Source organism: Procambarus clarkii, chromosome 68 (assembly GCF_040958095.1).
Source record: "Procambarus clarkii isolate CNS0578487 chromosome 68, FALCON_Pclarkii_2.0, whole genome shotgun sequence".
Lineage (NCBI taxonomy): Eukaryota > Metazoa > Arthropoda > Malacostraca > Decapoda > Cambaridae > Procambarus > Procambarus clarkii.
Window position 1 is genome coordinate 7,941,464 of NC_091217.1, and position 72,089 is coordinate 8,013,552.

The 72,089-nt window shown below is 43.8% G+C and overlaps 1 protein-coding gene across 1 annotated transcript; it reads left to right on the plus strand.

The window, feature by feature from the left end:
- Window positions 1-21,500: 21,500 nt before the first annotated feature.
- Window positions 21,501-48,090, plus strand: LOC138355630 (AAC-rich mRNA clone AAC11 protein-like). The gene is made up of 2 exons (XM_069310948.1): window positions 21,501-22,658; window positions 47,986-48,090. Exons 1-2 carry the CDS (start codon window positions 21,501-21,503, stop codon window positions 48,088-48,090), a joined length of 1,263 nt encoding a protein of 420 aa, XP_069167049.1.
- Window positions 48,091-72,089: the final 23,999 nt, after the last annotated feature.

Here is a 72,089-nt window from a genome sequence, read left to right on the forward strand (position 1 = left end):
AAGTCCCCAAACGTCCCCTGGAATTTGCTAAAAGTCCCTAAAAGTCCCCAGGAATTGCCAAAAAGTCCCTAAAAGTCCCCTGGAATTGCCTAAAAGGCCCTAAAAGGCCCTGGAATTGCCTAAAAGGTCCTAAAAGTCCCCTGGAATTGCCTAAAAGGTCCTAAAAGTCCCCAGGAATTGCCTAAATCAAAGTACAAAAAAGTCTAGATATGGGGCAACAAATCGACTGAGAAGTAAACTTACTCACGCTAACCTGGTAGACTGAGACTCTACCCTGGTAGACTGAGACTCTACCCTGGTAGACTGAGAGACTCTACCCTGGTAGACTGAGACTCTACCCTGGTAGACTGAGAGACTCTACCCTGGTAGACTGAGACTGTACCCTGGTAGACTGAGACTCTACCCTGGTAGACTGAGACTCTACCCTGGTAGACTGAGAGACTCTAGCACACGCCAGAGGGGACTATGGTGTGTGTGCAGCCCTCCAACCCCCTCACCCCCCCCACCCCACCCCCACCCCCACAAACACAATTGATGCGCTACTTAGCCTCTCAACACCTCCCCCCCCTCCTCCTCCTCAACACCATAAACACCTGGAGCGACATGTGACTGCGTGACAGATGTTTCCTCTGCACGTATACCGTAATTCTGACGCTACCTTTCATCCTAGATAATGATTATGGAATTATTTTTCTTCTCAATACGTTCGCCATTAAAGCATACATGACAACGATATATAAAATCTTCTATATGAATGGGCTAATAAACGCTCAACAGAATGCTATTTAAATATAAATATCAGCATGTAATGTAAATAATAAAGAGGTGATAAGGGGGGAAAATATATTCGTGTTATAGTAAGTAATGATGGAAATAGCTCAAGCAATTTTGAACTGCTTGTTTCTGAATGATCTCCAGGGTGTTGTAAGCTCTTCCCCACAACCACTACTCCCACACCCACCATCACCCCCACCACCACCATCACCACCACCACCACCATCACCCCCACCACCATCACCACCACCCCCACCCCCAGCACCAGCCTCACCACCACCACCACCACCACCACCCCCACAACCACCACCACCCCCACCACCATCACCACCACCACTACCCCCATCACCACCACCCCCACAACCACCACCACCACCTCTACCATCACCCCCACCACCACCCCCCCAACCATCACCCCCACCACCCCCACCCCCAGCACCACCACCACCTCCCCCACAACCGTCACCCCCACCATCACCACCACCCCCACCCCCCCACCCCCAGCACCCCCCCCCCCCAACGCTTGTCAACATAACTTGCCTCTCTCGCCGTAATGGCATCCCACAGTGCCACCAATATCTGGGAATGCCATTTTATTGTCTGGCACTGATAAGTTCGCTGGTGTTCCCTGTTGTAATATCTGCTATTTGGATGACTCCATTATTTTATTGACCTAAGGCTCTTGGGATCTGTATACATACCTTCTCTATCTCTTTCTATATACATATATGTATTGTTTACACACATGTAGAAACATACATGGGTCCACAAACACGCAAACAACCCAACACAGTCATTAAAGCAGCCACCACAAATCATCTAATGAACTGGAAAGAGCCTTAAAAAAATCACCAAATGAGAATGCAAATTGCTTATTTTTTTTTTTTAAGATTATTGTAGGAGCTGAAACAATGGCAAGGTATTTATGGGAGCCGTTAACGCGGTAATGAGGCAGGTGAGGAACGTCCACCTTGATTGTTTCTGATCGAGGAGGCTATGTGCACCTGTGTGTGTGTGTGTGTGTGTGTGTGTGTGTGTGTGTGTGTGTGTGTGTGTGTGTGTGTGTGGGTGTGGGTGTGGGTGTGTGTGTATTCACCTAGTATTCACCTAGTTGTGCTTGCGGGGGTTGAGCTTTGGCTCTTTCGGCCCGCCTCTCAACCGTCAATCAACAGGTGTACAGATTCCTGAGCCTACTGGGCTCTATCATATCTACATTTGAAACTGTGTATGGAGTCAGCCTCCACCACATCACTTCCTAATGAATTCCACCTGTTAACTACTCTGACACTGAAAAAGTTCTTTCTAACGTCCCTGTGGCTCATTTGGCTACTCAGTTTCCACCTGTGTTCCCTTGTTCGCGTACCACCCCGTATTAAACAGTTTTTCCTTATCTACCCTGTCAATTCTTCTGAGAATTTTGTAGGTAGTGATCATGTCTCCCCTTACTCTTCTATCCGCCAGTGCCATTAGGTACATCTCACACAGTCTTTCCTCGTAACTCATGCCTCTTAGTTCTGGGACCAGTCTAGTGGCATACCTCTGAACATTTTCCAGCTTCGTCTTGTGCTTGACAAGGTACGGGCTCCATGCTGTGGCCGCAGCGTGTGTGTGTGTGTGTGTGTGTGTGTGTGTGTGTGTGTGTGTGTGTGTGTGTGTGTGTGTGTGTGTGTGTGTAGGGACCCCTCACCCCCTCGAAGAAAAGGAACAAAAGCCACAACTATTTTACAAAAGCGTTCTTTCCTTCCAGGACAAAACCAACAGGCAGACCTGATAATATCCGGCCCCACAAGAGCTGGGCCAGACCCAGGGGGGATTAGCCAGTCCCGTTTATCAGCCATTATCAACAATCCCCTGGTAATGGACCGATTAGAGCGTCCTCTTTTTAAAAGACCTCCAAAATTCAGGCAATTAACTATAAAAATTCTTTTGCCACAAAAACTCTAGAACAATTACTTCAAAACGACCTAAAAGACGAAATGAGTTTGTTGTGGAAAGCTTTGGCTTCTACTGCAGATGAGTAGGAATATAGTATATATATTATACACTCATATATATATATATATATAATATATAATATATTTAATGAAATATTTTTGGATACTTAAATATTTCTTGGATGAAGGGTTTCTGTACTGTATTTATTTCGTTTTTCTTCACTTGGGAAATAAATTAATAAAATTAACTCCAAAATTGATTTTTGAAATTGTATTGGCTTGGCATTAATTGATGCGTTTGACTGAACCTTTCAACATCTTCAGAAGGCGGGAGGAAGTGGTGTAATTAACTAAAGATACGTTAATACTAGATAAGATACTCCTGCTTTAACTGGGTCCATCGTTCCCTCGCTTCTCTCAACTATCTATCCTGCTATCCTCCCTCCCCTCTCTCTTCTCCTCTTTCCTCTCCCCACTCTCGTCTCTCTCTTCCACTATTCTTCACTTTTCTCCCTCGTCTCCCCCCTTCCCTTTTTCTACCTTCTCTCAATTTCCTCCCTCTCACATCTCGCTGTTTCCAATTCTCCCCATCTTTACTAACATCTTTTCCCCCTATTTTCTTCCCTCTCTCTCTCCCCCCTACTTTCCTGTCCTCTCTCTCTCTCTCTCTCTCTCTCTCTCTCTCTCTCTCTCTCTCTCTCTCTCTCTCTCTCTCTCTCTCTCTCTCTCTCTCTCTCTCTCTCTCTCTCTCTCAGAAGATGATGTACTTTAAGAACTCGGTTATCTGAATTTCGGTAACCGGAATTTCGGTAAGAGTGACCCGAATGAATAAGTGTTCATCATTTTCGAGGTTACATCACAGGTAACCAGGTGACCCTTGATGATGGACAGGTAAACATCGGGAGCAGATGCTAATCGGTAAAAAACATCTCTGATTTCAGACTTAACTTCATGAGTTGCAGGAAGTGGGGGGGGGGTCGCTACAGATGCGGATATTTCTTACGGTGTCACTGGGGGCCGACCCCCACTGACTAGCCTGTGACACATAGTTCCCATGTGCCATCTTGGAGGCTTGGGCGAGGCTAGCCCTGAGCGTCTGGTTTTCAACTTAGGACAAATAGAAAAACATGATTTTTATTGATATTATTTACCATGTAGGATGAGGTTAAGTGTGGACTTGCTTAGATGTCAGCTGCCGGTTGATTGGGATTGGTAAATATTGTTCTATCCAATAACTCCCAATCAGACCATCACCGGAGATTTAATAACCCCAACAACACTGAAATAATCTACAAATAAAACAACTGATGATATTGGATATAGATGAAGCATTACATATCAAACACTCATTCCTCCATTACCAGCCAACAATTACACTTAAGTTACACTTAAGTACATTCAACCACCCTCTAAACTAAGACAGGCCATCCAGCTCACCCTTCAACAACTTACCCAGAAAATATCGAGTAACAGCTCACTCCTTCTCTTCCTGCACAGTTACATCTTCTCTAACTTCAGTGAACTTCAGCCACTTCGTTTCCGCCTTCGATTATGTTGAAAGTCTGAAGGAAGTCACGTGATAACCGTGACACTGAAAGTTTATCATATTGTATCATATATTTTAGTGCTGATTAATGTAGGCTAACTTTTCCCACATGTTATAAGGGTTTAACAGCTTATTTTAGACAGCTTCAATTAGGCTAGGTTGTTAGGCTGGTTTTGGTTCAAAGTCACAAGCTTCCTTCGTCGTTCCAAGGAGATTACATTCTTTAGTGCTGTCAACCTTCGTTCCCTCGATTGATTGATTGATGAAGATTAAGTCACGCTAAACGTGGCCCGGCCATGAATAGCCCGTAAGTGGAAGCTCTTTGGAGCCATTACCAGTACCAATAGCTGATACTGGGGATCTGGCGATGGATGGTGGATCTTCATGGTGGATTTCAGCCTCGGAGGGCTGGCTGTACCAGTTATGGAGCTGGTGGATTAGTGTAGACCTCCAGGTCTTCCGTTTGTTTTTGGCTGAGAGTTGCTGGGAGTTGACAAGGCCGTGTTGTCGTTGGAGTTTGGTGAGGTGGCCTCCATGAGGAGGTCTTGTACCGTGTAGGTGTCGTATTTGTGTGGCAGCAGTGGAGCTCCTACTAAGATTTCCTCGTCTGAGGAGTCCGTAACATCCGTAGTTGGTGGTTTTGTCTTCTGTCTCGCAGCCTGAGGTAGGCTCAGGTGTTGTGGATTACTGGTAGAAGCTATTTCAGGAGCGTTGGTGGTGCTGTTAGTATCTGTAGACACCACGCCTGCTGAGATGGTGATGGTAGGAGTGTCGGGAGCTGGAGAGGGGAAATACCTCTGTGCCTCCCGAGTTTTGGGTGGTTCTGGAGTCTGTGTTGAGATTGAGATCGTGGTCGTCCTGGTGGTAGAGGGACTTGCGTCCTCGGCGACGATGGGGTCCAGGCCGTTGGGTAGGTACAGTGCATTGAGTTCTTTGACCGATTGTTGATTGTCTGGTCCGGCAAGCTTCTCCGCTAGACGAATAAGACGAGGGATAATGCCTGCACGTGATGTAAGGGACTGTGATGATGCTGGTTGGTCCTCAGGTCCCCCAGTGTGGAGGCCGGGTGGCCTGTTGGGAGGACCCACTGTTTGGTAGGACTGGGAGGTCTTCTGGTAGGTCGGTGGGAGCTGAGGTGCTGGGATTGGTGCCGGGGGCTCCGGCGACAGAAGTAGAAGGTTTGACTTTATTGGATTCAGCCTGGATCCTAATGATTTCCTGTCTGAGAGGGGCAGCGGTGGGAAATTGCAGGGTGATCACCACTGCAGAGCAGGCAACAATGGTCTTTTGACTTGCAGATGGATGGCTGCACTTCTGGATGGTCATAGGTGCAAAGGCTGCACTTCTGGATGGTCATAGGAGCAAAGGCTACACTTCTGGATGGTCATAGGTGCAAAGGCTGCACTTCTGGACGGGGTGCTGACACTTGTTGGTGTGGTGGGAGTAATCGTAGCACCTAAAGCACTCTTGGAGCTCGTGGAATCGTTCCTTCTTCACTCGGAAGGGTGAAATCTTGATGTCAAAGCAGTGGAGACCATGTGTGTGGCAGCCTGGTTACCCGCGGCTAAGGCGGTGAAGGATATCTTCATGGTGGGGCGCTTGTCGACGTCGGTATCGCTGCCGCAGAATATAACACCGAATACCCTCAGGTTCGGGGGTTTTTCCTCGATGTTGGTAATGATCTCCGCTTGTTCTCGGTCCGCGATCCAGCGGCTGGTCCCGCTGATAAAGAATGTTCGGTCGGCGGTCCTGGCTTCAAGGCGTTTGTGGCGCATTGTCGTTGTTAAGACCCCTTCCTCAACGGGTCCTAGTGGCGATGGACGTCCTGTGAAGTTACTCAGACTTGCTGACCCAAGTTCTCTCAACCTCCGCCCTCCTTCAAATACCCCCTCTTCACCCCCCCCCCCCTTCTCTCCCCCTCGCCACCCCCTCACCCGTATCATGCTGGCATCATAAAAAACCAGTAAAAGGTGAGGAATTAGGTAATACTGGCGCAGAAGATGGCACTGAAAGCGACAGATTTACCTCCGCTCCTCAGAGATACTATCATCTCTCTCTCTCTTGGTCTAGGATACAGCGTCTTTTTTTCTGGGCTAAGGAAGTCTCTCCTTGGTTTGGCCTACGGGCGTTCATTGGTTATGCCAGTCTCCCCCAACTTTATCAGGGGTGCTGGCGTCTCCCCCATCTTTATCAGGGGTGCTGGCGTCTCCCCCATCTTTATCAGGGGTGCTGATGTCTCTCCCATCTTTATCAGGGGTGCTGGCGTCTCCCCCATCTTTATCACGGGTGCTGGCGTCTCTCCCATCTTTATCAGGGGTGCTGGCGTCTCCCCCATCTTTATCACGGGATGCTGGCGTCTCCCCCATCTTTATCAGGGGTGCTGGCGTCTCCCCCATCTTTATCACGGGTGCTGGCGTCTCCCCCATCTTTATCAGGGGTGCTGGCGTCTCCCCCATCTTCATCAGGGATGCTGGCGTCTCCCCCATCTTCATCAGGGATGCTGGCGTCTCCCCCATCTTCATCAGGGATGCTGGCGTCTCCCCCATCTTCATCAGGGATGCTTGCGTCTCTCCCCATCTTCATCAGGGATGCTGGCGTCTCCCCCATCTTCATCAGGGATGCTTGCGTCTCTCCCATCTTCATCAGGGATGCTGGCGTCTCTCCCATCTTCATCAGGGATGCTGGCGTCTCTCCCATCTTCATCAGGGATGCTGGCGTCTCCCCCATCTTCATCAGGGATGCTGGCGTCTTCCCAGCCTGCCAGACAGCAGTTGTGAAGGCCGTGAACGGTGTGGAGATGCAGTAAACTCCTAAGATATTGGCCACAATGGTGTGGAAACTTAACGTTGGTTTTGAGAGCCGTTGCGACCAGCACGCAGGCGGTCGCAAGTGTGAGGCGGGTGCTGGCGATGAGCACTGAACACCAAGGGGGAGGTGGGCAGGGTGGTGGGCAGGGAGGTGGGTAGGGTGATGGGTAGGGTGGTGGGCAGGGGGATGAACCCCTTGACCATGTTCCACTTCTGGAAGGGTTCGTATATTTTTTCGTATGGGCTTTCCTTTAGGTAAATATTGTCTCTCTCCCTTTCTCTCTCCTTTCTCTCTCTCTCTCTCTCTCTCTCTCTCTCTCTCTCTCTCTCTCTCTCTCTCTCTCTCTCTCTCTCTCTCTCTCTCTCTCTCTCTCTCTCTCTCTCTCTCTCTCTCACACACACACACGTGGAGGGAGAGAGAAATAAGTAACACACGAGAATAATGAACAGATCACAAAGGGCAAAAATTATAAATACACCAACTTTTTTTGTTATAAAAAACTTTACTGAAAGTAACATTTGTACTGACGTCAACTTGTCTACTGAAAACATTCTTACTGGTGGAAAATATTTCGGCTGGAGGAGTTGCATCAAGTCTGATGTTAATGACACTCTTACAGGTGAAACACCATTCATCATTTTTGACGTTGACGTCAAAAATGACGTCAACGTCATTTTGACGTTGACGTCAAACGTTTCGTTTGACGTTTCAAACGTTTGTCGTTTCTCTTTATATCCAAAATACTAGTAAGACAAATGCTGACGTCTTACAATAATCTTAAATGATACATTCTCCAGAGCCATGGCTTCGTAATCAACTTACATGGTTAACAATTCCTTGCTGGCAGTTTCATTAATTAAGATTAGTATAAAGATTAACAAACTCACCTTAGTTAAAAGTGAATTAAAATGAGAGACGAACAAAGGGAGAAGCACAGAGATAATTTAAAATTCAATAAACCATTTTTACATGTAAAGGCGAACGACCAGAGTAAACCCAGAAATGTTGCTCTGCTTCACACACAGAAAATACGAGCGTCGGCATTCCTTTGTAAATCAACAGTGAACTGCTCGACCCTTTGAGTAGCTCGACACCGCTCTCGCCTCCAGCCTCACACCTAATAAATATGCAGATGTACGTGTGTGATATATATATATATATATATATATATATATATATATATATATATATATATATATATATATATATATATATATATATATATATATATATATATATTGGTTGATTTGAACTTTTGGTTGCAATTTGCTTTTAAATCATCATAGCCTAGACTATCCAGAGAGAGAGAGAGAGAGAGAGAGAGAGAGAGAGAGAGAGAGAGAGAATGAGATAGAGACAGAGGGGGGGGGGGTAATAATTACTTTAGATCACATAATATTTACTCACTGATCGTCCAAATAATCCATAACTAACGCGTAAGTTGACATATTGCTCACCTGTGATCATATCTCACAACATTGATCACGCCGCGTTGATAACTGCAGCCTTTGATAGCTGGGGGGCAGCGTTTGATCCCTCAGAAACACTTGATAATATTTTAGGTTATTAACCCCCTCTCTCCCCCCCCTCCCCCCTCCCCCCTCCCCCCTGCCCCTTGCACAGCTGCACGTTGGTAAAACACGAAGCTCAATCAAATTAATAATATCCTATGCTTTAAAAATTTGTTTAATTTGTTGATATACATTTCAAGTTGTGTACGAATGTACTCACCTAGTTTTACTCGCGTAGCTGTGCTTTGCGGAGGGGGGTTGAGCTTTGGCTTTTTTGGACCCGCTTCTCAACTGTCAATTAACAGGTGTATAGATTCCTGAGCCTACTGGGCTCTATCATATCTATATTTGAAACTGTGTATGGAGTCAGCCTCAACCACATCACTGCCTAATGTATTCCATATATATATATATATATATATATATATATATATATATATATATATATATATATATATATATATATATATATATATATATATGTATATATATCTGCCTCTGTCAGCACCTTCTCCTCAGCTTCCACCTGGACGGTAACTGTCACTTTCACACGGAAGAGTTTTTCTCCTTCACATATTTTTTGTTTGAGGTGTATACGCACACACGACTCGGAACTGTGTGTGTGTGTGTATGTGGAATACACACACACACACACACACACACACACACACACACACACACACACACACACACACACACACACACACACACACACACACACATACACACGTCTCTCACTTGCAGCTGACAGCTGGGAATTTCAAGCCAAAAAAAAAGGCAAACAAAAATGCCACGTTTAGTATATTGTTTGATGGGGTTTCCAACTCTGACAAGCATATAAGTTACAACGTCGCTGTTTAATAGCTTTTATCATCTCTGACATACAGGCGAGCTGCAAACCTCTTCCACTAAAAAGCAATTATTTTCTGAATTTCGTTACGAATTACAGTTACTTTTACTAATACAGAACTATTTTCCCCCTGCATAATTGAAGCAAACATAATGTACATGATTTAATCTCTTCCATGTATAGAGGCTCTTGTATACAATACATGTATACTAACTCTTCAGAACAGAAGCCCTGTGTCGCTGGTCTATGTATATTATAATACATAGTTCACAAACATCCATACTCCACATTTATAAGTCTAAGTCTGTACATATATGTCATTTATATAAGTCTGTATAAAGGATTTTATAAGTCCTTCCCACAAGAATACACACTCCCAAACATAAGGTGCAATATATCACAATAAAACATCGCAATTTCGACCTTATTATCACCCCGAAATAACCCCCTAATTATGGAATTAACTTTGCCACCAGCTTGCCATCAAAGTCTACTGACACACAACAATTCTATTATAAATAACTTGACAATAACACACAATACTCTTCAATATAAATATAGAAACTCAGTATTATTATAGAGACATAAACAGGTGCAGGTCTAGCTTGGAAACTTCAAAGTGAATTATATTTAGTGAATATACACAGTACGTGATATATTGAAGCTGAAATTTTCCCAATTATCACGTTGAAAATTCTCTGGGAAATGGATAGGGTAGATAAAGATAGATTGTTTGACCTGGGAGTATTTGTACAGAGGAATACAAGCTGTCTGTCTGTCATCAGTTGGACATCTGCACACTGTAATCCCCTGTTATCTTAAACATGTGCAACACTTTAGCCCCCTGTAATCCTAAACTTGTGCACACTGTAGCCCCCGGTAATCCTAAACATGTGCAACACTGTAGCCCCCCTGTAATCCTAAACATGTGCAACACTGTAGCCCCCCTGTAATCATAAACATGTGCACACTGTAGCCCCCCTGTAATCTTAAACATGTGCAACACTGTAGCCCCCCTGTAATCCTAAACATGTGCACACTGTAGCCCCCTGTAATCCTAAACATGTGCACACTGTAGCCCCCTGTAATCCTATAATGTGCATACTGTAGCCCCCCTGTAATCTTCAAGATAACTATGAAAAAAACTCAAAGCCTTGAGGTATGATAGACTCTTTAACATCTATTCTGACAACCTTAAACATTCAATTTATTTTATGATGTTTCCAAACATTCTGCAATGTCGAAGAATTGAATGTTCAGTCATCAGACACTCGCAGAACATTATCATAAAATGTTATATTGTTCTCTTTAGTATTTCTCATTCAGAAATTGACTGAGTCAAAATAAAATACTTTATTTGAGTCACTGAGAATCAAATTAGGTATCGTTTCACGTTAATTTTATTGTTAGGTTCTCTTGACCCCATACTTGAGCCCCTGTACTATGCATGTAATATATACATACATGTATGTATATACATACATGTATGTATATGCATACATACACTACTGTTTTCTAATATGCAAATTATCAACTTTCATTAGCGCCTATAACCATATACTATGCAAATTTGTTTGTAAATGTAAACAAATATATATATATATATATATATATATATATATATATATATATATATATATATATATATATATATATATATATATATATATTAATTATTTTTAACAAACTCAATTGGTATTATTCAATTTTTTTCAGTTCAAACTACTTGCCAGAGATTTACATTTACGCATTTACAGAGACAGCATTTACCCTGTAAATGCTCATACCTCACTCCCATCACAATAGACTTGATAGTGGCTCAGGGCATTGTCAGGGCGCCTGACAGCTGAGTGGACAGCACTTCGGATTCTTAATCCTGAGGTTCCGGCTTCGATCCCCAGTGGAGGCAGAGACAAATGGGCAAATAAGTTTCAATAAAAGATAAGTATCCTGGACACTTGGTATCCAGGATACGTGGATTCCTGGACACTTGGTATCCAGGATACGTGGATTCCTGGACACTTGGTATCCAGGATACGTGGATTCCTGGACATTTGGTATCCAGGATACGTGGATTCCTGGACACTTGGTATCCAGGATACGTGGATTCCTGGACACTTGGTATCCAGGATACGTGGTTTCCTGAACCCTTGGTATCCAGCTAAGGAATTAATCCCAGAGATAGAGGGCTGCCAAGGAAGCTAAATCCTGCACAGCTATTGCAATTGCAGGATTTATAGCTATTGTATAGCTATTGCATAGCTATTGTATAGCTATTGTATAGCTATTGCAAGAGCAATATGTTTAAAAAATGGAACTTTCGACCAAATAGTTACAGCGAGTACTATCATTTCAGGAAGCTAAAGTTGAAATATGAAAAAATATATATTAATGCCAAAAAATACAAAATAATAATGGGCAAAAATACAAAATAATAATGGACAAAAATACAAAATAATAATGGGCAAAAATACAAAATTATAATGGGCAAAAATACAAAATAATAATGGACAAAAATACAAAATAATAATGGGCAAAAATACAAAATAATAATGGGCAAAAATACAAAATAATAATGGGCAAAAATACAAAATTATAATGGGGAGTAATTCTTCAAGAGAGTACAACACTGTGGTGGTGCAAGACTTAAACATTAGTGTTGCTATAATGGGGGTAGGTTATATTAATATATTCACAGTGGCAATTACCTTAACTTATGCAAACATTTGGCTGTGTCAGCGCGTATTTACATCAGTGCTAAAATGTAATAAATGTGTACCATAAATTGTGGAAAATCCAACCAAAAAAGCCTCCAAAAGCCTCTCAACGTGTACAAGTTTAACTAGACACAAATGCAACAGAATTCGTGAAATTTTATCTGTATTGAAATTAGAAATATTGCTGGAACAACCGTGGACATCTTCGGGAGAAAACTTGACTGTTTTCTAAGAGAAGTTCCGGATCAGCCGGGCTGTGGTGGATATGTGGGCCTGCGTGTCGCTCCAAGCAACAGCCTGGTGGGTCAAACTCTTACAAGTCGAGCCTGGACTCGGGCCGGGCTTGGGGAGTAGAAGAACTCCCAGAACCCCATCAAGCAGATTGAAAAGTGGACCTTTTTAGATATATTGGTTGCATTATTAGCCCTTTTGTTTTAAAAGCTATATATTAAACATTATCTTTTTTTTTAGACTTCCTAGTCTTTAAAGTCCATATCGGATTTACTTATGTTCGTATAAAAATGTTTTTTTAGCTTCTTGGGTTTGAATATTTTGTCTCTTTTGATTCTTCAATGTTTAAAGAAAAATTATCAGAACTTGAATTAATGTTATTCTTTATAATTAGTCTCGCTTTCATTTGACTTTATTGAAGACCTTTTTTTCAGAATCATCTATTTCATCTATTTCCTATTTTGAACAAGATCCTCAACTCCTTGTTATATGGTAGAATCTCATCCCAATCCTTTGGTAAAGTTCCTGAACAAATAAAGTATATTTGCTTACAGTTTTCATGAATAGTTAGGTTATCAAATTATGAACAATTACCTACGTTGATGACATTAAAAAATCTAGAATCGTTTCGGTTAATTCTCATACGTTTAGAAGCTGTTTCAAGTTTACAGAATTATCATGCAGAATTTTTTTTCCATTTGCTGAACTATATCATTCCTTTGCTTTGTCTCTGGGCCGGCCAGCCGAGCGGACAGCACGCTGGACACGTAATCCTGTGGTCCAGGGTTCGATCCCGGGACGCCGGCGAGAAACAATGGGCAGACTTTCTTTCACCCTATGCCCCTGTTACCTAGCTAGTAAATAGGTACCTGGGAGCTAGTCAGCTGTCACGGGCTGCTTCCTGGGGGTGGAGGCCTGGTAGAGGACCGGGCCGCGGGGACGCTAGAAAGCCCCGAAATCAACTCAAGATAACCTCAAGATAACCTCGTGTTCCCTCGAATTTAGGCATTACAGGGACATTAGTCAGAAGATTTCCATATATTACCTATAAGTCTGACAATAAAATGGATATGAGGATTTTGGAGAATTTATATACAGAATTAAATAAATCCTAATTGAATCATCTAGATCTTTATTTATGTGAAAATTATTGCCTAGTTCTCTCTCTGTATTTTTGTTTTCTTTCGCTGTATTTTGCTGTATATTCGTAATTGTACCCGCTGTAGCTGGGTTGTTTAGGTTCATTCCAGCCTTGGTTCAGCTGTACCAAGGTCTGCCACCCAGGTATATGCCATATGTAATATCATAAGTAGTTTCATATGTATCCACAAATTTATAAAGACAGATAAAAAACGGGTTTGACTTATAATTCCAGCAGGAATCTTCTCTATATTTAGTATGTTATTCTTTTCTTAGGTAAAGAAAGTTGTAAACATTAAGTCTCCAGAGTTGCAGAGTTGCTGTTACCCCTCTGAAGGGTCTGAGGCGTTAAATAACGGGTTTCACTAAACCACAACTTAGCATATTCGGAGACTCAGTGAGTGAGAAAGACAGGGAGCTAACTTCAGTCTTTAAGTCCGCTGATCGTATCTCTTAAGTCCGACATTTATTAGTTGATTAAAAATACATGAAAATCCTTCTCGTATTTCGAAATTTTAAGGTAGTTTTTAGCCTCTAGTTTCGGAAGTTACAAACTAGTGTAGTTTGTAGTTTGAAATTCGGAAGTTTATCAGTAATTTCTCTCTTGGAGTAGTTTACATATGTAACTCGTCTCCTATGGTAGTTTCGTTTACCCCACCCCCCCCCTCTGCCACGAATTGAGACTTGCAATAAATTATCTAATTATATCAGAAAACAGTCCTCTGGTCATTTAAGGCAATTTGATTTTATAGTCATTATACAAAATTTGGGTCATTAATAGCTTTGGTATACAATGGAGTTTGTCGTCCAGCAGCAAAATCGAATATTGATCGCTATTTTTGTAATCAAATTATTATTTGGTGTTCGAGATTATCTCAAATTGGCCATTTTGGGCGCCATCAAACGACCAATTACCAGGTGGATAGAAGGTGGATAGAGGAGAGGAAGTGGAGAAATTGTAGAGAAGGATGGGAGGAGGATGGAGGGAGGTAAAGAAGGGATGGAGGATACGAACATACTCTCGCATACACACATACACATACACACACACACACACACACACACAAAGAGTGAGTGGGACCTAAGAGTGGGACCAAAGAGCCAAAGCTCAACCCACGCAATCACAAGTTGGTGAGTATACACACACACACACACACACACACACACACACACACACACACACACACACACACACACACACACACACACACACACACACACACAGATATGAGATATGTGTAGATATGATAGAGCCCAGTAGGCTCAGGAATCTGTACACCAGTTGATTGACAGTTGAGAGGCGGGACCAAAGAGCCAAAGCTCAACCCCCGCAAGCACAATTAGGTGAGTACACACACACACACACACACACACACACACACACACACACACACACACACACGCACACACACACACACACACACACACTGATATCACACCGAACCTGTCCCCAGAGGCCCACATCAAAAGAATATCATCAGCGGCATATGCTAGACTGGCCAACATAAGAACTGCCTTCAGAAACTTGTGTAAGGAATCTTTCAGAACCCTGTATACCACTTATGTAAGACCAATCCTGGAGTATGCAGCTCCAGCCTGGAGTCCATACCTAGTTAAACACAAGACAAAGTTAGAGAAGATTCAGCGGTATGCCACCAGGCTCGTCCCGGAACTGAGAGGATTGAGCTACGAGGAAAGGCTAAAGGAGCTGAACCTCACATCCCTGGAAAACAGAAGAGTAAGGGGAGACATGATAACCACCTACAAAATTCTCAGGGGAATTGACAGGGTGGACAAAGACAAACTCTTCAGCACGGGTGGGACACGAACAAGGGGACACAGGTGGAAACTTAGTACCCAGATGAGCCACAGAGACGTTAGAAAGAATTTTTTCAGTGTCAGAGTAGTTAATAAATGGAATGCACTAGGAAGTGATGTGGTGGAGGCTGACTCCATACACAGTTTCAAATGTAGGTATGATAGAGCCCAGTAGGCTCAGGAATCTGTACACCAGTTGATTGACAGTTGAGAGGCGGGACCAAAGAGCCAAAGCTCAACCCCCGCAAGCACAATTAGGTGAGTACACTCGGCGAGCGATTGGGTGCTTCTACTGCCTCACGCAAACCATCACAGGCTGTTTGATCTCTTATGGTCAGAGCGTGTCCATCAACATGTAAATACTTCCATTGATAGACACAACTCCCAGATTGCTCACAAAAACAGGCCATGTGGATCACTCCTATGTGACTTCTATGTATGTACTGCAGTATATGAATTCACGATCCCTGTGAATCCATGTACTCACACACACACACACACACACACACACACACACACACACACACACACACACACACACACACACACACACACACACACACACACAAGTCACCAGTGGAGTCCCACAGGGCTCTGTACTCGGTCCTATCTTGTTTCTGATATATGTAAATGATCTCCCGGAGGGTATCGATTCATTTCTCTCAATGCTTGCGGACGATGCTAAAATTATGAGAAGGATTAAAACAGAAGAGGACTGTTTGAGGCTTCATGAAGACCTAGACAAGCTGAAGGAATGGTCGAACAAATGGTTGTTAGAGTTTAACCCAACCAAATGTAATGTAATGAAGATAGGTGTAGGGAGCAGGAGGCCAGATACAAGGTATCATCTGGGAGAGGAAATTCTTCAGGAGTCAGAAAAGGAAAAAGACTTGGGGGGTTGATATCACGCCAGACCTGTCTCCTGCAGCATATATCAAGCTGATAACATCAGCGGCATATGCCAGGCTGGCCAACATTCGAACGGCATTCAGAAACTTGTGTAAAGAATCATTCAGAACTTTGTATACCACATATGTCAGGCCAATCCTGGAGTATGCAGCCCCAGCATGGAGTCCATATCTAGTCAAGAATAAGACTAAACTGGAAAAGGTTCAAAGGTTTGCCACCAGACTAGTACCCGAGCTGAGAGGTATGAGCTACGAGGAGAGACTACGGGAATTAAACCTCACTTCCCTGGAAGACAGAAGAGTTAGGGGGGACATGATCACCACATTCAAGATTCTGAAGGGAATTGATAGGGTAGATAAAGACAGTCTATTTAACACAAGGGGAACACGCACAAGGGGACACAGGTGGAAACTGAGTGCCCAAATGAGCCACAGAGATATTAGAAAGAACTTTTTTAGTGTCAGAGTGGTTGACAAATGGAATGCATTAGGGGATGATGTGGTGGAGGCTGACTCCATACACAGTTTCAAGTGTAGATATGATAGAGCCCGATAGGCTCAGGAATCTGTACACCTGTTGATTGACGGTTGAGAGGCGGGACCAAAGAGCCAGAGCTCAACCACCGCAAACACAACTAGGTGAGTACAACTAGGTGAGTACACACACACACACACACACACACACACACACACACACACACACACACACACACACACACACACACACACGCCTCGGCGTCAGACTAAGCACCAAGCTTCTTCAGCTTGAGCTCTTATATTTAGCCAGAGAGGCTGCCGTCGTGAGGAGAGACAATATAAGCATCATCAGAGTTGAGATCAGAGATAATATCTCGCCCTGGCGGAGTGGAAGCTGGCGATTATATGTAAATATTGACACAGAGTTAGGTGTGTGTGTGTGTGTGTGTGTGTGTGTGTGTGTGTGTGTGTGTGTGTGTGTGTGTGTGTGTGTGTGTGTGTGTGTGTGTGTGTGTGTGTACTCACTTATTTGTGCTTGCAGGATCGAGCATAGGCTCTTGGATCCCGTCTTTCCAGCCATCGGTTGTTTACAGCAATGACTCCTGTCCCATTTCTCTATCATACCTATTTTTTAAATTATGAATAGAGTTTGCTTCCACAACCTGCTCCCCAAGTGCATTCCAGTGGTCCCGGGTTCGATCCCGGGCGCCGGCGAGAAACAATGGGCAGAGTTTCTTTCATCCTATGCCCATGTTACCTAGCAGTAAAATAGGTACCTGGGTGTTAGTCAGCTGTCACGGGCTGCTTCCTGGGGGTGGAGGCCTGGTCGAGGACCGGGCCGCGGGGACACTAAAGCCCCGATATCATCTCAAGATAACCTCCAGAAGTAACACCATATTTATTATCTCTGTCTATACATTAGTCATTATTTAATTGTTATCCTACACCTGGAAAGATCTGAACTGAACAGTCGTTTTGTGGTTATCTTGAGGTTATCTTGAGATGATTTCGGGGCTTTAGTGTCCCCGCGGCCCGGTCCTCGACTAGGCCTCCACCCCCAGGAAGCAGCCCGTGACAGCTGACTAACACCCAGGTACCTATTTTACTGCTAGGTAACATGGGCATAGGGATGAAAGAAACTCTGCCCATTGTTTCTCCCCGGCGCCCGGGATCGAACCCGGGACAACAGGATCACAAGTCCAGCGTGCTGTCCACTCGGCCGACCGGCTCCAGTGGCTCGTGTGGACCAGTCTCGAAAAAATCTCCACGAGGTCACGAGAACTCACAACGAAACTTCGATGTTGTTACAACATTCGAACAAGCTTTAACAACTAACAAGCAATATAACAAGTTGTAACAACGTTCTAATACGTCATTAAAACGTTATATTAAGATGTAACAACTTTATTGCAACTTGTAACAAGTTGAAAATAGGGTACAGTTAGGTTTTGTGTTTGTAAGAAGATCACCTTCAACTGTTTCACAATTCCCACTTCTTTAACTACATTAGAGTAACTTAGAAAGATAAAAACGACCCCTTAATATAGCTAGTATTTTAAGACTAGCAAAATTATGTTTATTTTTGTTTCGAATCAATATTCCCTGGAAACACACACCGAAACTCTCTATATTTTCCGCTTGTTACAACTTGTAATAGGGTTGTTACATCTTGGCTTAACGTGTTTATGACGTATTAGAACGTTGTTACAACTTGCTATATTGGTTGTTATAACTGGGTAGGTGTTAAAACTTGTTCGAACGTTGTACCAACGTCGTAGTTTCGATGTGTGTTTGGTGGGAATTGCACATTGTATATGTTGAAATTGGTTGAAATCTTCTCTCTCTCTCTCAAACGGGTTAATGGAACAAGTAGTTAAGGGTGGAAATGCTTACCTCCGTCACTGCTAATGGTTGTCCATGCTGCAGTGAAGCCTCCGGGGTTAATTAACTCTTCCAACAAGCTTGTTAGAGGGAGGGTCACTCAGCCCCTCACATTCTCTTCACAGCTAGTATATGTGTTGAAATGATTTGATGATGTTCCTGTTGCAGTTTCTATATGTGTTTGAGTTATGTAACTTTATATCTCTTGCGTTTGTATGCAGTAGTTATCTCTTTCTATTTCTCTGTACTTCTCTCTTTCTATTTCTATCTCTCTCTCTCTCTCTCTCTCTCTCTCTCTCTCTCTCTCTCTCTCTCTCTCTCTCTCTCTCTCTCTCTCTCTCTCTCTCTCTCTCTCTCTCTCTCTCTCTCTCTCTCTCTCTCTCTCTCTCTCTCTCTCTCTCTCTCTCTCTCTCTCTCTCTCTCGCTCTCTTACACGAGAGAAATACTTAATTAAATACTTAAAAACATTTTTATGGACATAAAAAATGAGGTTCAATCATACACGTTCAATCATACTCACAGCACATTGTCACACACACACACACACACACACACACACACACACTCGGCATCACTGTAGATCTGTCCAGAGATCGAACCTTATCCCCCAGAAAGGGAGCCGATCGGCCGAGCGGACAGCACGCTGCACTTGTGATCCTCTGGTCCTGGGTTCGATCCCAGGCGCCGGCGAGAAACAATGGGCAGAGTTTCTTTCACCCTATGCCCCTGTTACCTAGCAGGAAAATAGATACCTGGGTGTTAGTCAACTGTCACGGGCTGCTTCCTGGGGGTAGAGGCCTGGTCGAGGACCGGGCCGCGGAGACACTAAAAAGCCCCGAAATCATCTCAAGATAACCTCAAGATAACCCCAAAACAAGTCGGCAAATAACTGTAGTATCCCTCCCTCCCTCCTCTGTAATTATTCTTTTGTAATTGACATTTTCTATGTTATTCTATGTTACCCAAACTGAACCTCCAGTATATGCAAATTAGCTTCCGGCGACGGACAAAGGCGTTGAGGGTGATTCTAAATTGAGTTCAGTAAGGGGGATTTCTATCGATTTTTTTTTGGCACTCAAGTCTTTATGCAGGCGATGAGTCAATAACGTGGCTGAAGTAACTTGAAGATCGACTTGAGAATGGTCCAGGACGGACCGAAACGTCGTCGTCCCTTCAACTTCTAGTGTGTGGTCTGGTCAACACTCAAGTCTTGTTTTCAATTTATACCCCAGCCAGTTTATTACCAGAAAGACACGTGTCGAAAATTGGGTTCTGTCGGTGGTATGGGAGTGAGGTGTATAGAGACTTGTACGTGCGTATTTCCTATTTTGATTTGCGTATTTGTGTTGGGTTGGATTAGTCGGTAGAGACACGCGTTTTGTTTTTTGCAGGGTCGGGGTTCAATCCTCGATAGTCGAGGTGGTTTGGAGTACATTCCTACGCTTCTTCTATCCAAGCTTTCCTGTCCTCATATCCCTTCGAAGTGGTATATTATATATACTGTCTTGGTATTATATATATATATGTATATATATATATATATATATATATATATATATATATATATATATATATATATATATATATATATATATATATATATATATAATATATAGTGGTATTATATATATATATACTGACTTGGCGCTTTCGCCTCGTGCTCTTCATACTCTTCTGTATTTATGCCTCCTGGATCGAGCTGTTAGCTCTTGGACCCCGCCTTTCTAAGCATCGGTTGTCTAATGTACTGACTTCGGACTTATCTTACTCTATCATATCTATTATCTACTTCATAGATTTATCATCAACACACACACACACACATACCAGTTGATTGACAGTTGAGAGGCAGGACCAAAGAGCCAGAGCTCAACCCCCGCAAGCACAACTAGGTGAGTAAACACACAGGAAGCAGCCCATAGCAGCTGTCTAACTCCCAGGTACCTATTTGAATAGGAGCATCAGGTGAAAAAGGACTGCCCAACTTGTTTCTGAATCAACCAGGAATCGAATCTGGGTGTCCTTGATTATGAATCCCGAACGCATACCACTCGGCCGTGTGTATGGGGGAAGAGGGGAGGAGCCTTCTCTCCCTCGCTCTATACTCAAGGAATTATCTCTGGATATCTTAGAGGATAACGAATTATAACTGTCTTCCTCTTTCATTTCATTCATAAATCCTCCCTCACTTCCTTCCCTATTTGTTTCCCTCACTCCTAATGTCTCTCTTTCCCTCCCTTCCTCCGCCTCTCCTTCCCTACCCCCTCTCTCCCTCACTCCCTCCCTCCTTCCCTCCATCTCTCCATCCCTCCCTCCTTATCTCTCCCTCCCTCCCTCCTTCCCTCTCTCCCTCCATCTCTCCGTCCCTACCCCCTCTCCCTCCCTCCCTCCTTCCCTCTCTCCCTCCATCTCTCCGTCCCTACCCCCTCTCCCTCTCTCCCTCCTTCCTTCCTTCCCTCTCTCCATCTCTCCCTCTCTCTCTCCCTCCCTCCAAACCATCAGGTCAAAGACAACTTGGTTAGCGAGAAGGAGAGGGCCAAAAACTGCACATCTCTCCACTTTTCCTCTGCGTTAGCGCCTGTTAAGTGGTAACGAATCCCCTCGTTATCTCTTCGCTTACACCCAAAGTGAAAAATATTTAACCGAAAAACCTGAAATCCTCAAATTCTTTATTAAAAAAAAGATGATATTAAAAAGCTGAATTTGGCTCCCTTTTTTTAGTAAAAAAAAAGGCGTAAAACAGCAAAAGTAGAAATTTGAAATTTGAGTAATTAAGGACATTTATAATAATGGTTTAGAGTCGTTAGCAGAACAGTGTTATAATATTGTTTTGTTCTCAGGATTATTATGGTGGGAAACTTTTTGTTCACATGAGTATTATGGAACGGAACAAGTTCCTCCAAGAATGGAACAAGCTCCTCCAAGAATGGAACAGGCTCCTCCAAGAATGGAACAGGCTCCTCCAAGAATGGAACAAGTTCCTCCAAGAATGGAACAAGCTCCCCCAAGAATGGAACAAACTCCTCCAAGAATGGAACAAGTTCCTCCAAGAATGGAACAAACTCCTCCAAGAATGGAACAAGCTCCTCCAAGAATGGAACAAGTTCCTCCAAGAATGGAACAAGCTCCTCCAAGAATGGAACAAACTCCTCCAAGAATGGAACAAGTTCCTCCAAGAATGGAACAAACTCCTCCAAGAATGGAACAAGCTCCTCCAAGAATGGAACAAGTTCCTCCAAGAATGGAACAAGCTCCCCCAAGAATGGAACAAGTTCCTCCAAGAATGAAACAAGCTCCTCCAAGAATGGAACAAGCTCCTCCAAGAATGGAACAAGTTCCTCCAAGAATGGAACAAACTCCTCCAAGAATGGAACAAGCTCCTCCAAGAATAGAACAAGCTCCTCCAAGAATGGAACAAACTCCTCCAAGAATGGAACAAGCTCCTCCAAGAATGGAACAAGCTCCTCCAAGAATGGAACAAGCTCCTCCAAGAATGGAACAAGCTCCTCCAAGAATGAAACAAGTTCCTCCAAGAATGGAACAAGTTCCTCCAAGAATGGAACAAGGCTCCTCCAAGAATGGAACAAGCTCCTCCAAGAATGGAACAAACTCCTCCAAGAATGGAACAAACTCCTCCAAGAATGGAACAAGCTCCTCCAAGAATGGAACAAACTCCTCCAAGAATGGAACAAGCTCCTCCAAGAATGGAACAAGCTCCTCCAAGAATGGAACAAACTCCTCCAAGAATGGAACAAGCTCCTCCAAGAATGGAACAAGCTCCTCCAAGAATGGAACAAGCTCCTCCAAGAATGGAACAAGCTCCTCCAAGAATGGAACAAGTTCCTCCAAGAATGAAACAAACTCCTCCAAGAATGGAACAAGTTCCTCCAAGAATGGAACAAACTCCTCCAAGAATGGAACAAACTCCTCCAAGAATGGAACAAGCTCCTCCAAGAATGGAACAAGTTCCTCCAAGAATGGAACAAGCTCCTCCAAGAATGGAACAAACTCCTCCAAGAATGGAACAAGCTCCTCCAAGAATGGAACAAGAACACAACGAGTTGTTTGTTCTGGAACAACAACCAAAACAAACAAAACAAAAACAACAAATCGGAAACGTTTTATCTCCCGCAGGAATTCATTTGTGTATATCCCAAAACTTTTTTTTTAAAATGCATAACATTTGAGGATATACAGACTGTGCAACATGCATTTGCAGGCGGCGCGAATTTTTGCAAACCTCGGCATTTACATTTACAAGCATTCAGAATTTACAAGCAAAACAAGGACAAGCAGAACATTTTGGGCGAAACCGCTAGAAATGCAAATGCTTTTTTCTTTTTACAAAATTAAGCCATTTGTAAAAACACAAGAGGATTTACTCATGTTTGCAATTTTTCATGTATAACGTTATTAAAGACAAGTGTTTGTAATATGTAAATATGTAAACAACAACTTCTTTGTGAGGGCCTCACTGACCTGCTGGAGAGGCTTTGGAGGGACTCAGAGGAGGTCAAGTGGCAACAGAGGGTGGCCATGTTTGCTCTTTTAGTCTCTATGTGTGTGTGTGTATTGTTAGACCTGACTGGAGAGGGGTTGTTTGGGGCTCTTGTTTCTCTCTCTCTCTCTCTCTCTCTCTCTCTCTCTCTCTCTCTCTCTCTCTCTCTCTCTCTCTCTCTCTCTCTCTCTCTCTCTCTCTCTCTCTCTCTCTCTCAATACAAAAACTAAAGAACGTAACAGAGGTTTGTTTTCATTGTCATATAGAGACACAGAGTTACAAAGGTACCCTCGACCCTCTGGTGGTCTTGCTGGTTGACTGGTTGTGGTGGGGGACAGTGACGATAGCGGCCGGGTTGGTGGAGATTGAGATGGAGAAGGGGTCGTGTAGGGGTGGAGATTATATTGGTGGTGGTGGTGGTTGGTGTGGTGGTAGGTGTTACGGTTGTGGTGGCTGGGTAGTACTCTCAGTGAACCTATGTACTCACCTATCCAAAGTACTCACCTCCCCATGTACTGAGCTCCTTCTTAACAATTCTTCTTCCTCTCTCCCTCTCTCTCCTCCTAGCCCGCATAGCTGTATTTGCACTCCTGTCCTCTGAGAGTACCAACTTCCTGGCTTCAAATCAGAGGATATTGGTGAGTGAAGAATTGGGGAGCATGTTGAGAGAAACTGGCGGACTGACAGACATGTGTTGATGTGTACTCATCTCGCGGTATTCACGTCGATTCTAACACTAATCACCTCAATATTTCTTACTTTTTTCTTCACTGTCGAGGGTAGTTGAAAAAATGACTCTCCGAAGTTCATTTTCACTCTTTATATAGTCTGATGCCTGGAAGCGTTTCGCAAGATACTTCTTACATTTTCAAAGACAATTTTACATACTCTATCCACCCCCCATCTCCCCACCCCCATCTTGACCCTTGCCCCCTCCCCCTTCCCCCGCCTCACCTCCCTCACCCCATCATGACCCCCCCCACTACCAAGTCTTTCTCTTCCCCATAAAATTTGTTATGTAATTAAATATACTTTTTCCCGTTGGATTAATTTAGCGCCAAAATCGTGTAATACTGAAGAACACGCTAATGTTTGTGGTGTTTATGGATACAAGAGTTATACATCAGCTATACAAGAGCTATACAAGAGCCATACAAGAGCTATACACACATTAGCGGTGTTGTATAAGTGCGTCGAACCGCCACCGTCCGTAGGTGTAGGAGGGGACGGAGCTCCTATAATATTGGTAGCTCCATATATTCTTTATATAGAATAGGTTTGGCGCTTTCACCTGATTAGTTCACCTTCCCTACCCTGTATATCCCTTCCCATTTTCTCTCTCAGCTGACAAAAAAAAAAAGAATAATGTTGTTTTGACGTTGTTTTGACGTTTCGACGTTTTAATAATAGCTGGATTGTCTACTTTTAACACTCTATGGAAAATCAAACCCGCATTTCGGGATTCATAATAATCGTTGGTTGTCGCAATTGGAGCCAGTCCTACTTAAAGGGGGGGGGGGGGTTAATACGCCTTAGGGAAGGCAAAATATGTGAGTGTATTAGCCCAAATTGACGACAATCTTCTAAGAAAAATTACTTTCCATGCCAATGCTAATCATCTTTATAATAAATATATAAATATATATATATATATATATATATATATATATATATATATATATGTATATATATATATATATATATATATATATATATATATATATATGTATATATATATACAACGATTATCATTCCTTCTGAAGATGTATTTAATATACGAAAGTACTTAAGGAAATTCCTGTTTCATTTTCCTCCGTGGTCTGACATTGTCACATTCTTAATCACGTGTTTATTTTCGTGATATACACACACACACACATATATATATATATATATATATATATATATATATATATATATATATATATATATATATATATATATATATATATATATATATATATATATATATATATATACTCTCACACTCTCTCATGGTCACTGTTAGGGAAGGGTCATTAGGTCAGTACTTCGACAACCATCAGATCATGAAGCAACCCCCCCCCCCTTCCTCCCCCTCCCCCCCCTTCTCCTCCCCCCCCTCCCTCTCCCCCTTCCTCTCCCCCTCCCTCTCTCTCTCTCTCTCTCTCTCTCTCTCTCTCTCTCTCTCTCTCTCTCTCTCTCTCTCTCTCTCTCTCTCTCTCTCTCTCTCTCTCTCTCCCTTTCTCTCCCCTCCCCCGCCATGTCACAGCCCCAACAGTCAGAGCTGCAGCGTATAAGGTCTTCATATTGATCTCGGCAGGAAAAACAAATCTATGAATTTTCATATATGCGGGTGTATGAGTGTGCCTCCAGGCATGTTTTGAGGGCCTCTAGCGTGCTCTGAGGGTCTCCAGGGTGCTTTGAGGGCCTCTTGCGTGTCCTGAGGGCCTCTAGCGTGTCCTGAGGGCCTCTAGCGTGCTCTGGGGGCCTCTAGCGTGTCCTGAGGGCCTCTAGCGTGTTCTGAGGGCCTCCAGGCGTACTCTGAGGGCCTCCAGCGTACTCTGAGGGCCTCTAGCGTGTCCTGAGGGCCTCTAGCGTGTTCTGAGGGCCTCCAGGCGTACTCTGAGGGCCTCCAGCGTACTCTGAGGGCCTCTAGCGTGTCCTGAGGGCCTCTAGCGTGCTCTGGGGGCCTCTTGCGTGCCCTGGGGGTCTCTTGTGTGCCCTAAGGCCCTCCAGGCGTGCCCTGAGTGCCTGGGCAGAAGCCGAGAGGTTCGGAGCCTTCTTCCTTCTACTGTCTCAGTGCCTATAGGCTCATTATTGAATTTTGTTTATTTCATAATGAACTTTTGTGTTTGTTTTTCCCAGCTGAGCTGATAAGCTGAGCTGATAAAGCTTTTGGTGCTCAGTTTCTCCAGCTTTTGCATACCTCAATGGCTTTTGAATTCATTTTTCCAAGGTTATTTTTAACATTTATTCTAACTTCGTGTTATCATAGTGAAGCAGCCTCTGGAGGAGCAGTATAGAGGGGTTATCTTGAGGTTATCTTGAGATGATTTCGGGGCTTTTAGTGTCCCGGCGGCCCGGTCCTCGATCAGGCGTCCACCCCCAGGAAGCAGCCCGTGACAGCTGACTAACACCCAGGTACCTATTTTACTGCTAGGTAACAGGGGCATAGGGTGAAAGAAACTCTGCCCATTGTTTCTCGCCGGCGCCTGGGATCGAACCCAGGACCACAGGATCACAAGTCCAGCGTGCTGTCCGCTCGGCCGACCGGCTCCCTGTCCTTGGGTCCTTGGAGCTGCTTGGCCATCTACCCCCACTCCCCCAGTCACCCCCAAAAAAGCATATTGCAATACGGGCAAAATATCGGCCAAGATGACTTACGGACGAGCTGTCTCGACTTGCAATTAGTGTCGGGAGACAAGGAGCCGCGCCAAATATGACCAGGCGGCAAGGGATCCCCGCAGGAAATGAGTATTTTGATCACCCATGGGAGAACCAGGGCATGGCACCCTAGTGACGGGTGAACCATGGATGCCAATTCACCCACCAGACAGCCAGCCAGCCTGCCAGCAACAGAGGGTCGCCAATTCCTAACGAACTGACAGATATTCACACGCATGCATACTATGCATCCTGAACTCCACTTAATATAACTTTCTCAGTTTAGGGGTTATGAGAAAGAGGCCAGGAAATGTGAAACATTAATTACAAGTCCAATGGCACCTCCTGGCACCGTCGCTGAGACAGAACCACGCTACGAGGCCGGGCCCTTGACCTCTCGCTCTTAAGGCGCCCGTCAAGATGGGTGTATTAGTTCAGCTAGAGAACATTATAATATGAGTCGAATCTTTTGTTTACCTACTCTGGTGATGTGCTTGTATTGGAGAACGTGATGTTGGGATGTTAGATTGTATGTCATGTACGATGGTTCGGTCGTTAGGGCCTCTAATGGTTTCAAGGATCTTAGATGGTTGTGTCTCTCGTACTTAAATCGCTCTTGCACCTCTGATGGCTCTAGTTCCTCTGTTTCTAGCATATTCTGATGGTTCTAGTTCCTCTGTTTCTAGCATACTCTGATGGTGTTAGCACCTCTGATGGCTCTAGTTTCTCTGTTTCTAGCACTTACTGAGAGTTCTAGCACCTCTGATGGCTCTAGTTCCTCTGTTTCTAGCACCTCTGATGGCTCTATTTCCTCTGTTTCTAGCACTTACTGATGGTTCTAGCACCTCTGATGGCTCTAGTTCCTCTGTTTCTAGCACCTCTAATGGTTCTAGCACCTCTGATGCCTCTAGTTCCTCTGGTGGTTCAAGCACACCAGTGACGGGGCGGCAGGAGCGACACAGAAGAAAGCTAAAGCGGAAGTTCAATGATCTTTCGTGAAAGTTTTCGTGAAAGTTTTCGTGAAAGTTTTCGTGAAAGCCAAGAAGTAAGGAGACGAATATGCTCTGAGGGAAGAGAAGACGAATTGAAGGAGAAGTAGAAGAGAGAAAGGCATTAAGAGGAAGTAAGAAGAGAGAGAGAAGGAACTTTTCCCGCCTTCACTTACGGTGGGAAGGAAAGGGAAATATGGGAGAGGAATATTAGCAATTCTTGTGATGGTGAGCTCTCTCTCTCTCTCTCTCTCTCTCTCTCTCTCTCTCTCTCTCTCTCTCTCTCTCTCTCTCTCTCTCTCTCTCTCTCTCTCTCTCTCTCTCTCTCTCTCTCTCCCAATCATCCCACATGCATTGTATTACCCGGTAATTTGTTTCATAAATCAACCATCCTGTCTCCCACACCAGTATTTACCCAGGTCTTTCCTGAATCTAAAAAAAAAATTATATCCATTGTTCCTTTTTTTGTGTGTCATGTATTTTACACGTAATTAATATCCCTCCTGTTATTCTCTTTCTTTCATCGGTCATCCGCTAAGTCTTCGTCTTTCAGAGATAATAGCAACTTTAATTTATTAATCCCCCCCCCCCCCGTTCACAAGGGGGGATTTATGAATCCTGCGAATAGCTTTGTCATTCTTCTCTAAACACTTACTGAAGTGTGTATGTCCCTTTTATTGTGATAAATCCTAAATTACGTAATATAATTGAAGCCTAAGCAGGGGGGGGCAAGATAGAGCTGGAGGATAATAGTTGATGATACATTGTATAACTCTTATTGTTATGGATCTTAAAGTCGAAAATTGCGTGTGTTTATATTTAGACAATATGTGCATTGATCCTATTATTTCACTCGACCCATTCCTTCTACTGCCTGTACCTCACTCTAGCTATCCCATCCCATGAACCACCACCATTACCTGATCAACCAGGCTGTGACTCATACGTCAGGCTGCGAGCAGCCGCGTCCAACAGCCTGGTTGATCAGTCCAGCAACCAGGAGGCCTGGTCGAACGACCGGGCCGCGGGGACACTAAGCCCCCGGAAGCACCTCAAGGTAACCTCAAGGTAACCACTACACATTACCCATTCCACACGTATACTCTGTGGTATACACAGGCCATGTATACTATGAATGATGCTCCCAGACGCCTCGACAGTATTGGCCAAATGATTCATACATACTAACTAGTCTCTGACCAGTGCAACGTTCCTGCAACATTTATGACTCTGGTTCACCAACACTGCTCCTGTAACACCAGAAGTCAACCACCATCAACCACCATTCGTCGCAACCAGGGTTGTTGCTGGGCGGTGGTGTCATGGGTGGCAATATATTAGGCCAGGGTGGTTGGGTAGTTAGCATGTTAGTGTCAGGGGAGATGAGTGTGAGTGTCAGAAGGTGTTGCAAGATAAGGGTGCCAGGTGCCAGGGTAGATGTGGGTATGGCTGCCCTGAGAAGCAAGGGGGTGTTCTATAATACCCCCCATGGTTCCATGGTGAGGTTGTTCCTTGGTTCCATGGTTCAGGGTGTTCCATGGTTTCATGGTCAGGGTGTTCCATGGTATTTCATGGTCAGGGTGTTCCATGGTCAGGGTGTTCCATGGTCAGGGTGTTCCATGGTCAGGGTGTTCCATGGTAAGGGTGTTCCATGGTAAGGGTGTTCCATGGTAAGGGTGTTCCATGGTCAGGGTGTTCCATGTTAAGGTTGTTCCATGGTTCCATGGAACAGTAGGCTTAAGAGTACAGACCGTCACCCTAAGCACAATAATTATCCCTTAAGTCACCCTAATAAAGTAATAGTGCTACTCATCACCATCACACAGTAATGATGATGAATATGATGAATATCCACCTTGCAACAGTAATTATAAGGTGTGCAAGATCATCATTGCACATGAATGGGTGCTCTCTAGCACGCCAGCCTCGAGTACCAGGCATAACTGTACAAGCTCATCAGCATAGCACAGCATAGCACAGCATAGGTGGCATCATCTCATCTTGAAAAATGACTTTAAACTTCAATTAAAAAAATTGTTTACAAAAAAGTATACACAACATATTTTTCCAGATATGGCAGCCATAGATTATACAAAAAAATGTTTTATACTGCAAATAATATTAGTAAGAATAATATATACATTAATAATATTAGTAATAATATATATATATACATTAATAATAATATTTTGTTTACACGAAAGGTCACTCGAAAGGTCAGGAGTAATAGGAAATTGTTGGAACGTTCCTACAATAGTTGGAACATGAATTCATAAAAATAAATTCTCCTGTGAGGAGAAATTCTGATAGTCAAATTCTGATAGTCAAATTCTGATTGTCAAATTCTGATAGTTGTAATTGCTCTTCTCCCTATTGTACTGCTAATTGTTTTTTATTAGTATTATTTTTTTATCACGACCAATGTTTATAGTGTTGATGAGTTTTGATGATTGTAATACTGTCATATTCATCACAACAATTGTTGCTTGTGTTGATTGTATGTGGTAATTGTGTGTTTATGTGGCTTGTGTAAACTTGGGTAGAGTAGAATGTGTAATGTGTTGTAATTGGGGGGGGGGCCAGGGCGAGGACCGGGCCGCGGGGACACTAAGCCCCGAAATCATCTCGAGAAGAAGATTATCGCAATGACTAGTCCGTATAGTGTGGGTGAGGGAGGGAGAGAGAGAGAGAGAGAGACAGTCAGACAGACAGACAGACAGACAGACAGACAGACAGACAGACAGACAGACAGACAGACAGACAGACAGACGGACGGACACAGACACAAATAAGGATATGCTCTTTCCTCTCTCTCTCTCTCTCTCTCTCTCTCTCTCTCTCTCTCTCTCTCTCTCTCTCTCTCTCTCTCTCTCTCTCTCTCTCTCTCTCTCTCTCTCTCTCTCAAATCGGCCATGTAGTCTGGGTTTGTGATGGCTGAACTGGGCAGTACAACTCAGTCTTCCCTCCATACTAAACCTGATATTTGCAGCGTTACTGGATACTTCTTGACCACCTTGAGAAGCCAGCAACTACAACACAAGACGGTCAGTCATCAAGTAGCCTCATGCTGGTTGTTCTATTCTCAAGAACATCAGCGATCATTCAACCTCGACTGACTCACATTTGAAACAATATATTTACACACAGTTGTAAATATAATGTTGACAGTTGAGAGGCGGGACCAAAGAGCCAAAGCTCAACCCCCGCAAGCACAATTAGGTGAGTACACAAATACACATGAAATCACATCATGCGACCACCCGAAGGCTCTGGTACACACCTGGGGCCAGATTCACGAAGCAGTTACGCAAGTACTTACGAATCTGTACATCTTTTCTCAATCTTTGGTGGCTTTGTTTACAATTCATAAACAGTTAATGAGCTCCGAAGCACCATGAGGCGGTTTATAACAATAACAACAGTTGATTGGCAAGTTTTCATGCTTGTAAACTGTTAAATAAATGTAACCAAAGCCGTCAAAGAGTGAGGAAAGATGTACACGTTCGTAAGTACTTGCGTAACAGCTTCGCTAACACAGAGAGAGCTGTAATTACTATCATATCACCCACTACAAGCAGTGGTACCCCTCCCCCCTTTCCCTCCCCTTCCCCACCCCGAGGTCCGATCTCCACCACCCCGAGGTCCGGTCTCCACCACCCCCGAGGCCCGGTCTCCACCACACTGCCGTCCGGTCACTAATCCGTTAATTAAACCTGTGTTTCTCCAGTGACAGCGACACTCTGGTTAAATCCTTTAGTCTTTACTGTGGCAGCACAGATGTCCTCTCCTCCCCGCTTGGCCACAGCTGCCAGACACCTGTATTTACTCACCTGGTTGTACTCACCTGGTTGTACTCACCTAGTTGTTCTGCTCTCACTCTGGTGGTGGGGGGGGGGTCAATCATTTTGTTGGTGTGGGTATATATGTTCTGTTTGCATGTGTGTAGTGATTTAATACTTTGTAATCTTCTGGCATCTTGGATTTGTTTATTATACAGGTGTACAGGTGTTTGTATTGAGTATTTCTCTTGTTAGAGTGATGTCATGGGCTTGTCTCGTGGGGGACTTTTAAGAGCAGTAGATTGAAGTATGTTGAGCAGACCACACACTAGAAGGTGAGGGGACGACTGACGTTTCGGTCCATCCTGGACCATTCTCAAGTCAATTTGTGATTCTCATTCTCATTCTCAAGTCACAATCGACGTTAGAATGGTCCAGGACGGACCGAAACGTCATCGTACCTTCACCTTCTAGTGTGTGGTCTGGTCAACATACTTTAGCCGCGTTATTGTGACTCATCGCCTGCACCATGAGTAATGTGAATATGTGAATAATATGTGTATTTAGTTTGACTAATGGTGTCTAGTTGAGTTTAGTCTCATCCTCTACATTGACTCTTGTCATTTCCTATTATTTCCTTTTATCTTGTCATGTCATCTCTTTCATCATTCCTTCAGCGTGGATGAGTTACGATTCTTCAGCCCGTCTCTGTAATTCAATTCCTTTAGTTCCACAACAAATCTTGAATCATATCCCTGTAGTTCTAGTTTAATTTTGCTTTGTTCTCATATTTTTTTTCTGGGGCTGCACACTCGTGGTTTGGTCTCACGTTGGTTGTAAAGAATATCCTGAGGCCTGTGTATTCTAAGGGAATCTGGGACTACCAGAACATCTGTCATACGAGACAGATTATGATTATTATATATATATATATATATATATATATATATATATATATATATATATATATATATATATATATATATGTATGTATATATATATATATATATATATATATATATATATATATATATATATATATATATATATATATATATATATATGCCTCTCCTTGCAACTCTTGACAAACACACTGTTTCAACAAGCATAACTCACTGGGATAGCAGGTATTGGTGTCCGTAATCGCGTGTTTGTACTGAACAGCGCCAATTAGTGATGGCTCATCAGACGACTCTATTACCCCAGTAAATCATCATTAGGATTACAGCAGGCTCTCTCGTAGCTGACAACACACACACACACACACACACACACACACACACACACACACACACACACACACACACACACACGCACGCACTAGGGGACACAGGTGGAAACTGAGTGCCCAAATGAGCCACAGAGATATTAGAAAGAACTTTTTTAGTGTCAGAGTGGTTGACAAATGGAATGCATTAGGGGGTGATGTGGTGGAGGCTGACTCCATACACAGTTTCAAGTGTAGATATGATAGAGCCCAGTAGGCTCAGGAACCTGTACATCAGTTGATTGACAGTTGAGAGGCGGGACCAAAGAGCCAAAGCTCAACCCCCGCAAGCACAACTAGGTGAGTACACACAATAACAATAACACTTATCAGGTTATGGTGGTGTGTTGTGTGTGTGTGTGTGTGTGTGTGTGTGTGTGTGTGTGTGTGTGTGTGTGTGTGTGTGTGTGTGTGTGTGTGTGTGGTGTTAACATCCGGCCGTCTCCCTGTCCACCTCCTGGGGGTAGTGTGGTAGTGGTTGGCAGTGGGGGTGATGTAGGGGGGTGGTAGTGGGTAGTTGTGGTAGTGGTTGATTGTGGTGGTGGAGGTGGTGGTGCATGCTGTGGTATGCGAGGCAGGCAGGGTCCTGTCTCCTGGATGTATTTGAAGCTGCAGTCGTATTTTGGAATTCTTAACTCCCCTCACAGGTCTTGTGTAAATGTTTCTGTTATTAGTGTTGTTGTTGTAATTGTTTGCAGTTGTTGTTGTTGACATTATCATCATTACAACTGTTCTTGTTGTGTATTTTACAAAACTTTTGTAAGTCTGAGGTCTGTTAACAAACTCATTCACCTCTTCACATTACACTGAGAAATCACATATTATCGTCATAAAGCAAGGAGAAAAACGAAATAATTTCTAATACACCTGTGGCCCAAAATGTTGCAACAACCTCTGGCCACAGTGAACCGACACAACCTCTGGCCACAGTGAACCGACACAACCTCTGGCCACAGTGAACCGACACAACCTCTGGCCACAGTGAACCGACACAACCTCTGGCCACAGTGTTGCAACAGCCTCTGGCCACAGTGTTGCAACAGCCTCTGGCCACAGTGTTGCAACAGCCTCTGGCCACAGTGTTGCAACAGCCTCTGGCCACAGTCAGTACAAATGTAATAATATATTCCAAATCGCTAGCAATTCCACAACGGACCTGCATAAATTCACAATCTCCAAAACCCATGACTGAATATTCGACCTATAAACTTCATTGCAATCCGTGTTGCAAAATATTTTTTTTACCTGTTATATAACTCAATCCACTGATTACCGTTCATCACTAAACCCTCATATTTGATTGAGGGGGTTTTTGGATTAAATTTTTGATTTTTTGAAAAATCAATAAATTTATTTTTGATTAAACTTATTTCGATTAAAATCAAATAAAGGTGTTCAGTTTATAATAAACAATTTATAAGACATATTTCTCAAGCTTTATATAATCTTTTGCTGTTAAGCTTTACTGTTTATTGATAACCATTTGTTTTTAAGTTTCATGTTTGAGATAAAATGTTAAAAGCTTGGCCAGCCATCGTCCTTGTGGCATAAAACGTTTCCGACTCCTATTTGAATATTTTTGCAATTTCTTTCTTGTGGTTTTCAGAGCATAATGCGTCGTTTATATGCCGTACTCCAGAGGGCATAGCAGACGACGACAGGTCGTGAATGCTCTTGTACAGGGGAATATGCAAGTTAAAAGCCGGTTTCTCGGTTGTAATTGGGGGGTGAAGTTATGACGTGACGAGTGATGTTAACAAGGGCGTTGAATTGATGCTGTGTTGAGGAGAGTTTCCTGAGTCTTCGAGAGATTTGAGAATGGTCCAGGACGGACCGAAACGTCGTCATCCCTTCACCTTCTAGTGTGTGGTCTGGTCAACAGTTTCCTGCTACAGTTCTGTGGTTAAACCTCCCTTTCTCTCCATGGCTAAGTCTCACCTCACTGCCTCCTGTGGCTAAACCATCCACCTCTCCATTGGCTAAGACGGTCGTTTCGTAACTGATGTTAACTATATAAAACAAATTGACAAACATTGCTTTTTTGAAACCGAGTTTCAGCTTTCCGGAAGGAGCGCCCAAGTTCCATCATAGAAGCCAACTCACTGGAAAGTTTCAAGCACCGGCCAGACGTATATTGATGGAAGCGATTAGGCACGCGAATTCACTGTCTCCCACGAGCCAATAGGCACTCTGCAGGTTGCTTGTTCTTCCGGCCTGGAAGCCATTGACTCTGTGCCACGCGGGAGACTCGTATGCGAACTGGAGACAATTGATGAGGTAACTGGAAGCCTTTCGAATTGTGTCAAGATTTATGTTCGATTTTTTTTTTTTGGCTGTGTTCCAATTCACGCTTGATCAGATTCAGGTGGTTCAGATGAGGTGGTTTAGTAGTCACTGCTGGTAGCTCCAGCTGGAACTTCTAGTGCCAGCTGGGGTAGAGGGTAGTCACTGGAGATGGCTCACCCACACACACACACACACACACACACACACACACACACACACACACACACACACACACACACACACACACACACACACATGTTCCACTATCTTTAAGCCTTCTTCTTTTCCCTTTCATAACACACTTACTTTTCTCCCCTGCTCTCTCTCTCTCTCTCTCTCTCTCTCTCTCTCTCTCTCTCTCTCTCTCTCTCTCTCTCTCTCTCTCTCTCTCTCTCTCTCTCTCTCTCTCTCTCCCTCTCTCTCTCTCTCTCTCTCTCTCTCTCTCTCTCTCTCTCTCTCTCTCTCTCTCTCTCTCTCTCTCTCTCTCTCTCTCTCTCCTCTCTCTCTCTCTCTCTCTCTCTCTCTCTCTCTCTCTCTCTCTCTCTCTCTCTCTCTCTCTCTCTCTCTCTCTCTCTCTCTCTCTCTCTCCCTCCCTCCCTCCCTCCCTCCCTCCCTCCCTCCCTCCCCCCCTCCCCCCTCTCCCCCTCAACATTTTTCACGATAATTATGGCCAAATACTCACCGACTCGGCCCCGGTTATCATGCCGCATTAGAGTCTTTAACGAGATCTTCATCGATCACGGCCGCAACAGATCAGGTCAGGCGGGAGTCGTATTCCCAGTGCATGTGAAAACAGCCTCTTTCATCCCCGCGAACCTGCAGCCATTTGCGTGTCTCAGCTTACTTGACCTCGGGGAATATGGTATAACTGCATTCCTAAGTTGTTTTCATGTTGCATGCAACGTGTGAGGGGTAATTTGCAGTGTATTGTGCATTGTTTTTTTTGTGGATTTCTTAATGGGTATATTTTGCAGGATTGTATTTTTTTTATAAATCATTAAAGGGGATTTGTTAGTTTCGTGTCGTTAGGGATTGATGGGATTGTTTTTCTCTCTCTTATGGCTCCTGGGGTGTTTGTGTGTGAAGTTCAGCTCTTGGGTTCCAGCTCTTAACTCTGAGATATATATAGTGTACTTATTTACCCCGACATTCTTGTTTAGTATTGGTTCGATCCCGGGCGCCGGCGAGAAACAATGGGCAGAGTTTCTTTCACCCTATGCCCCTGTTACCTAGCAGTATATAGGTACCTGGGAGTTAGTCAGCTGTCACGGGCTGCTTCCTGGGGTGTGTGTGTGTGTGTGGGGTGTGGAAAAAAATAAATAGTAGTTGAAACAGTTGATTGACAGTTGAGAGGCGGGGCGAAAGAGCAGAGCTTAACCCCCGCAAGCACAACAAGGTGAATACACCTAGGTATATATATATATATATATATATATATATATATATATATATATATATATATATATATATATATATATATATATATATATACTTTTGCCTCGGGGTGGCCGGATAGGTTGATTATGGGTTGAGTGGAATCATCCCACTCCCTATTCACTTTCCAAATGGGCCATCAACCTCTCTTCACCTTCATAGCCCCCCCTTCACCTTCACCTTCATAGCCCCCCCCCCCCCTTCACCTTCATATGGACCAGTTACCGCACTTCACTTGCTAATGAGCGCCTGCTTCATTTAATTACTCGGAATTACACCAATAGCAACCTAATTATCGGTATATGTTGAAACTGGTGGCTGGTAGCGAGGGGGGGGGGGTGTTGGCTGGTAGCGGGTGGGGGGGGGTGTTGGCTGGTAGCGAGGAGGGGGGGGATGGTTGACTGGTAGCGAGCAGGTACCCATAAAAGATTAGAGAACACGTGTACATTGAGAAAGGTAATTTAAATTACCTGTTCACGAAATTCACTAATAAATTACCTATTGCCTGATCAGTAGATGAAGAAAATTGCTTCATACTGAGAGGAAGAAAATGGTTTAATTTTCGTAAGTGAAAAAAAAATCACTCCTCTTTGATCTTGAATAATATTAATTACTTTCAAAATAAGAGATATATAAAGCACCAAATTGCGTCTTTAAAAAGGTATTAAAACTATCTAATTTCCTAAATTTATTTTCGTACGGCTCACAGTTTCTGATAAAAAAAAAATTATACTAGAAAATAATATTAACTTTGGCATATTAATTAAAAAAGTTTAAACCTGTTTTCTTAAGATGGAAAAAAACACCTCGACCCGTTATTTGAGTTTCTTATGGTGACTGGAGGAAGTCTCAGGGCGAGGCTGGGCGATCAGGGTTCCTTAGGGCGAGGTAGGGCTCCTTAGAGCTCCTTAGGGCTCCTCAGAGCTCCCCCCAGGGCTCCTGAAGGCTTCTGAGGGCTCCTGAGGGCTTCTGAGAGCTCCTGAGGGCTCCCCCCAGGGCTCCTGAGGGCTCCCCCCAGGGCTCCTGAGGGCTCCTCAGAGCTCCTGAGGGCTCTTGAAGCTTTTGAGGGCTCCCCCAGGGCTCCCCAGAGCTCCCCAGGGCTCCCCAGGGCTCCTCACGGCTCCTCACGGCTCCCCCAGGGCTCCCCAGAGCTCCCCAAGACTCCCCAGGGCTCCCCAGGGCTCCACAGGGCTCCATAGCTACCCCGGGAACACGATCAAACTCCATGTTTATATAAACTGGTTCTTGAATGCCCTCCCATTGTGTGTAGAGAATATGGCGGCCACCTTACACCCGGGGCACCTGCCTCTCTCACCTCACAATAGGTGAGAGGCACTCCAGGAGCCGAGAGTGTATTATGCAACACCTCCAGGATTCGAACCCATGACGGTCAGGATCAAAATAGGATTCAAACCCATAAAGATCAGGATCCCCCCTTAAACGTACACAGTACCGTGACAACCGATAGACGATCAACGGTGCAGTGGTCACGGTACTGTCTACGGTTAAGGAGGATCCTGAACTTTACGGGTTCGAATCCTATTATACACTCTGGTCATATTACAGAGCCTGTGTACATTAAACATACTTAGCTTAATTCAATACATTAGGAGGACTGGGCGCGTATAATACCATTAAAGACAGACTCCTGCATTATATATATATATATATATATATATATATATATATATATATATATATATATATATATATATATATATATGTGTATATCACGAAAATAAACACGTGATTAAGAATGTGACAATGTCAGACCACGGAGGAAAAATGAAACAGGAAATTTCCTTAAGTACTTTCGTATATTAAATACATCTTCAGAAGGTCCCTTGACCTTCTGAAGATGTATTTAATATACGAAAGTACTTAAGGAAATTTCCTGTTTCATTTTTCCTCCGTGGTCTGACATTGTCATATATATATATATATATATATATATATATATATATATATATATATATATATATATATATATATATATATATATATATATATATATATATATATATATATATATATACACACACACAGCTAGTGCGTGGAGCAGCGGGACTCCAGGCTATTCATCTCTCCCAAAATACAACAACACTTGTTAAAATGTATTGTCTCTGCCCAGAATGTATTATGTTATTCGTCGTCTGGGTAATGTTCGGTTTATTTTTTTTGGTTCGGTTTATTTTTAGTTCTGTTGTGGCGTGAAAGACAGGGATCAGTTGCAGAATTCTTGACCTCTGTTTGTTAGTGACCTTTGGTGTGATGTTGGTGGTCGTAGGTGTATTTTCACTTATCTGTGTATCTACACTCTCAGTTGACTTAAGTCCTGGACTATATTCAGGACTAAAAGTCAACTATACTTGCTGGTTGGTGAGTATAAGTGGTTGGTCAGTATAAGGTCTTGATGTGGGCTTAATAATCCTTCAGAGGTTGATATCTTACCACCACTCTCAATGGTTGATAGACCTAATGCCCATCACAGAACCTAATTTGCAGGCGAAGAGTCACAATAACGTGGCTAAAGTATGTTGACCAGACCACACACTAGAAGGTTCATTCTCAATCGACTTGAGAATGGTCCAGGACGGACCGAAACGTCGTCGTCCCTTCACCTTCTAGTGTGTGGTCTCGTCAATAGACCCTAATTTGATCCCTTCCTGATTGTCATCCCTAGTGTCTTGAGTGCCTCTTCCCATCAGCCTCATCCCTGAGTGTCTTCTGACCACCATCTAATCACTCTCATCCTAAGTGTTTCCTGAATTCCTACTCTTACCTCCCCAAAGACACTTAACCTGCCCAGGTGCACAACGTTAATTTACTTCCTCCTCACCACCCATTGCCTCTCTCCTTACAAGACGTAAATTAGAGTCAGTAGCAAGACTGTACAGCATCCTCGCGCTCCGCCCAAGAAGCAGACGAGGCAGGATATTGGCAGGTCGTATAAGGTCGACTTGTACAGAGAAAGAGAGTTAGCTTTCATGCCTTTATATGCTGCATTTTCTTTTCTGTGCCCTACAAGCCATTTCGCGGGGCTAACTCGTATATATATAGATTGGCGGGGAAATGACCAGTAGGAAAAGGCCACAACCAGGCCATAACTGGGGCTTCTATGGACCATAAGAGTAGCTGCTGCTGCCGATAAGAAGCTAGAGCACTTAGAGAGAGAGAGAGAGAGAGAGAGAGAGAGAGAGAGAGAGACAGAGAGACAGAGAGAGAGACAGAGAGAGAGAGAGAGCTGGAAATGTTTGAGTTGTAACTTGAGTCAAACAATAGCTTTGTTTTTGTTGCAAACAATAGCAACTATCATAGTAGCCTTCGGGAATTTCAACAAAGAGGTCTTCAGAACGCCACACACACCTTCGCAAGACCAACAAGATAGTATGCATCTTCGGCACAATATACACCTATACGAAGTAGAGAAGGAAGCAACGAGACTAGACCCAGAACTGATGGAACTGAAGTATAGTAAAATCTGAATGAAATTATCCTCACCATGTTGGAGGAAACACTAATTCAGGGATAGTTTGATAATGTAGAAGATTTTAAGAAAAATTGAGAAGGTAGACAAAGATGTAATCTTGACATTTGACTAGGCCTAGAGGACACGGGTGGACAGACACACAAGAGCCGGATAGGTATGAAAAACTCCCTTCACCTTAAATTTCTCAAGCAAGTGGATACGGGATAGAAGAGAGATCGTTGAGGCAAAGCCAGTAAGCATCTTCAATAGGAAATTCAACGTGAAACTTGAGGAATGATTCAAGTGATTATCAAAATAACCGCGAAAGAGCTGAGGCACATCTGGGTTCCAAAATACACCCGCTAAGCCTACAAGCGGGCAGAACACACACATTATATACTCCACCATTGGAGTATATAGTATACAATATTCATATGCATATATATATATACAAATAAAAAAGGAAGGGGGTGGTAGGAGAAAAGCACACACAAACTGTATTGGAGGGGACCTAAACATTCCCTCTAATGCGTTATGTGTGATTTCCTCCGAGGCTATGGGTCCCCCTTCTTCCAGCCAGAGGTGGTACTCCCTTCTATACCATATATATATACACATGTATCTATATATACCATATGTATAATACAATATACTCCACCATTGATCGGTGCAACTGCCGCCACACCGCGGTCAACAAACATTCTACACTCTTATCCTAGAACCATTCTCTCGCATATCAACCAGCCCCTTAACGATCACCCAATCCCCCCCCCCCTTCAGCCTCTGAACGACCGGCTTCCAAGCATCAAAAGTTGGCCAGACGGCCCTCTGTTTCCCGCCATCTGGGTCCCCTCACAGCACTGTGAAAATAAACAAACACGCTGTAATGACGTACAGGCCATGAACGTGGCCATCACGCATTTTATGGCCGGTTAGCAGGGAAATTGCTATTAGAGACGAGCAATAATATACACAATGTATAGCACATACAGACGAGACTATGTATGTGGGATTATTAAGAAGTATATCCTGGGTAGGATGTTTGTTTGGAATGTACTGTCATGTGTATGGGAATAGGGGAGAGGGAGAGAGGAGAGAGAGAGAGAGAGAGAGAGAGAGAGAGAGAGAGAGAGAGAGAGAGAGAGAGAGGAGAGAGGAGAGAGAGAGAAAGAGAGAGAGAGATCTGAATTTGCTATCAAGCCCTCACTGATCCAACATTGCCTCTGTTCTCTCCTTCCTTCCTTCCCCTTTCCTTCCCATTATCTCTTCCCTTCCTCCTTCCTCTCTTTCCTTTCCACAATCTCCCTCCCTCCCTCCCTCCTTCCCACCCCTCAACCTCCCTTATTCCCCTCTCCATCACGACAGATCACTCTCTTGTCATGCCAAATTTCCCTCATCAGTTTCCATCATCTTCCATTTGATCCTCGTTAGCTTCCTGCTCCATCATCATGTTGAGTGGAGGCTCCTCCATCAGAGTGGAGGCTCCTCCATCAGAGTGGAGGCTCCTCCATCAGAGTGGAGGCTCCTCCATCAGAGTGGAGGCTCCTCCATCAGAGTGGAGGCTCCTCCATCAGAGTGGAGGCTCCTCCATCAGAGTGGAGGCTCCTCCATCAGAGTAGAAGCTCCTCCATCAGAGTGGAGGCTCCTCCATCAGAGTAGAGGCTCCTCCATCAGAGTGGAGGCTCCTCCATCAGAGTGGAGGCTCCTCCATCAGAGTGGAGGCTCCTCCATCAGAGTGGAGGCTCCTCCATCAGAGTGGAGGCTCCTCCATCAGAGTGGAGGCTCCTCCATCTGAGTGGAGGCTCCTCCATCAGAGTGGAGGCTCCTCCATCAGAGTGGAGGCTCCTCCATCAGAGTGGAGGCTCCTCCATCAGAGTGGAGGCTCCTCCATCAGAGTGGAGGCTCCTCCATCAGAGTGGAGGCTCCTCCATCAGAGTGGAGGCTCCTCCATCAGAGTGGAGGCTCCTCCATCAGAGTGGAGGCTCCTCCATCAGAGTGGAGGCTCCAGTATCATATATTACCCAATAATAATGTTTAAACTTGCCGGCTGATTTTCCCCCTATGTGTGTGTGTGTGTGTGTGTGTGTGTGTGTGTGTGTTGTGTGTGTGTGGGCACACAAAATAGTTGTTGACCAAGCTTGTTAATAACATATTTGTGACAGAAACCCGAAGTTTTTTTGGTCATGAGTCCAACTACCCGGAATTAATAAAATATTCATAAAATTGAAAAAAAGCTGGTCCAAAAATAAAAGCTTTTGATTTAGAGTGAATATTATCTAAATGGGCCTCGAAAAAATTGATATAAACGAGCAGCGGAAATTTTTTTAATGATCTGAAATATGTTCATTCCTTTATATATATATATATATATATATATATATATATATATATATATATATATATATATATATATATATATATATATATATATATATATATATATATATATATATATGCAATTGACGATCACAAAACACTGATCATTTTATGCGGAAAATCCACAGAGAAATATGAAATGAGGTGAACGTTTCGGCTTTGTTAAAGCCTTTGTCAACACCAGACTGACTAAGGAGAAGGGAGAAGGGGGAGGATATATAGGCCGACACCTGACCAACCCATCCCTAGGGTTGGTCAGGTGTAATTAACCAAAATCAGGTATAGCTTAGCTTAAAATGGTCAAAGAGGATTAAGCGGTCAGAGAATAAGGATGAAAGATTAAAGAAAAGCCTCATGAACACACAATATATGAATATACAATTATAATGAGACATTGTAAGCCTCTCTATCAAGTGGTATGGCGATGGGCAATCCCCTGTCCCCAGTTTTAAGCAATTTGTATATGGAATTCTTTGAAACAAAAATCTTATCCAGGATTATGCCGGCTAATGTGGTTTGGTATAGGTATGTTGATGATATTTTGTGCTTATGGCCGTGCAACAAAGACCAGATAGTTTTTCTTAATGAACTCAATTCTTTGGTACCTTCAATAAAATTCACTTGTGAGACTGAGGAGAATGGTACTCTTCCGTTTTTGGACATTATGATTCATAGAGTCGCTAGAAAGTTCAAATTTAATGTGTATAGGAAACCTACCAACGTGGGGTCGTATGTTCATTTTTATTCGAATCATCATAGTAAAGTTAAACAGGCAGTATTTTCAGGAATGTTTCTACGAGCTTTGAGGGTTTGCAGCCCTGAGTTTTTTGATGAAGAGATTGCTAAAATATATGAAATTGGGAAGAGTTTACAATATCCTAAGAGGTTTTTGGATTTCTCGTTTGTACAAGCCAAACGTACGTTTTATAATCACGTCCCTAAGGCGAAACCAAAAAATTATTAACTCATTGGTGGTACCTTATGCGAGTGGACTTGAAAAATTGTCTCTGATTTTTAAGAAACTTAATATAAATTTGGTGTTCACTAATAGTACGATCAAATCCAATTTAATAAAAAACTCCCCTGATACAGCAGGTTGTGTGTATTCAATTCCCTGCAATGATTGTGATTCTGTGTACCTTGGACAAACAGGAAAGTCCTTACAATTGCGGTTGTCACAACATGCTTATAGTATTAGAACTGCCCAAACGTCTAATGCATTGTATCTACATACGAGTTTATGCGATCACAATATTAACTGGAATGGGGCAAAAAGCATTACCAATTGTGGGGATTTCGTGGAACGGAATTTGATTGAGTCTGCTCTAATCAGTCAGTGTCCAAATCTTCTTAATGTTAGTACTGGAATGTACAAACTTGATCCATTTTTAAGTTATAATATTGCACAACAGTTTAAGAAACAACTCTGATAGAGAGGCTTACAATGTCTCATTATAATTGTATATTCATATATTGTGTGTTCATGAGGCTTTTCTTTAATCTTTCATCCTTATTCTCTGACCGCTTAATCCTCTTTGACCATTTTAAGCTAAGCTATACCTGATTTTGGTTAATTACACCTGACCAACCCTAGGGATGGGTTGGTCAGGTGTCGGCCTATATATCCTCCCCCTTCTCCCTTCTCCTTAGTCAGTCTGGTGTTGACAAAGGCTTTAACAAAGCCGAAACGTTCACCTCATTTCATATTTCTCTGGATTTTCCGCATATATATATATATATATATATATATATATATATATATATATATATATATATATATATATATATATATAATGGGCTTAATGCCTCCACTCCCCACAGTCTGGTCGCTATATGAAAGGATCACAGGATTACCAAACTGGTTCTCAACTGAGATTTTATTTTTTACTATCCCTAGAGCACAAATTACTCAATTACTCCCTTTCCCTGCATGCTCTCACACGCTTCCCTCACCTTTAGTCTTCGCGTGCATTTTCACGCCCTTTTGCACGCTTCCTCACACTTTTACGCATCCTCCACTCTTCTCCATCAGCCTCTCCCTCACTCTTAGCCCTCCCTACCTCATTTCCCTCCCCCTGCCCCTGTTCTCCCTTATCACCCAAGACACACTCGCCCGTGGAGGTCCACTTCGTCACTCCTCCGCTGGGGGCCGCTCGCTTTGATCGCCAAATTTCCTGCGTATCGGGTGATGTCGTCCTCCAGAGCCTCACGGGAGAGAGAGAGAGAGAGAGAGAGAGAGAGAGAGAGAGAGAGAACTGTAAGATTCAGCCATGTACTTGATAAATGGCGTTGAGGACAAGGATGGAAGGACGAGACACGATGGGCAGATTACACAACTCATCTGCTCACTTTGTTTGTGTTTGTGCTCACCTGTGGGGGCTTTAAAGGGTGGTGGGGGAAGCTTCAGCTCTGGGGCCCAATTTTCCATGTCCCCCTATTGCATTGGTTGCTATTTTCTATCTCCATCATATACTTTGAAATTGTCTACATTCAGGTTTTCGGTTCTTTTCTAACTCACGAATTTTCCTTTCTCTGATCTTGCTCTGTCTCTGTGATGTGAACTATTTTTCAAATTTCCTTGCCTTGCATTTGCTTGGATTAAAGTCGAGCGGCCATTTATGAGGCTTCAGTGTGTGAGCCCAAATGCGTTCTGCAATCGTTCTCTGCTTACATTCGTCTCGTAAATTTGGCTTCGTCAAGATATTAACACAGAACCACTGCGCTCTGTTATGTAATCGACATGTACAGAGAAGCGCCCTAAACATCGAGAGAGAGATAAGGGAACTCGCCCTTACCACAGTGGTAAATAAGGGACATTTTCACAATGAACTCACAGTGACGTAATGGTTCTTAGAGAAATTCTTTGGGAGCAGGCAGACGGGATCGAACCTGAGTCTTGCTTCCAAGATTTGATCAGGATATATATCATATATATATATCAACCTATATCAAATTGATGCGCACACCTTATAATCACATATTTCATAAAGTACTCCTTCTTAAGAGTTGCAAATTAATGGAATGGGATTAATGGAAGCCGTAGTTTGAATTGACCCTTTACGCAAGGTGAAATGTAAATAAGATAAGAAATATGAGAGTAAAAAGTTATTTGATTCACCTGCTACTAATGGTACCAAAGGTGGGGCTTAGGAACTAACGCTCGACACAGCAAAGCATCATTCAGGGAAACACACACACACACAGTACACATGCAAAGGGTTCGTTCAAAGGCGCGTCTAGAACTGGAATATTGCCTCTAAATTCAGATTCTGAATTTCGTTGCTTTTAATTGGGGGGAATGTCCTCCCTCCTCAGCTTCTCAGACGCCCAGCAGAAGGCAGCAGCAGCATCAACTGCAGCAGTAGCAGCTACAGAAGCAGCAACAACAGGAGCCACATTAACAGCAGTAACGGAATCAACAGATGCAGCATCAGCACCCCTTCCCCCCCCCCCCCCCCCCGACACTGAAACAATCACGAACCATCTGTGGTAACAATCACCCCCCCCCCCCACCCTCTGCCTCAATAACACCTCGACAACACAGAGAGAGAGAAGCCCTTAAGGAGGAAGCCAAATCCCGATCTGTAAGAGAAACCTCAACTGCTCCACGATGCCTCAATGTTAAGTGGAACATTGAGGTCTTAAGAGGTGTTAGGATCTCTGACTTCAATGAACTAAGCACAGTCCAATATTCCTAAATCGGACCGTTAAGGATTGGACTCGGATGGATTGGGGAATAGACTGGGACCTTAGGACTGGAGATGCTGATTACTCCTCATGGTCGCTTCAGACCTCTGGATCATATTGTCTGCACTGACTACAAATAATAGAACCTTGGGCCAGATTCACGAAGCAGTTACGCAAGCACTTTCGAACCTGTACATCCTTTCTCAATCTTTGGCGGCTTTGTTTGCAATTAATAAACAGTTAATGAGCTCGGAAGCACCAGGAGGCTGTTTATAACAATAGCAACAGTTGACTGAGAAGTTTTCACGCTTGTAAACTGTTTAATAAACGTAACCAAAGCCGGTCAATGATTGAGGAAAGATGTACACGTTCGTAAGTACTTGTGTAACTGATCTTCGTGAATCTGGCCCTTGTAATGTGTCTAACTTCAGTACAACTGTTTTTTAAACGAATGTGTTGTGACAAGATAATGAGTTATGTACACTGAGAGGGATATATATATATATATATATATATATATATATATATATATATATATATATATATATTCTCAGTATATATGTATTAAGATTTGTTCCTTCGTTCTAGAACTATGTTCAGGATAGTATCAACAGGATAGTATCAACTATCCTTGGGTATGAACAGTGGCCAGTGGAGAATGTTGGAATCTCACCCCGAAGACTGTAAAAGTCTGATAGACATTTTGTAGAGGGGAGGGAGATAGATATTCGAGAAAGCTGATGACGCAATGACTAAAACGGCTCAAGTCTATCGAGACAAGGTCTATCGAGCAGCAAATGGCGCGTATAATGCGCGCATGGGAGTTGAAGCACAGGAGGGAGATTGATGGTGGTGGTGGAGAGGCGATGTTGGAACCCCAGTACTGAGACGAGCTAAAGGTCACAGAGTATCATATTTAACTCTGTAAAATGCGTTGACCATATATCATTTTTATGGGGGGTATAACTGCGTATACTCGTCGTTGTCTTCAATGTGTTCATCATTATGAATATGCAGGCGATGAGTCACAGTAACGTGGCTGAAGTATGTTGATCAGACCACACACTAGAAGTTGAAGGGACGACGACGTTTCGGTCCGTCTTGGACCATTTTCAAGTCGATTGTCAAGTCACAATCGACTTGAGAATGGTCCAGGACGGACCGAAACGTCGTCGTCCCTTCAACTTCTAGTGTGTGGTCTGGTCAACATTATGAATATGTTCATGATTATCATCAAGTGCGTTCATCACTATCGTCAATACGTTCATCATTCTAGTGGTCATCAGTCGTAGCATTAACTCTCATTACCACAAGTCCTCATCACTCCTCTGGTTGATGAATACCTCCTCATGTAGATACTCGAACCTCGGACCCGCTTTGTGTCGCTGTAAGCGTCCTCATCTCGACTTGTCATTGATGAGGTGATTAGTTAACACCATTGATGGCGTGAGGTAATTTGTTTTCAGAGAATTAACCTCCAATAAGTCGAAATCCTAATGCCGTTCTTCAATTTTTTTTTCCACTGAGATCCTATAGTTAGCTTTGAAACGCGATCAGAACTGCCTTTGTGAACTTCTCTTAACTATTCAACTACGGTCTTTCCGCTACTCTCTTTCACAATTCAGGTGCGTTAAGTCATATATCGGGCTTTATCAATGTCTAAATCGCTACATATTGAATGGTATCTATTTCTATTCGGAAACTCGAGCTGTTTAGCAAATAAGTCATGTTTGGTGTGGGCGGAGGTGTGTTTAGGTGTTTAAACACCTGTTGTGACCGCCCTGATACGTCAACACATGAACTTCTGTTAACACCTGGCATTACTACTCTTCCCTCCCCCCCCCCCCCTGAAATAACATATGATCGGAGAAGATATTGAGTCATGGAATGGAATCGAACTTGCGTTCCTAGACTCCCAATTGCATATTCTTAATACCATAAACACATCACATACTTGTGATCTCCTTGTGAAACTTACTGTCTATCACCATATCACTTGGTTCATCTGACCAGCCACTTGGACTGGTCCGTACAGCGAAAGGCTATCGATTCTTGCAGGTCAGAGTTCGATCCTCGATCTTTCCAAATGGTTGGAAACTATATCCCTTTCCCTCCTTTCTATCCCAACTCCTACTACCCATATTCCTAGATCCTATAAACTACTGAACCTTCACCAGTTCCTCCTAGCTAATACTCAACTCCTTTACGCCAACTCCATTTCTGATATTCTCGTTTTCAGCATCTTGCCCACATCTTCATCTCCCTCCCTCCTTCATCTGCTGCATCATTGTTCCCCAACTTCTTCCCACTATCTCCATCTTTGGATCTCTCATCCGTCGCGTGATCTCCCTAGCCGAGCATTACAGCGCCGCTCAATAGCCACTAATCTTTATACTCCCCCTCTGGTGAGACAGGTCCTAATCCGATTATCGCCTTCCATCTTCCCTACGCTCTCCTTCATCTCTCCTTTCGTCATTGTTTCCTAAGATGGTCGACTGAATGATGCCAGGATGTAGTGGAGATGAGAGATGAGGGGGGGGGAGAAGTGAGTCTGGTGTGAGATAATGAGTATGTGTGTATAGATGTTTGTTCTCTCTCTCTCTCTCTCTCTCTCTCTGTCTCTCTCTCTCTCTCTCTCTCTCTCTCTCTCTCTCTCTCTCTCTCTCTCTCTCTCTCTCTCTCTCTCTCTCTCTCTCTCTCTCTCTTTCTCTCTCTCTCCTTAAAATGATAACATATTATGTTTCGGACTAAGATAATTTCAAGAGCGGTGCCAATAAGTCATTAATTTACGCTCCTCAAATTTGATTTTTAAGCATTCGAAATTAAGTCAATTTACGTAAATTAAATTAAAAGTCGCGTGCACACACGCACACACACACACACACACACACACACAGTTGAGAGGCCGGATCAAAGAGCCAGAGCCCAACCCCCGCAAGCACAAATAGATTAGTACACACACACACACACACACACACACACACACACACACACACACACACACACACACACACACACACACACACACAAACACAGGTTCTATTTTTCCCTTCAAGGACCATATCACCTGAATCCGAAATTCTTTTATTGAAAGTGTTTTGCATTCCAAACACCGCCAGCTCGGTCTCTCACTAATGTAAAACACGATATGAAAGTTTACTTTCTCGGCGCAAATCCCCCCTTGGGATTGGAAACATAAATCCAATCCCAATCTGCTGGAGGGGGGGAGGGAAGGGCGATTTTTAGGGTGTTTTCTTAAGTATATTTAAATGGGATTTGATTCGCTTCCATGCAAGAGTGTGTTATGCAATGATATTATTTTCGAGTAATTGTTTTGTGATCGATTTCTTGCAATATAGTCCAGGATATATATATATATATATATATATATATATATATATATATATATATATATATATATATATATATATATATATATATATATATATATATATATATGTCGTACCTAATAGCCAGAACACACTTCTTGGCCTAGTATGCAATGGCTCGATTTGCCTAACAGAGTGATTTTCGTTACTAAAAAACACATTCATTCAAATTAGTATATTTGAATTGATATTATTATATTAAGAACAAGAATTACTCTCCTAGTTTAAGTTAGGTTTGGTTAATATGGATTAGGATAACTTAGGTTAGGTAAGTTTGGTTAGTTTTGGGTCATATTTTGACATTAGTTTTAACCAAATTAACAAAAATCAAATCATATGTAATATGATATAATGGAAAGCTTCATCATCCTATAAGAACAAATTTAGAAAAATTTGTAATTTCAGGAAAACTGGGGTTGTTAGGCAAATTAGGCCTTGCGTACTAGGTCCAGAAGTATGTAAGGCCAAATACTCTCCCGCGAGGCAGCATCTCTGGAGAGCTGTGGGAGGCAGCATCTCTTGAGTGCTGTGGGAGGCAGCATCTCTTGAGTGCTGTGGGAGGCAGCATCTCTGGAGAGCTGTGGGAGGCAGCATCTCAGGAGCGCTGTGGGAGGCATCATCTCTGGAGCGCTGTGGGAGGCAGCATCTCTGGAGTGCTGTGGGAGGCAGCATCTCTGGAGTGCTGTGGGAGGCAGCATCTCTGGAGTGCTGTGGGAGGCAGCATCTCTGGAGTACTGTGGGAGGCAGCATCTCTGTAGAACTGTGGGAGGCAGCATCTCTGAAGTACTGTGGGAGGCAGCATCTCTGTAGAACTGTGGGAGGCAGCACCTCTGGAGTGCTGTGGGAGGCAGCATCTCTGAAGTGCTGTGGGAGGCAGCATCTCTGGAGTGCTGTGGGAGGCAGCATCTCTGGAGCGCTGTGGGAGGCAGCATCTCTGGAGTGCTGTGGGAGGCAGCATCTCTGGAGTGCTGTGGGAGGCAGCATCTCTGGAGTGCTGTGGGAGACACACCTCCCGTACTAATTAACGTGGGAGGACATACGAGCGAGGGGAAACAAGCGATGACCATTCCGGTGTCGCCCTGATTTTTAGCGATTTCTGCTAATTAGGAAAGTTTTGTAAAACGGAGTGTAATGTTTTCTGTTGCCTTAATGAGGAGGGAACTGAGCCTCTGTTTACATCGCTGGGTTCCTCACCAAGTGTTCATCATTGGCTCTTTTTCCCTTGCTTGTTCTCACTACCTCACGGGTGAGAGATGCTGCTGCTGCTGACCCGAGTAACAGCGAGGTGGTTAATGACCAATTAGGGGTCAGTATTTAAGAGAAAGGGCAGTAGTGGCATCGTCTGTATTGACCAGCTTTGTTAGTCACGTATTTTGCTGATTCCGTCAAACTAACAGACACACATACATACACATGCGGGTGTTTGTCATGCACTAACAAGTGTCGGGTCAAACCACACTCTACAGGTGAAATAATGATCTGTATTGGTGGTTCTGACATTGAAAATAAACCGGGATGCTGTACGCAGTGTGATCATTTAGAGTGATATAAGACTCACGTACACAGCCTAATTACTCTACTACCCCCCCCCCCCATCGATACCCAATCAACTGGTCTGGATTTCCTCAATACCCACTGCTAATTTGTGCCCACATTTCAAATTTTTCTCAATCACAAAAAAGGACTCTACATTAAATCTTCAGTTATTCCATCATTCAATATACATTCTATGTCCAGTAATGAGAAACTGTTTATATTGGCTCTTGCTTTTAGTGCCGAATCTAACGGGTTTGTGAGAGGTGCCTACTGATGTACCTGTGCTGTGAGGTACCCCTTGTAGACTGGCGTTAGTAACAACCTTGTGGATCACAGCAGGGGGACGGTATCCCCCCTTGGGGGTTGCGACAGGGAACCATTGTATCGTAAGGAGAGTCATCCAGTGTGGAGAATTGAAAAGGGGTCCTTCTGGCTTGCAGTGAGAGATCCCTTTTGTTCTATCATGTGGGAGACCCCTGGCGGCCTGGTGCTCTACTATAGCGCCCTCCTTTGATACATTCCACGGCACCCAGGCGAATATGAAGATTTTTTTTTGTTTTGTTTTGAGTGGAGGGGGAGAGAGAGAGAGAGAGAAGCACGCTCGCAAAAGTTAAAATTAAATTTTAGGAAGGTATTGTCGACTCGCAGTTTATTTACATCATGTGGCGTGTCAGGTGTTTCTCTCGGACGCAGGTTCGAATCCTTGTCACGGCCCTTGTGGATTTGTTCAGGGGTTTCTCTTTGTTACATTTGGGATTAACGGAATACATGCTTGTTGCTGCACGGTAGCGTCACTGTGTACACTGTGACTGTTGCCACCGTCATGATGGTCACTGTTTCCACTACTATCACTCTTCCCTCACTATTGTCACCACCAAGGGAGCCGGTCGGCCGAGCGGACAGCACGCTGGACTTGTGATCCTGTGGTCCCGGGTTCGATCCCAGGCGCCGGCGAGAAACAATGGGCAGAGTTTCTTTCAACCTATGCCCCTGTTACCTAGCAGTAAAATAGGTACCTGGGTGTTAGTCAGCTGTCACGGGCTGCTTCCTGGAGGTGGAGGCCTGGTCGAGGACCGGGCCGCGGGGACACTAAAAAGCCCCGAAATCCTCTCAAGATAACCTCAAGATAAGATAACGACTCAACAACCATTCCTAACCATCTGTGCCCAACCATTTCCCCCTCGACCACCTTTCCTTCACTATCACAGCCTCCCGTTTTGTACCTCCAGCTCTGTAACAGGAAAACAGGAAAACAGTAGAACCTGATAACAGTAGAGAAGGTCTGGGCGCAGCGACAACCAGTCTACAGAGAGAAAAGGGGAAAAAAAAACAAATATGTGTGTTAATAGCAAAAGATAAGAGGGTATCGGAGATATATCCTTATATATCTTCGCTTAGACCTTACTAATTCGCTTGAGATTACTAGTCATGATCGAAAGATACCTTAAGGGACCTCTCACGGCCTCACATTGGAGTTGTATAAAACACTGAACGATAGACAGAGTAGACAGGGAGAACTGAGTGCACTTGGAGTGTGTACAAATTGTTGCACAGGCCAAAGTAAGGAGGAGGGGTTAGGCCTGAGAGCCTCATGCAGAGTGGAGTTATCTGTGTTGTGAGTACTTCCTAATCCTCCTATCACAACATCACTTCTTTTTCTTCAAGAAGATAAACATAAGTAAGATATCTCATGAAGTTATATTACAAAAAAAAAAACATTATTATTTTTAAACCTTCGACTCCTTGTAATAATTATACCAGCCAAAAGGTACTAGTGGATTGACGTTCGGTATCTGACCTCAGTCCCTTGTCCATGCCAGCGTTCAATCCCCGAGCGTCCACAAGTGGTTGGGCACCATTCCCTTTCCCCTGTCCCATCCCTAATCCTTATCCTGACCCCCTTCGAAGGGCTATATTGTCTAATGGCTTGGCGCTTTATCCTGATAATTCAGTTCCAATATCGTAAAATCTATTTGTCCTTGTCTGCCGGTCCCCTGCATCCGGGTATTAATATAAAAATTAATTAAAACTCATTGTGGTGACATCATAAATGTCTTCCCATGGTGTTGTTTATGCTGGGTTGTGGAGGCGCTGGCAGCTCTCTCTCTCTCTCTCTCTCTCTCTCTCTCTCTCTCTCTCTCTCTCTCTCTCTCTCTCTCTCTCTCTCTCTCTCTCTCTCTCTCTCTCTCTCTCTCACTTCATCCTCTTCTTGTACTTCTTTCGCCCTTACAAACTCTCTTCTTATACTCTCTCCCTCTCTCCCACTTTCTCATTCTATCTCTCTCCCTCTCTCTTTCTGTTAGATTGCTACACATAAGTCATTTTGACTTAGCTTAGAACACAATTATATCATATTTAATTTGTTACAGCTCTACTCTCGCCAACACTATTATACCGCCATCTCCACCACATTCACCTAACACTCACCATCATACCCATACACCATCACCACAATCACTACCTTACTCACCATACTCACTTCTGTCCTCACTAACACTCGCCACTATACCCCACACACCATCACTACTTTACTCACCATACTTCTGTACTCACTAACACTCACCACCATACCCCACACACCATCACCACAATCACCACACTCACCACAGGTACTCATCTGCAAACAATGGGTTTATTTTGAATGGTTTCATTACAAAAAAATACTATCTTTGTAAAAGAATTGCTAGACCTATAGAATTACTAATTCCTATAGGGACATGTTGATTAACTCGAAAGTAATAACTTTTCTTTTAACAAGAAAAGTAGTTATATATTCATATATATGTGAATATATAAAATATAACATGGATATAAAAAGTTGCTATCTCGCGGTCATACAGGGTAATGTGTTCACTACCCCACACTGACAAATTTTTGTTGTATTATGTGGATATCATCAAAACCACGAGAGGTAATAAAGTGATTGCAAAGTTCCAGGTACTTCATACCGGCAATTCTGAAGGGCTGAATTACTGGACATTCATTAATGTAGTGTGTGAGAATAAACGAATCAGTTCCTGCACCTAGAGTGTTTAGGATTGGGAGATTCCTCACCTGTAGCCACCTGCCACAGGTAACGGTAGCCACCTGCCACAGGTAAAGGTATATAGCCACCTGCCACAGGTAACGGTAGCCCAACCTGATCCTAGCAATCACTGTGTTGCACAGTCTACTCATATGCTGTACATTTATAGTGTGTATTAATATATATATTTCAAATTAAGTCTTCGGAAACGACTACCCATATTTGACTTACTGAAATATAACATGGGTTATGCAAAAAATTTACTTACTCACTTTAAACAACAATGCCTATATATATATATATATATATATATATATATATATATATATATATATATATATATATATATATATATATATATATATATATATAATATGTATGTGTGTGTGTGTGTACTCACCTAATTGTGAGTGTGTGTATGTGTGTGTGTGTTTGTGTTAAATGAGAATTTATATATATAATCCAGATTAATATAAAAGCCTCACCCTCCAACCACAGGTTCACGGATCAACTAAACTATGAGGGCATTTAACAACCAACCAACAATAGCACCCGAATTCAGCTTGAAAACAAATAGACTAGTACATTTCCATATGCAAATTAGGTTCCTGAAGACAGCAGAAGATCCATTCATTGTGTCTCGAGTTCTTAATTCCAGCACCTCGTCCTCCTCCTCCTCCTTCTCCTTCTTCTTCGCCTGTTCCTCTACCCTTTCTCTTCCTTCTGTCTCCTCCTTCTCGTGCTCTTTGTCCTTCTCCTTCTCCCCTTTTATCTAATTCCTTTTTTCTCCGTTTTCTTTTCCACTTCCCTCGCCTCTTTCAGTCACCAGGTGTTGGGTGAATTGTGGTTTAATGACAGTTAATGTGTTTAATAACCGGTTTATATCTGAAGTGAGAGCCGCAAGCTGCGGTTGGATAGCGGTTGGTGTGAGAGGTGAGATTTTCTGGAAGAGGAAGGGAAAGACAAGGAGAAGGAAGTGAAGGAACAGGGGAAGGAGGAGGAGGTGGAAAAGGAATTATCAGGGGGGAAAGCATCAAACCATTACGACTATACAGCACTGGGAAGGAAGGGGGGAAGTCAAGATAAGGATTTGGGATGGGACGGAGGGGGGGAAAGGAATGGTGCCCAACCCCTTGTGGACGGTCGGGGATTGAACGTCGACCTGCATGAAGCGAGACCGTCGCTCTACCGTCCAGCCCAAGAGGTTATGTTTGATAATCTAATGGGAGGGAGATACAGCTAATGGAAGGGAGATACAGCTAAATGGGATGGAGATACAGCTAAATGGGATGGAGATACAGCTAAATGGGATGGAGATACAGCTAAATGGGAGGGAGATACAGCTAAATGGGAGGGAGATACAGCTAAATGGGAGGGAGATACAGCTAAATGGGATGGAGATACAGCTAAATGGGAGGGAGATACAGCTAAATGGGAGGGAGATACAGCTAAATGGGAGGGAGATACAGCTAAATGGGAGGGAGATACAGCTAAATGGGAGGGAGATACAGGGAGGGAGATACAGCTAAATGGGAGGGAGATACAGCTAAATGGAAGGGAGATACAGCTAAATGGGAGGGAGATACAGCTAAATGGGAGGGAGATACAGCTAAATGGGAGGGAGATACAGCTAAATGGGAGGGAGATACAGGGAGGGAGATACAGCTAAATGGGAGGGAGATACGTTGCATAGATATTCACTACTCGATGGCAAAGCGTCTGGAATGGGGCAACACTGCTTGTAGTGTTGCCAATATGGAACACAACAAACAGATACACAATGCATTTGTGTATTGTGAAGGCCAGTGCAATACACAATGCATCCCCCCGCACAGTGAGATATGTATACATGTATACATTCATGCCTATATTCATAGATTGAAAGCATTTCAAAACATTTTTACAGCGTACGCCAGTTATCTTGTAACTGGTTCGCTCTCGTTATCAATTGGTTCTTGGAAGCGCTGGTTGGCACTCGTTACTTCGTTGTTAGTTACGCTAGGCTCACACACTCGTTAATAGCGTGTGTGACTGAAGTCCTTAATTAGACTAGCACACACAAATCACTCTGGTTGCTAGTTGGATTGAGTGGCTTAAACAACAGGCATATGCAATAGGCCTGTTAAGCATACTGAGGTATTTCAAGCAGTTCCGAGGGGCAGTAACGAGCACCCGAGACCCGAAATTACGCTATAAGATGAAGTCCCATGTCCTCATAATCTGCAGACAGACAGACAGACACAGAATAAGAGGAGAAAGCGAGCATGAGAACTGGCTTCAACACACACTGAGGATGCGAGACAAAGTTTTCTCATCATTTCTAACTACATGAAGCAATCATATCGATACATCCGGCCTCGGTGAAGCAATTCCACGCTCTAACGAGCCGTTAGCGAGCCTCTCACCTGGTGTAGACACCCCACAGGTGGGCCGGTGTAATATACTGAGGGTACACAGGAATGACCTGTGCAACACCTTACTAAATTACGGTGCAATTGAGTCGCACTAAACCACCGATGTTCCGGGCTAGCTGGTGGGTCTAATTGGTTGACCAACGTAACAGTTAGACCAGTTATGTTGTTATGGTTTGTGAGTAGTTTATATAACCAGCGACAATCGTCTTAACCTATCGTATTTAGGAATGATCCCAAGCCTTTACGATGGAAAACGACCGCCCTCAGTGGTTGTAAATCACTGTAAATCACTGTAAATCACTGTAAATCACTAAATGTAAAGTCTGATGTAGCGTTGTGGAGGTGGCGTGGAATGGAAGTTTTGACTGAGATGCCCAAACGGTTCCTTCCTCATACGACCCCAACCCCCCCCCCCTGCTAGAAGACATTTATTGCTAATTGGTAGGATCTTGGGATCGTGTTCTTGTCTGCCTCTTTATCCGGCTCTGTCGAGTAATTGCGCCGGTGGGTGATTGGCTCAGGTGATTCAAGGTTGTTTCTCTTAGGTCCTGTTATTGAGGAGAGGGAGAGAGAGAGGCTCAGGGATGGGTGATGGTGATATTTTGTCGACTTCAAGTTTGTTAAGGAAAGTTTTCTCTTCGTAGATATGTCGGTGATGAGTTGTTGGACTATGAAGGGAAAGAGCATATGTGTGCCTCGCTCTCTTATTCTCTCTCTGTCTCCCTCTTTGTTTTCTTTCCCTTTGCTTCTCTCTCTCTCTCTCTCTCTCTCTCTCTCTCTCTCTCTCTCTCTCTCTCTCTCTCTCTCTCTCTCTCTCTCTCTCTCTCTCTCTCTCTCTCTCTCTCTCTCTCTCTCTCTCTAATAGCTCCAGCCGTTAGCCCACATCATCTGCACAAGTTAAGACACACACACACACACACACACACACACACACACACACACACACACACACACACACACACACACACACACACACACACACACACACACACACACACAAACATCTTTTTCATCACCACAGAGGAAGGTGAGTCTCTTCTTGACAGGTGAAGACGAGTAAGAAACCCTCAGCCTCGACCAGGTAGACCTTGGCCACTCACATTGTTCTTACCTACAACACGGGACATCCTCAGGTAAAGGAGTCCAACATTCACACATAAACGATACATTTCTCGTGCCAATTGCTTGCAGAAAGTAGACCAAGACAGTCTTTCTGCTCCGATTATTTAGCAAACAGTGCATTCTTGTGCATATGGGAGAGAGAGAGAGAGAGAGAGAGAGAGAGAGAGAGAGAGAGAGAGAGAGAGAGAGAGAAGAGAGAGAGAGAGAGAGAGAGAGAGAGAGAGAGAGAGAGAGAGAGAGAGAGAGAGAGAGAGAGAGAGAGAATGTGTGTGTGTGTGAGGAGATCACTCTCAGAGACATTAGTGAAGTGAAGTTTAAAAAGTTCTGAGAGAGGAAGACTTCCTGGAAAGGAGCTGCCGAAGTAGGATTGATCAGTTTTATGATAGAGTTGAAGGTTTGTGTGCGCGCTCACGCCCGCTCTCGCACCGCACAAGCATGCACACACCCGCGCGTGCGTGTGTGTGTGTGTGTGTGTGTGCGTGTGTGTGTGTGTGTGTGTGTGTGTGTGTGTGTCTATATCATAAAGGACTTATGATACATTATACCTCACTACCGTCCACACACACACACACACACACACACACACACACACACACACACACACACACACACACACACACACACACACACATTACCGTCAATACAATATATGGAATTCTCCTATTTATTCCAGACACATCACATTTCATTATATTTATTAACGATGTTCTGGAAGTGTAAATATGTCATATAACTTAACACATTCGAATTTGAGCTCTGAATATGCCATTCTACATAAATATATAACTATTACTGAACACTTTGAACGTTAATGGCTTTTCGCGAATTCGCGTTTCAACTCTAGATTATGATATAATTTACAAATATGTTGTAATTAACACTATGAATTTATAGTGTGACGTGTAATAAATAATGGATTAATATGTGACTCTGGACACATACACCTGTCATCACCTATTCATAGCTGTCAGTGGACGTCATTTGCATCACTTAGTTCAAGCATAATTTTATCCCTAAACAACTCCCCCCCCCCTCCCCCCCCTCCCCCCCTCCCCCCTCCCCCCCGGGAGCTGTAGTTCCTTAATTACCCTGCATGTGCGATGTATTAATGTATAAATTATCATTTAATAACGAAGTTTTTAGATTAGATTTTTTTTGGTAACTTCGGGGTATGGAAATATATGATTGTTAGTGATTGTGTCAGTGGTCACATTTCTCACCGAGTGCATCTTTAGTATTGTGGCTCTGAACGAGTGCCAAGGGCCATACATGTCCTGGACACGTGTGTGAAGGGGGGGGGAGGACAGGGGCCAGTGAGCGCCACTCGATATGCCTAGGCGCAGGCTTCCTGTCCCAGGCAATAGGAGTTATGGGTAAGTGAAGACCGTCTTGGGGAAATGTTTTGGCCCTTGACGCAAGAGTGCGTCTTGTGGAGGACGCAAGAGTGCGTCTTGTGGAGGACGCAAGAGTACGTCTTGTTGAGGACGCAAGAGTGCGTCTTGTGGAGGACGCAAGAGTGCGTCTTTTGAATGTCGTCAGTCCTCTCTTCTGTCTTCCAATCCACGAGATGATTCGTTCTCCTCCTCACCACCACCACCACAACCACCACCACCACAACCACCACCTGACCCCCACCACTAACCACCACCACAACCACCACAACCACCACAACCACCACAACCACCACAACCACCACCACAACCACTACCACAACCACCACCTGACCACCACCTGACCACCACCACCACAACCACCACCTGACCACCAAGGTCTGCTGGCACCTTCCACCCTACGTAAACAAGACACTAACAAGGCCAGTAAAGATGCCGTGGTCGTCCACCGGGTCGTTAGACCTTAGTCATCGAGTGTAACAGGCAGCAGAGCGTCGCCTGGTGAGCTGTAACTAGCCAAAATAACTGTCAAATGGGTCGTAGTTCGAGCACCTAATATCCGGTGTGACTAGAGGGGGGGGGGAGGAGGCCGGCGGTGGTGTTTCAGGTCTCATTGCCGCCACAAGTACGAGGTTCGAGGCTCGACGGTCCTCCCTCCCACTGCTAGTCCTTTCCACTTTCTTACCCCTTCCTATGGTCTTCCCTCCCACCGCCAGCCCTTCCCATTGTCTCCCCTCCTACATCACACACTCTCTCCCGTCTCCCCTCTTCATCCTCTAGGGGCCTCGTAGCCTGGTGGATAGCGCGCAGGACTCGTAATTCTGTGGCGCGGGTTCGATTCCCGTACGAGGCAGAAACAAATGGGCAAAGTTTCTTTCACCCTGAATGCCCCTGTTACCTAGCAGTAAATAGGTACCTGTGAGTTAGTCAGCTGTCACGGGCTGCTTCCTGGGGGTGGAGGCCTGGTCGAGGACCGGGCCGCGGGGACACTAAAAGCCCCGAAATCATCTCAATAATAACCTCAAGATAAGAGATCCCTCTTTCACCTGCATCGCTAGTTTGGCTCTCGCTTGGCCGGAAGTTCTCGTGTCTTCACGACTCTGAAACTCAAGTTGAAGAACATTTAAATTAATATTTGAATGATGAAATTACTTTGAGGAAGATGTTTAGGATTTAAAACTGGGTTAATGACATTGATTGTGCGTATTCGTTACAGAAGAACAGTTGTAGGGAAGAACAAATTTAAAATAAGAAGTTTTTAATGAGATTCTTTATGTTTAAGATCAGTCACTGTGCCTGGGACGAGCCTTTACGAAAACTCATCTTAAACGCACAGTTTGTGATACACTGATGAGTAATTGTCAACACAAGCGCATGTAGTTCATAGCTTAATTACTGCTTAATCTTGTGTTTAATTATCATTAGTACTTGTTAACTCTTCTCAGCTTGCACTGATATATATATATATATATATATATATATATATATATATATATATATATATATATATATATATATATATATATATATATATATATATATATATATATGCGGAAAATCCACAGAGAAATATGAAATGAGGTGAACGTTTCGGCTTTGTTAAAGCCTTTGTCAACACCAGACTGACTAAGGAGAAGGGAGAAGGGGAGGATATATAGGCCCTTCTCCCTTCTCCTTAGTCAGTCTGGTGTTGACAAAGGCTTTAACAAAGCCGAAACGTTCACCTCATTTCATATTTCTCTGTGGATTTTCCGCATAAAATGATCAGTGTTTTGTGATCGTCAATTGCATATATATATTTATATATATATATATACCTAACAGGAACCCGTAGAGGACTTATTCCCCTATACGAAGCAAATCCTATTTATATACACTCAATCTCATACGTCTGTCTAACCTACGCTGGAAACAATTCAGTAATCTACACGGCTGTTTTGCTCTGTTCTGCTGTTCGGTTTTGCATATATGTACCTCACTTTCAGCCCAGGTGTTCGAATATTAATACTATATATAAAAAGAACATTTTTGAACTTGCATTGATATATTAATACAAAAAAAAATCCCATTCCCATTAACGAATACAATTAAAACAATAAATATTAGGATTGAAATATTTTACCATTTAATATCTGGTTTAATGTTGGGGGATTTTTTTTTCATTGACAATATTTAGTGATATACTTAAATTAGTTGATAACAGTTTGTGTTTGTGTGTAGACAAGGTCATGAGCCAGTGTGTCAACTAGCTGCAAATTAGTAAACAATATATATATAATATTTGATATTGTTTTTCCATAGTCGGTTTAGTAATATGTTACGCAGTGGTGGCAAACACACACACACACACACACACACACACACACACACACACACACACACACACACACACACACACACACACACACACACACACACACACACCCTATATATATATATATATATATATATATATATATATATATATATATATATATATATAATCCCATTGGAGGGATCATAAAGTGATATAATATAGTGAACTACTGTCACTATAATATGTCTTCTCTCATTACTCTCTAGACTGCGTAAGTCTCTCTCTCTCTCTCTCTCTCTCTCTCTCTCTCTCTCTCTCTCTCTCTCTCTCTCTCTCTCTCTCTCTCTCTCTCTCTCTCTCTCTCTCTCTCTCTCTCTCTCTCACTTATCCTCCAGCCACACTAGCCAGCCGAGGAGCATCAGGTAATTAAGGTGAGGTGGTGTGCTAATTAAGTCTGAGTCGCCTTCCTCAAGGCGCCAGTGGTGGGCACCGTTGTCGCTTGGGCTCGATTATCTAGTTCCTCCTGAATACCGAGTCGGTCTTTGGTTTAACTAAGTTTAGGCTTTAATAGGAACAGCATTCATGCTCTTAAATGAATAATAGTGATGTGATTTTATCTTGTATCAGCTCATTTGAAGCCTATCTGTAGAGATCAACCACTTGGGGTGGACGGTAGAGCGACAGTCTCGCTTCATGCAGGTCGGCGTTCAATCCCCGATAATCCAAGTGGTTGGGCATCATTCCTCCTCCTCCTCCTCCCCCGTCCCATCCCAAATCCTTATCCTGATCCCTTGCAAGTGCTATATAGTCGTAATGACTTCGCGCTTTCCCCTGATTATTCAATTCTACATTCTAGACATTTATGAGATTATTATATATATATATATATATATATATATATATATATATATATATATATATATATATATATATATATATATATATATATATATATATGTATATAATGTTTATTTATTGATAATGTGTAGTCGTGTTGGGTACAGGAGGAAGCTTGATAAGTACACATAACTGTGTACCAAAGCCTTTATAGGGTCTCTTAACTTGATTTTCTGATTATCAACTTGGAGACAGAACTTGTTTAAAAGTGCTAGTTAGCGGAGGACTAAATGATCGCTGACGCAGTGATGTTCTTGAGAACATCACTGCAGAATGATACAAAAGAATGATACAGCTAATATCGATGATACGATGATACCTGAGCGCCGATGATACCTGAGCGCCTTGATACCTGAGTGAGTCGATGATACCTGAGCGCCTTGATACCTGAGTGAGTCGATGATACCTGAGCGCCTTGATACCTGAGTGAGTCGATGATACCTGAGCGCCTTGATACCTGAGTGAGTCGATGATACCTGAGCGCCTTGTGTTGTAGCTGCTGACTTCTGGTCGTCTAGGAAATTGAGCCAGTTGGGTAACATATCTCCGGTGTTGAAGGCTTCGAGGTACTGAGCCAGCCCAACCATTACAGGTCAAGACTATAGAGTAGGCTCTTCTCCAATACTTCCCTAGGGTCTGAGAGGGCCTGACGGCTGAGTGGACAGCGCCTAGGATTAGTAGTCCTAAGATTCCGGGTTCGATCCCCGGTGGAGGCGGAAACAAATAGGCAGAGTTTCTGTCACTCTGGTGCCCCTGTTTACCAAGCAGTAAAATAGGTACCTGGGAGTTAGACAGCTGCTACGGGCTGCTTCCTAGGGGGGGGTATGTAACAAAAAGGAGGCCTGGTCGAGGACCGGGCCGCGGGGACGCTAAGCCCCGAAATCATCTCAAGATATCCTCAAGATAACCTTACCTTGTCCAGCCGTTGGATAATTAACCGATTGGGCAGCTTATCCAAGAGAACAGTCACCATAACATTCAATATCATAAACGCTCAAACTCTTACCTCTTCAACACGCTATCTTATCTTGTGGTTATCTTGAGATGATTTCGGGGCTTTAGTGTCCCCGCGGCCCGGTCCTCGACTAGGCCTCCACCCCTAGGAAGCAGCCCGTGACATCTGACTAACACCCAGGTACCTATTTTACTGCTAGATAACAGGGGCATAGGGTGAAAAGAAACTCTACCCATTGTTTCTCGCCGGCGCCGGGGATCGACCCCGGGACCACAGGATCACAAGTCCAGCGTGCTGTCAGCTCGACCGACCGGCTAAATATATATATAAAATTTTACCGACGTTTAAACACATTATGCGAATACCAACTGAACATTTTAATAATCTAAGATAATCTGTCCTTTTGAGAATGGTCTTATAATGTTGGTCTCCTTCAACGTCAGATTTGGACTTAATGTTGGTCTCCTTCAACGTCAGATTTGGACTCTATTTGGTGGCTGTCTTAGTGAAAGTCTTAGACTGGAGAGATAAGTCTGGCGTTTAAAAGCTGCTTAGCTTAATTACGTCTGATTCTCGCTGTCAGCCGAGAGGAAGAGGAGTTACGATGGTGCCGTCTTGATGTGGGTAATTAGCAGGCTGTTGGGGACGAATGTTTCTCTGTGGTGGTTGAGAGATGATGGTTGTTGTGGGGGGGTGTAGTGGTAGTTGGTGGGGGTGGTTGTGTATTGGTGGTTGTGGGGGGGAGGGGGTGTGTAGTGGTGGTTGTTGGGGGGAGGGGGGTGTGTAGTGGTTGTTGTGGGGGAGAGGGGGGTGTGTAGTGGTGGTTGTGGGGTGGAGGGGTGTGTGTAGTGGTGGTTGTGGGGTGGAGGGGGGTGTGTAGTGGGGGGGAGGGGGGTGTGTAGTGGTGGTTGTGGGGGGTGTAGTGGTGGTTGTGGTTGTGGGGGGGGTGTAGTGGTGGTTGTGGGGGGGAGGGGGGTGTGTAGTTGATTATGGACTTGTAGTATTAGATTTGATGATCAAGAAATGTTGGGTAGCAGTATTTTGTTTTTAGTATATTTCCTATGACATAAGTCACCAGATATTTATAACACTAACCAGTATAGTAGGCAGTATCTTGCGATCTCCTTGGACAGGGTTAGACACCTGTCAATCACATAGTGTAGTGAGTTATTGAGCTCAGAACTACACAAGGTGAGTGTAGTGCTTTTACAATGTAAACTCTTTTACAGTGTAAAAGTAGCGGTGGTAGTAGTAGTATTAGTAGTGGTGATGATGAAGGACGATTAGGAGGTGGTAGTGATGGTGTCTCAGCTAACCCCAATCCCAATCACGCAGCAAGTCAATCAGGAGACAAGTTAATCCTCACGAACAAAGCCTGTACCATCACCTTAGGATTGTCCCAATTGCTTCATTTCTTTCACCGACGAAAATCAAAACATAGAACCTCCCAAATGGCAGAACATTTAGAAAATCACACTAACTTGTCGTTCGCAAGGCGAGTGGGGGAGTGGGTGGGTGGGTCCACATGGCATAGCTATCTGAAGCCCAGATTTACAGGTCCAAGCTGGGATCAGCGGAGAACTTCTCAAGAATTAGGTCACCTCAGTTGAAAATCTTCCCATTTCTGGGCACCGTCTTGGCCCAGTGAATGAGATCTGGACATCGGATACAATTCACAAATATCTATCAGTGGAAAAATACAGTTTTTTCATGCAGGCGATGAGTCACAATAACGTGGCTGAAGTATGTTGACCAGACCACACACTAGAAATTGAATAGAAGACTTGAGAATGGTCCAGGACGGACCGAAACGTCGTCGTCCCTTCAATTTCTAGTGTGTGGTCTGGTTCAACAGTTTTTTCATCATCTAGCGTCGTGAAACGCGGGGAAAATGGTTTTTTAATTGTGTTTACATCAGCCTGTATGGTACGGGAACCTGGGAGACTTAATTTATGTGTATCACCTGACATTGAACTGTCCAAGTAAGTGGGTTTACAGATCCAATGAAACATAGCTGATTTAATGAGTCATTCGCGGTTTCGCCTTAACTCGGCTTGTACTTACACATGCATGGCTTAATCTTTGAGACAAGCGTATATAAGGCAGACACTGTAAGATGTGTTGTAGTCAGTATGTGGGGAGGTGTAGAGTGGTTTGACTGTTGTTAAAGAAGCCATTAAGGTGGTTTCATCTCTGAAACGTCCATCTCTGAAATTAGGGCATCGCGTGGCCAACTGGTAAGGGCATTAACAGGGAAATTAACAGACAAACTGTTGACCTCTGGTGACTGGCCAAAGAGCTAATGACAACGGGATATAATTACCGTTTTCTCCGTTGAACGGTGAGACGATGTTACAGAAAACGGGGTATGAACTAATAAAACAGGTTAGAATAGTATTCTAACCTGTTATATTACTGTATATTCTGTATATAATCCATGTATATACTCAATGTATACTACCTCATAAGTGCTGGACGGGTTTATATAATTATCCAGGATATGGATTCATCAATAATTATAATTACCTACGAAACCTGTGCATCTTTCAACAATCATATGCGGTTTTCTTTGCATTTATGAACCAATTGATGAGCTCCGAAGCACTGTGATGTTGATAACAACCTTGGGTTGTAAACAACCTTGTAAACAAACTTTACAACCTTGGGTTGTAAAGTTTACAAGTTCGAATGCAGTTTAATCACTATGACAAACCCGACATGATTAAATAAAGATATGATGATTTCCTAAGGGCTAGATCAATCCTGGCCCCAGGCGTTTTATGCTATGATACTCATCATGATGATTTATGATGATACTCATCATCATGATTCATGACGATACTCATCATGATATGATAGACGTCCAGTACAAGAGGAAAGTGTAGATGGTATTCATCTAGTTGAGGAAAGTCTCGTGATGCTTCAGACGAATACGAGATGAATAATGATATAAATGAATCCCCCCATTCACCTGGGGCTCTAGGAGGCTCGAACCGTGGACCCTCACGTGTGTGTGTGAGTGTGAGGCTGAAGCTCTATCGACCGAGCTATTGAGGAGTCATAATAGGGAAAATGTCCAAAATCACTCATGTTTATTTACAGGTGTCTACTCTGTGGCGGACCAATGTGGCCGAGTCTCTCTCTCTCTCTCTCTCTCTCTCTCTCTCTCTCTCTCTCTCTCTCTCTCTCTCTCTCTCTCTCTCTCTCTCTCTCTCTCTCTCTCTCTCTCTCTCTCTCTCTCTCTCAAACAACAGCCAGATCAAAATAAACAATTACGAACAGCCCAAAATCGGGAATTGGACCAGTGAGATGTTCTGGGAAATCTAATAAGCATTGACTGACGTCTTGCAAGGGATTTGCGTCCTTACTGCATGCAAGTTGGTTTAATAGTTTAACTAGTTTAATTGAAGACCGTTCTTAAGCGTGATTACCAGTAGAAGTTAAGGAGTGGCTATGGAAGTTGGAACACAAGGTGCCTACGAGGAGATGAGTTGATGAGAGGGGGATGAGTGGGTGGGAGAGAGAGAGAGAGAGAGAGAGAGAGAGAGAGAGAGAGAGAGAGAGAGAGAGAGAGAGAGAGAGAGAGAGAGAGAGAGAGAGAGAGAGAGAAGGGATGACATTGGTTATCATTATAACACACATGACTGATATAGGATCATATATCAGACTGTGGTAGTGGATAACTGGCTGGGTGACACACCCATACGTTCATATCAATGCCAGTGGAGGATGCAAAATGAATTTACAAGTCAGCACCAATCAAGACTGTTGCGAGGAAGCAAGCTTGACTTCCGAGATGAAAGCAAATGACCTAGACAGCTTTAAGCTCGTCCCACGTGACAATGGAAAGTTATGTTTGCACTCTGACACTCTGACACTCTGACACTCTTGTTATCATAGTGGACGTTCAGTTTACATGCCAACTCGCACATACTCCTCTACTATGTAGAGGTGTCCTCTTTAGTCTGCATCGTCGTTTGCTATCTTCAGTGTGGTGTCTGGTGTAGACATTGCGGGAAGTCTATTTGTGGAGGCCAAGCAACTCTAGTCATGCTTAATGTCAGGTGCTGTACGGACAAGGGTTGTGATGTCTAATGATGTCAGGTGCTGTCCGGAAAAGGGTTGTGATGTCTAATGATGTCAGGTGCTGTCCGGACAAGGGTTGTGATGTCTAATGATGTCAGGTGCTGTCCGGACAAGGGTTGTGATGTCTAATGATGTCAGGTGCTGTCCGGACAAGGGTTGTGATGTCTAATGATGTCAGGTGCTGTCCGGACAAGGGTTGTGATGTCTAATGATGTCAGGTGCTGTCCGGGCAAGGGTTGTGATGTCTAATGATGTCAGGTGCTGTCCGGGCAAGGGTTGTGATGTCTAATGATGTCAGGTGCTGTCCGGACAAGGGTTGTGATGTCTAATGATGTCAGGTGCTGTCCGAAGGCGACTGTTGTTAACCATCTGATCGACGTGTGTCTTCATAGAAACGTTATTCTCTGTGGAAAGTTTATGCGTGAAATTCCAGTAGGTAGCTTTCCCAGTATGTTAATTCATAACCCTTGTTTCTGGAACTGCCGCCTCCCTTTCCCTACTGTTCCTGCTGCTGCTGCTGCTGCTGCTGCTGTTTTTGCTGCTTTTGAGTGTGCTGCTTCTGCGTCTCATACTTTTCAAGATTTCTGTTGCTTTGAATTTCTCCAAAGGTGGTCAACATTTCGAAGACGATTCCATGTTTTGGGAGGAAAAACAGGCCTGTAAATGCAACCTTTGTTTTCGCTTCAGATATACAAGGAAGTAGAAATCTAGATCAGTTAGTGTACCCTTAACGACCTTAACGACCTAACCGAGCTTCTCTCTTGCCTCCTTAAGTAATACTAATGTAAGTGGCCATGTTCAGTGCCACACACAATTGCACCATTACAGGTGCTGATACATTGCAGTATTGATAGAGCACGTTATAGGGATTTCATGGAGAACATGTTCATGAAGAACTCTTGCAACAGTAAGTGAAACCAATTGGAAGAGATACTGTGCCTTTATATGCCCACTTGAGGGGCTGTCAGCCCCCAATGATCTCAATATATAGGCAAGACAACAACATTTTCAAAAAGCCTCGTTTTGCACGAATAACCAGTCACCATCTGTCTGTCTGTCTGCCTGTCTATCTATCTGCCTGTCTGTTTGTCTGTCTGCCTGTCTGTCTGTCTGCCTGTCTGTCTGTCTGTCTGTCAGTGAGGCTGGTGATGTGTACGTGTGAGCAGGAACATCAATAAAGACCCAAGAAGAGGCAAACTTCTCTGAATGAGCCGACGATGACAAGAAAAGAAAGTTTTGAAGACAATAAAATATAACAGACTTGAAAAGAGCGAGATACACAAGAGAGAGAGAGAGAGAGAGAGAGAGAGAGAGAGAGAGAGAGAGAGAGACAGAGAGAGAGAGAGAGAGGGAGAGAGACAGAGAGAGCCTACGTAGGAGCAAGTGAGGTTCTCCTGTCAGCTATCGTGACGAGTCCTCGCAGCGGACTCCAGTACAGATTCTGCTGAGGTCTGCTGAGGTCTGCTCAGGTCTGCTCAGGTCCAGGGCTCCGTGGCTGACCACAGAAGGGCGGTGGGAGGGTCCGGAAGAGCGACAGGAAGAGGTACCTTTTTTCCCTGAACGAGGACAGGCAGAATGGGAGGAGGAAGGTGGCATCAGAGTTTACTGGCTTTGGAACGAGGATGAAGAGGGAATGAGCGCAGACAGACGGACAGACAGACAGACAGACAGACGCTGACAGACACAGACAGACAGACAGACTGACAGACAGACAGACGCTGACAGACACAGACAGCTGCACAACACTATCACTCATGCTGGTATATATAATAATGCGGCCCTCGGTACATCTATATCTTCCTTCCCTCCTCGTTTTTCTTTTTTTTCTCTAACTCATTCCCTCCCTCTCTCCCTCCCTCCCTCCCTCCCTCCCTATCCCCCCCTCCCTCCACTAAGCCTCTCCTAAGCTGCTCTTTATGGATTAGTCGTCAGCTCGGAGATACAACACCTCGCTACACTGATTTTTGTCTCCGCCAGGGTGCTGAAGGCTTGTAAATAACCTGTGGAAATAGGTGACAACCCCCACACTACACCCACACACACACACACACCACACACACACACACACACACACACACACACACACACACACACACACACACACACACACACACACACACACACACCACACACCACACACCACACCCACACACCACACACCACACACACACACCCACACACCACACACCTCACACCACACACCTCACACACACACACACCGTCACAGCAAGGGAGCAAGACGGGGACCTGGCAACAGGAGGGTGAACGTCCCTCCAACAGCAGCACAAATGCGCACAGTAAACATTCCCCTCGGAGACCCAGGTGATCGCTGGAGGCATCTGTCATGAGGCAGGGCGGTGAGGGACACTTCCCCTCACACACTCACACTGCCGGTGAGGGAAGGAGAGGGAGGGAAGGAGAGAGAGGGAGAGGGAGGTAGGGAAGACGTGAAGGAGAGAGAGGAGGAGCGTTAGTAAACAGACAACAATGCCGTTATTTGATCAGTGAACTCCTGTTACTTCCCACGCTCCTGTTGTGTGAGAAGTAGGAGAAGAGACGCGAAGTAGGGGTGAAAAAAGAAGCAGGAGATAAACGAGGTGAGAGAGAGGAGAGAAACATGGTGAGAGAGAGGAGAGAGAAACATGGTGAGAGAGAGGAGAGAAACATGGTGAGAGAGAGGAGAGAAACATGGTGAGAGAGAGGAGAGAGAAACATGGTGAGAGAGAGGAGAGAAACATGGTGAGAGAGAGGAGAGAGAAACATGGTAAGAGAGAAGAGAAACATGGTAAGAGAGGAGAGAAACATGGTGAGAGAGAGGAGAGAAACATGCTAAGAGAGGAGAGAAACATGGTGAGAGAGAGGAGAGAAACATGGTGAGAGAGAGGAGAGAAACATGGTGAGAGAGAGGAGAGAAACATGCTAAGAGAGGAGAGAAACATGGTGAGAGAGAGGAGAGAAACATGGTGAGAGAGGAGAGACACATGCTAAGAGAGGAGAGAAACATGGTGAGAGAGAGGAGAGAAACATGGTGAAAGAGAGGAGAGAGAAACATGGTGAGAGAGAGGAGAGAAACATGGTGAGAGAGGAGAGAAACATGGTGAGAGAGAGGAGAGAAACATGGTGAAAGAGAGGAGAGAGAAACATGGTGAGAGAGAGGAGAGAAACATGGTGAGAGAGAGGAGAGAAACATGCTAAGAGAGGAGAGAAACATGGTGAGAGAGAGGAGAGAAACATGGTGAGAGAGAGGAGAGAAACATGGTGAGAGAGAGGAGAGAGAAACATGGTGAGAGAGAGGAGAGAAACATGGTGAGAGAGAGGAGAGAAACATGGTGAGAGAGAGGAGAGAGAAACATGGTGAGAGAGGAGAGAGAAACATGGTGAGAGAGGAGAGAAACATGGTGAGAGAGAGGAGAGAAACATGCTAAGAGAGGAGAGAAACATGGTGAGAGAGAGGAGAGAAACATGGTGAGAGAGAGGAGAGAAACATGGTGAGAGAGAGGAGAGAAACATGGTAAGAGAGAGGAGAGAAACATGGTAAGAGAGAGGAGAGAAACGTAGTGAGAGAGAGGAGAGAAACATGGTGAGAGAGAGGAGAGAGAAACATGGTGAGAGAGAGGAGAGAGAAACATGGTGAGAGAGAGGAGAGAGAAACATGGTGAGAGAGAGGAGAGAGAAACATGGTGAGAGAGAGGAGAGAAACATGGTGAGAGAGAGGAGAGAAACATGGTGAGAGAGAGGAGAGAGAAACATGGTGAGAGAGAGGAGAGAAACATGGTGAGAGAGAGGAGAGAAACATGGTGAGAGAGAGGAGAGAAACATGGTGAGAGAGAGGAGAGAAACATGGTGAGAGAGAGGAGAGAGAAACATGGTGAGAGAGGAGAGAAACATGGTGAGAGAGAGGAGAGAGAAACATGGTGAGAGAGAGGAGAGAAACATGGTGAGAGAGAGGAGAGAAACATGGTGAGAGAGAGGAGAGAAACATGGTGAGAGAGGAGAGAAACATGGTGAGAGAGAGGAGAGAGAAACATGGTGAGAGAGAGGAGAGAAACATGGTGAGAGAGAGGAGAGAAACATGGTGAGAGAGGAGAGAAACATGGTGAGAGAGGAGAGAAACATGGTGAGAGAGAGGAGAGAGAAACATGGTGAGAGAGAGGAGAGAAACATGGTGAGAGAGAGGAGAGAAACATGGTGAGAGAGGAGAGAAACATGGTGAGAGAGGAGAGAAACATGGTGAGAGAGAGGAGAGAAACTGTTGAACATTAGTGATTTTGTCTTTCTTCCGTTCAATAATTTCCTAGCAAGTTATATGTAGTAATTCTACCTTTTTTCCTCCCCTGTTTTAATTGGTCTAGGTTTGTGCGTTTCTCCAAAGCTTTTGTCCACGCGTCCGAATCCGCTGATTCACGCCTCCGAATCCGCTGATTCAGGAGGGTAATTAGTTGAGACCGTAATTACATTGTGAATATGCTGAGCTGGGGAAGCTTCTCGAATATTATGGAACTCAAGCAAGTGAGGAAATTGGTTGGAATTGGGCCGCTTCCTCTTCTAGTGTATTAATTAATGGATTTTAGGAACGGCTTTATTTTTTTGTATTACCTGCCCAATTTGTCACCTGTGACCTTTGACCTTTGCCTCTGTTGTGTGGTAAGCCGTTGCTGGGGGTCAAGGAAGGAACGAATGATCAGGGGAAAGCGCTAAGCCATTATGACTATGGCTTAGGCATAAGCCATTGTCATAAGGCATAGAAAGCGCTAAGCCATTATGGCTATATAGCACTTGGAAGGGGGTCAGGATAAGGATTTTTGATGGGACGAGGGGGGGGGGGGAAGGCGGAGGAATGGTGCCCCACCACTTGTGGACGGTCAGGGATTGAACTCCGACCTGCATGAAAGGGGGGTCACTGACCATCATCAAGAGAGGTGCCAAAATGAGCCTTAATGACAGCGTATTAGGGCTGACTGCCTTACCTTACCTTATATATATATATATATATATATATATATATATATATATATATATATATATATATATATATATATATATATATACATATATATGGACCAAGTATTTATTCCTTGAATGCAAGAAAGCCTTTGATACCGTCGTGAATAAAGGACTCCTATACAAACTGGAGAACAAAGCTGGTTTAACTGAAAGGCTGGTGGGCGGAGGGATACCTCTAGGGTGGGAAACAGAGGGTGACGGAGAGAGATATTGAGGGGATCAGTACAA

Excerpts from the sequence above, each read along its gene's own strand:
- LOC138355630 (XM_069310948.1), top strand. The coding sequence starts at position 21,501 with ATGGAACAAGCTCCTCCAAGAATGGAACAGGCTCCTCCAAGAATGGAA. Across the intron at positions 22,659-47,985 it reads GAACAAGAACACAACGAGTT|CATCTTGCCCACATCTTCAT; the intron begins GTTTGTTCTGGA and ends TCTCGTTTTCAG.